Here is a 72089-nt window from a genome sequence, read left to right on the forward strand (position 1 = left end):
GACTATGCACAGGCATTCGACTGTGTGCATGATAACAAATTATGCACAACATTGCAAATAATGAGAATTCCAGAACACTTAACTGTGCACGTGAGGAACCTGTACATAGATCAAAAGCAGTTGTCCCAACAGAACAAGGGAATGCTATATGGTTTAAAGTCAGGAAAAGTGTTCATCAGGGTTGTATCCTTTCACCATACCTATTCAATCTGTATGCTGAGCAAATAATCAGAGAAGCTGGACTATATGAAGAAGAACTGGGTACTGGGATTGGAGGAAGACTTACTAACAATCTGCATTATGCAGATGACACAACCTGAAAGTGAAGAAGACTTGAAGCACTTACCGATGAAAATCAAAGACTGCAGTCTTCAATATGGATTACACCTCAGTATTAAGAAGACAAAAATCCTCACAACTGGACTAATAACCAACATAATGATAAAAGAAGAAAAAAAATTGAAATTGTCAGGGATTTTATTTTACTTGGATCCACAAGCAACACACGGGGAAGTAGCAGTCAAGAATCAGATGATGCATCGCATTGGACAAATCCGCTGCATACGACCTCTTTAAACTATTGAAAAGCAAAGATATCATCCTGAAGACTAAGGAGTGCCTGACCCAAGCCATGGTGTTTTCAGCCGCATCATATGAGTACCAAAGCTGGAAGATGAATAAGGAAGACTGAAGAAGAATTGACACCTTTGAATTGTGGTATTGGCAAAGAATATTGAATATACCATGGACTTCCAAAAGAATGAACAAATCTGTCTTAGAAGAAGTACAACTGGAATGCTCCTAGAAGCAAGGATGGTGAGACTATGTCTCACATACTTCGGACATGTTATCAGGAGGTATCAGTCCCTGGAAGGGGACATCATTGTTGGTAAAGTAGAGGGTCGTAGAAAAAGACAAAGACCTTCTGTAAGAGGGACTGACCCAGTGGCTGCAACGATGGGCTCAATCAAAAAGCAACAACTGTTAGGATAGGGCAGGACTGGGCAGTGTTTTTTCTGTTGTACTTAGAGTCACTATAAGACAGAACCGACTCGACGGCACCTAACAACAAAAACAACCACAACAATAACAACAATGACATGAGTCAGAATGGACTTGAGGGTAAACAACAGCAACAACAAATAAACAATTAATCTTTAATTCTTATGTGCAAACATAACGAACATTTATGAATACGTTGTTTCTTTAGCTTACCACATTATTAATGAGAAGACTAAAGTAGGTACACATTTAAGATGTCAGTCACCAACATTTTATGTTGAGGAAGTATAACCAGTTATCTTTTGTTCTAATATTATTTTTAATTAATTTATTTTCATCGTACCTGGATAATCTATCTTGGTACCAGAAACAAAGGCAAAATCTGATTGAGGACAAGGATTTGGAATGAAGATAACTCAGGACATGAGAATAGATTGGATAATAATTCAAATTTAGGGGAAGGCATAGAATGTTTGATATTTTCCATTTGCCCCCCCCAACTGGTTCTCCACTTTTGCCTACTCTGTTCTCCATGCCAGGAGTCTCAACTGTGTAAATCACATCAATGGCTTTCTGGCTTTCTGGAGGGTTCAACCAAAGAAAACCTCCCTGCAGATCAGTAGGAAGGAGAAGAACAAGGCAAGGGTGTTTATCTTTCTGGCTTCCTATTTGCAGGCTTACCTTGGGCTGGCTATATCTTTGAACCAAAGTTCCCTGCTCTTCCAACAGTGCCCTCCTCTACTGACTTTCATCTTTTCTATTCTTATAAACACTTGCTCTCCTTGCTCCTTTGTACCTACTAATAGTGGTAGTAATTCTGCTTTAATTAGGATCCCTGGTGGCACAGTGGCTAAGAGCTACAGGGAGCTGTGGCTGCTAACCAAAAAGTTTGAACCTACTAACTACTCCTTGGAAACCCTATGGGACAGTTCTACTCTGTTCTATAGGATTGCTACGGGTCAGAATTGACTCAATGGCAACAAGTTTGGCTTTTATTAGCCCTGGGTTATCACACAGTTTATCCCTTTCAAGACCCATTATTTTTTCCTTTGAATTTTTTGATGATATAATGCGTTTTCACTAATAAAGGCATGCTGATTAAAGGGATAATTCAACATTCTTGTTATAAGTTATGGATTTTGGTACTCATTATCTGGGATCAAATGTGTCCCAGTGTACCCCCAATAACATAAATTCTGCTGATATGAGTCAATGATAATTTTTTTTTTTTAATTTTATATCTTGAAACTTTGCAGAACATGAGGTTAACATGAAGGCACCTGGCAATGACTGCACGTGCATTTTTTTACTCTCCTTCTTCTTAGCTTTATTACTATTTTTTATGCAACTTTTCAAAACACAGTACAATGCATTCTTTCTTACTGTAAAAGCGGTACTTACAGCCCAAGTATATAAAGCCGAGGGAATTTTTATTTCAGGAAAATCACCACTACAATGCTTTCTTCATTACTGTAAAAGCAGTACTTACAATCAAAGTAAATAAAGTTAAAGGAATTTGAATCTCAGGAAAATTACCATTACTATGTATTCTTCATTATAACAAAAGCAATACTAACAGTTAAGAAGCAGAAATAGCTGCCCTGGAATACTGTAGAATCTGCTACATGTGGAATCAGTGATTGGGCCCAAAGATTGAATGCAAGGTAAAAATAACTTATAGGTGTTCCATCTCTTGAAAAGTACCACTACAATGCGTTATTCCTCATTGGAAAGGCATTATTTACTGTTCAGAAGCTAGAATATAAAGGAGCCAGTAACACCCGGAAACTGGTGATGGCTTATTCTTGCAATAAGCACATCCTTAAGAGAACATAGTGGGAAGCACAGTAAGGAGGCTTACCTCACAGAAATAAGGGGAAACATGTTAAAAGTTTAGAAAAGTCACACATCTTGGAGGCATCACCTAAGACAATGCTCAATCTACAAAAAAAAAAAAAAAAGAGGCTCCAACTCACGGTTCTTGAGTTTCAAACATTTCAAAAGTTCCCACCTTGAGGCTAAATGTGTTAAAATCAGGCTATCTCCTTTCCAAAGAACTCCAGAGGCATAAAAAGTAGGTGAGATACCTTATGTCCCACTGGCCTTGAAAGGGTTATTGTGGTTTTCAGAAGCCTTTGTAAGTAATCGCATTGTTAAACCCTCTTTAAATTATAATAACTTGGGTGTGACATCTGTTTCTTTTTGGGGACACTGTCTGATTTAGGGGACAACAATAAAGCTGGAGCCTGTAACTGTATGTGCAGTCTTAAATGAAGGATACATCCAGATATAGCCTACAGAATAATATTCAGGTATTAAGGTTGAGAATATTCAGCCTAACAGAGAAACTAACCCTTAAAGAACAGAAATTAGATATTAAAGAAAATAGACATGTTTAAGTTTCTGGAAAACCACCAACAATAGGATTTTCATTAGAATTAAAAGATCAGGTCAAAACATGCAGTGAAACAGACTTGAGGTATCAGTGAAAAGGAGGGCCCTGACACTGAAGGCAATCACTTTATTCTCCATTTTCCCTAGTAACTGTAGAAGTGGAGATAACATTTGTGTATCGTAATGGTTTGAACAGCTGATTGGGAGCCCATAGCTAAGAAAACGGAGCTACTAAAGATCCAAAAAAAAAAAAATGTTCTTTTATTGTCAAATTATAAAGCAGTGACTTTCCTTATACTTTGAACACCATGAGTTTTAGAGGAATATCTGCAGATCTTCCCCTAATATCTTCAAGTACTATGAAGTCTAAAACCCCCACTTTTTGTAGTGATCTAAAGATAGCCAAGTCATAGCAAATAACAATCAGAAGAATGTTTCAGATGGTGTGGTGGGCAGAATAACGGCTCCTCAAAGATGTCTCTATAATAATCCCCTGAACCTCTGGATATGTTATTGTTATGGATTGGATTGTGTCCTCCCAAAAATATGTGTTATAAATCCTCATCTCTATGCCTGTGGCTATAATCCTATTTGGAAATGGGTTGTGTTTGTTATGTTAATGAGGTAGATTAGTGTATGGTGTATCTTTAGTCAGCCTCTTGAGATATAAAGAGATTAAACAAGCAAGCTAGAAATAGAGATGGGAAAAGAAAGATGCCAAACTACATGAAGACTGCCCAGGAGCAGAAACTAAAAAAGACAAGGACTTTCCTCCAAAGTCAACACAGAAAGACTTCCCCTAGAGCCAGCACCCTGAAATTGGACGTCTAGTCCTCTCTACTGTGAGAAATTAAATTTCTGTTTGTTAAAGCCACCCACTTGAGGTATTTCTCTTACAGCAGCACTAGGTAACTAGGACGGTTGCTTTACATGGCAAAGAAATTTTGTAGACCTGATTAAGGTTAAGGACCTTGAGATGGGGAGGTTATCCTGGATTATCAGGTAGATGCAATCTAATCACAGGAGTCTTTAAGAGCAGAGAATCTTTCCTGGCTGTGATCAGAGAAAGAGAGATGTGGCTTTGTTAGCTTTACTAATGGAGAAATAAAGCCACCAATCAAAGAACGTGGTGCACTCTAGCAGCTAGAAAAGGCAAGAAAACATATTCTCCCCTAGAGCCTTGAGACAGAAATGCAGTCCTGCCAACATTTTGATTCTAGCCTGGTGAGATTGATTTTGTACTTCTGACTCACAGAACCGTAAGAAAATAAACCTCTGTTGTATAAAGCAAATAGGTTTGTATGTATTTGTTATGACAGTAATAAAAAACTAATACAGATGGGTTTATATAGTATGGAACTTGGAATACTTTGGATAAAGAAATAAAAATAAAGATAAAGAAATAAAAATTACAGAAATTCCCAACTGTCTTGGAACAACCTTGACAAGGGCAAATGCCTGTCAAGAGAAACCCAAGCAAGTCCATAGGCTGATGATCAGTTCTGCCACTTAACTCTGCATAGAACGTTTGGTATTATACAGAAACTCAAGAATACCCACTTTTTTTTTTTGGAATGTGTGGAATATGACAGTGACAGAGATAGGGAGAAGAAAGAATTTATATTTTATAGCTAAACGTGGTTCACTGCTGACTACTGAAATCACCTGAAGCATCCCCTCTCCTGCTCACTTCTGTGTGCACTTAAGTGTTGCATAGCATTTCTGTTTACATTTCTTAATTTCATTTGTCAAGGGCTGAACAAACTCATTCAATATACCATTCTCAGCAACAAAACTGAGGTCAGCATTGGCAATGTTTAAGCAGATAGTGGATTTTGATCGCATCATTTTAATATTGATTTCTCAAAATTTATCATGTATTTTACTGAGACTTCTTTTATAGAGAAGAAAAAAAAATTTCTGTGATCGTGTTTTGCCCATTTCAAGAGGAGTGGCTAGGAGTGAATCTCGACATGCTATGGAGAATGATTTTTAGATACTGATCCTCAGATTGTCTATAGCTAGTCAATTGCGGAAGAGACTGTAGTTGGAAAATAAGATTCTTCTCTTACTTAGACCTAGAGAATAGGAAGGTCTTCACAATTAAGGGAAGTAAAGGATAAGCTATATTAATAAAATAAAGCCATGTACAGAATTAATTCCAACAGATTATAACCCAATTTCAAAAGCAGTCACACCATAAAAGAAACAACTTGAAACTTTCACATTTTTAAACATTCAGTAGTTTAAAAAATTGATGCATTAGATTTTATGATGAGTATGCATTTTTTTTGGCCTACGCATTTAAAAAAAAAAAAAACAGAAGTCAGCTGGATAATTCAATGAATAGTTTTTTTTAAACATTGTCCCATTTCAATACAATTCACAGCTGTATAAATAATGCCATTCATAAATAGAACTCAGGCAAATTGAATTCTGTTTCTATTAAGATGGACCATACTAGGATTTTCCACTTTTGTTTGCCTAAAGAACATGTATGTCTTGGCGCACAAAAGCCCTCTTGTATTCACAGAATTATGAAAAACATTAAACACCTACCTCAGAATCCTAAGGGCACCAAGCAATCATCCTTGCAAAGAGGTCTATATTTTTAGACATGACGTGGGTTACTGACTGTGGAACAAAATCCACTGTATAATTTCTGTAGTTGTCTAAAACTGACAAAGCAGCTGGGAGGAAAAAAAAAAGAACTTAACTGGTTGCTATTTCCCCAGATTTTCTTTCATCTCTCTCTGAGGAACTTGTTTTCAGAGCATACACAATGCAGTCCAAAAAAGGAGGCTTTTTTGAAGGAAACATGCTCTGTTTTAAGTGAGTGCTAAAGTGGTCTAAATGTGAAGCTTTAGAATCTGATGATACTCACTCCATGGAGGCCTGACAGTAAGCCGTGTAATACATCGATGATTTTATGGGTTTCTCGGTTAGTAATTCCAGATGGTGTGCCTGTGCTCCGGCTGTGCACTCTGTGTAAATCACCTTGCTCACGATCAACAGATATCCAGAAGCACTTTAGTCGGAATCATTTATTTCTACTAGTTATTTATAACTTTTAATAGACTCTCACTCAAAAACATGGAATCCCTTGTTTTACATACCACTGAGCTCTTTTTCTGAAGAGCAGGGTTTGGCTGGATAGGTGCTGCCTGGAACAATGCTTTTCCTAGGATGTTTGTATGTTCGATGTATTTGTGGTTTAATCTTAAGAAATGCTACTCTAGCATCTTATGCCCTCTGAACACCACCTTTTTACCAACTCTTATTTCAGATTAGAAGGTATTTCAAAAGAAAAGCATGTTTGCCCAGTTGAAAAATGATTGCTGTTAATGGCAGTGTCTTGCTATCAGCCTTTCAAACCGCTATCGTTAATCTTAATTAGAAAACTAAAGCAAAGGTTTTTACCAATTGCAATTAATATGGGACCTAATTTGGATTCTGATTCCAAACTGAACTCACTGTCTGCCTGTGTTGGAAAGCATGTTTTATACCTGCCAGTACCAATATTGTTTTAGTAACCGAGGAAAGAGCAGTGCCTTGACTGACATCAGAATAATCTTTGTCGACCATAAGCATTAATCTTATTTAAAAAGTCAAGCTGAACTTTGTCAAAGAAAACAGGTCTAGGGGAATTTTTTTTTTTTTTTTTTTTTTTTACTTAAAGGCTATACATAGTATCAAAAATACAGAGCTTCTTCTTAGAATTTCTCCTACTGGGGAGTCAGCAATGTGGCCATTTATAATGAGTATTGTATGGTACTGTAGAGGAGATATTGCACTGTATATTGTATATACCTTGTCCTTTGGTGTTCCTGACATTATTAGTCCATAGGGCTCCTTTGGGGGCAACATGTGACACATGAGCTCTTAAGGGGAAAATTGGAAGATTCACTTATAATTAATGTCCCTGTATGGAAATAACAAAGGAATTCAAAGAAAACAGTAGTTTAGAAAAAATAATTCTCAAGGACGTTACCTCCCACTTGATAAGCATTTCAAGCCACTTTTAATTTTAATTGTATTTACTAAACACAAAAATGGCTTGTCTTAGTCCTCTAGTGCTGCTACAACAGAAATACCACAAGTGGTTGGCTTTAACAAAGAGAATTTTATTCTCTCACAGTCGAGTAAGCTACAAGTCCAAATTCAGGGCGTCAGCTCCAGGTGAAGGCTTTCTCTCTTGTCTGCTCTAGAGGAAAATCCTTGTGATGCATCAGTCTTCCCTTGGTCTGGGAGCATCTCAGTGCAGAAGCCTCAGGTCCAAAGGACACACTCTGCTCCCAGCGCTGCTTTCTTGATGGTATGAGATCCCCATGTCTCCCTGCTTGCTTCTCTCTTTTATATCTCAAAAGAGATTGGCTTAAGACACTACCTAATCTTGTAGACCTCATCAATATAACTGCCACTAATCCATTTTATTACTTCATAGTGATAGGATTTACAATATATAGGAAAATCACGTCAGAAGATAAAATGGTAGACAATCATCTAAGGGAGTCACGACCCAGCCAAACTGACAGATATTTTGGGGGGACACAATTCAATCCATAACATGGCTTCAAGGAGATATTGTCCCAGACTACTTGTTATATTACAACCACCATTATATACATTACATTATATTACTTATTATATTATCTCACCTTCAAATTGAACCTCTTAACATGTATATGCTTTTCTTTTCTACAGTTCTGTGACTGGGGCTGTGAGTTCCAGGATCTCTCAGGAGTGTGATGTCTGGTTGAAAACTGAGCTATGGTGCTTGAAAACTTAATGAGAAGAACCTAATTTTAAAATTATTTTATTTTAAGAAATTTCACCATCTTTTGTGATAAACTGGTATTTGTGTATATGTAAATAAACATATCTATGTTTGTATTTATATACATATATAAATATCAGTTTATCAAAGCATGTATGTGTGCATATCACATTTTACACATTTTCCAAAATGGAAAAAGAAGATAAGACAAGGTATAAAGAAGGAGTCAAATCAGGACTAAAATTCCTAGTATCTAATTTTTACTGAGTTGCTAACTAACCTCCATTTCAGTTTTAATATATCCAACAAGGATAATAACTAATATTTTAGTACTTTATCTAGTTTTACTTGGCTGGGGGAGAGATATGTGCTACATATTCTCCTATAAAGGCTTACAAATTTCTGTTCCTAGTCTCATATCGACCCTAACATGTAAGGAATGCAAAGAATCAATGTGACTGAAGCTGATTGTTGCATGTATGGTAATTCATTATAATAATTTCTGTATTTTTCACCATGTTTGCAAAAAACAAAACATTAAATGATCAAGAAATATTGATTGAAGAAAATAAAATTAAATAGGCTCATACATGATATCTGATAATGTCTACTAACTTCCGAATATACTCCCAAATTAACTGTTTCTTCAGTCAAATATTACCATTATCCTCAAAGCACATCTTTCTTACCACTCCCTTTGGACTCAGAAACTTACTCCAACCAGAGTTGTATTTCCTCCACTACTAAAAATCTTGGCCACATTGGCATTGAGGGAGGTTGACAACTGTGAACAATTTTGCTTTTTCAATGGGTATTCACCTTTGCCTTGTTGATTTCATCATGGGAATGGTATTCCTCACAGAAATCAGAGTTTAATATATTGATTTTTCAACAGTAGATGTTCGGCCATTTGAATTCTCTTAAAATAGTGCTATTCTGGCTCTGAAAAATCTTGGATGAATTAACATGGGAATCATTTGTGTAGACAGTATTCATTATTCTTATTTAGAAAGTCATATTTGCTGATGGCCATGAAAGGGTTTTATTTTGTTTCTGAACTCTTAGTTGGCAACTAAATCAAAAACTCGTTTCCAGTAACTGCCAGTACATGGCTCGCATATTCCTAAGCTTCGTTTTCTTCAACCATCCTATGAAGTGTGTGATAAAGCTGCAGGATACTCTTCACTTGCAAAGGGCATCCGTAGACACCTAGTTGGTATTTTCTTATCACTCTATGTTTCTCCCTACGTAGAATGTTGTCTTTATCTCCTAATCTCTGGTTATAAACTCCTTCATTAAAACCTGAGGGGAGTTTTGCTAGTAAACATGATGTATTCAAAAATGTCTTCAAAATCTAATGACTAACTCCAGCAGCAGGCAAATATTTTGTAATAATTTGAAAATACTTCAACTGTGGAACATATTACCATCTGCTTTCAGTGTTTCTTTTTTTAAGCTAGTGATCTGTAAGGTTTTAAAATAGGAATAAAAAATAAAAAAAGGTCTCAGAAGAAATCTTGGCAGTCCTAGGGGTAATCCCTGCCTCGCATTTAGTACCATATGTTGAAAGACACTAATGCCAAACTGCCTCTAGTGCCAAGGTGTACATTTTTCCTTTTTGTTGGTGTCCTCCTTAGAGTCAATACTATTTTTTTCTTTGTCAGAAGAGAGAACAGATCCAATTGACTAAAATATAAAATAATGTTGAAGCAGTATTATATTTTGAAAGTATGAACTACCTGGTCCAATGATGCACATTAGTAAAATTGGTGCACAATATGAAAGAGCTGGTCAGATAGAACACATTAGTAAATTAGTGCACAAGCTTAATTATTCTTCCAGTTAAGATCTTTCAACATACATTGTCTCTGGGCCAAGATGTAAATGGCGATTTTTCACATTGAACAAAATGTAATGATTTTCATTTTGATTTCTGTCTACATATTATTCATTCTGCCTTACCTATTGCTACAGTTTGTGAATATTTCAAAATTGTGAGAAAAACCAGGTACCTAGAAAACATACACTTAAAATTACATTTTTTTTATTTGGGGATTTAAGTTACAGTGTCTAGAACATTCCTAAATAAATGTTAAAAATTCAATTACATTCTTTTGAAAGATAATTGATATTAATTTAGGAAAAATGTCTTCCCATAAAGTCCAAATATTGATGACTTCTGGGAGAAATGTAAGAAACGGCATGAAGGGAAAAATAATTATTTTCATGTAATTTTCTAATAAATGCGTGTCTAGAAATGGCAGCAGCTTTGGATCAAGAGACCAAATTCTAATCTATATAAGGTCATTATATTAATTTAAATAAAGCATATCTAATTATTTTAAGTTAATATAATATTCAGTAGGGCTGCTAACCAAAAGGTCAGCAGTTGGAATCCATCAACCAGTCCTTGGAAACCCTTTGGGGCAGTTCTACTCTGCCCTATAGACTTACTATCAGTCAGAACTGACTCGACGGCAATGGTTCGCTTTTTGGTTTACTAGAGTTCTTAAGTTCAGGAGACAGACATGTTAAGGTTTGGTAAAACACGTTAAGATGTAATATTTTCATTATATCATCTTCCCATACACCACTAGAGGCCACACAACTCCATAAATGAATAAAAGAACACATGGACTTCTAATTAAAGAATTAAAAAAGAAAAAAAAAGCTAAGTGATAATATTATCATTGTCTACATATCAAGACTATATTCAGGAATTTTCCTGGAAGAGCTTACATGGCCCTTGTGAAGCCACTAACATGTGTATTTTTTACTTGGTCAATACATTCTTATTCTCTCTCTCTGAATCTGTGTCTCATTCTGTTGATATATGAGATATATAAGTGCACATGGACTCTTGAAATACAGCTCTGAATCTCCTGAATCACCTATTAGAAGTTAAGTTAGAGAAAGATATGTCGTGTATTATTAGGGTACTAAATATTTGCTTTTCATTTCTTCTTATATTAGGTTAAATAGAAATTTTAAATAGACTTTTTTTTTTTCTTTTTGTGGCAAAAATATGACCATTCTCTGAGTCAGACTTTACATTGTGCTACACACATTTTTATAATAATTAGGTAAAAACCCACAGGGGTGAGCTGCCTTCTTCTCAGGACTAGCATGGGAATCCACGTTTTACTGCTAGTAAACAGACCAGTCTTCTGGATTTCTTCTTACATCCTAAGTAAAATTAGATGTAGCATTTTTAGCCTGGTTTCTAAATGTTTTGTCTGCCAGCCGGCAGCTTGTCACCTTGAGCAGACTTATCCAATTACTTCAGCTCTCTGGTTCCTGACTAGACTTGAATCATGGGAAGCTTTCATACCATCTCAGCTGAAGTTTAAACTGTGACCTTTATGGTGCATAAGTTGTGTCTATGCTTTGGGAATTTATTGTGTGAAAAACCAGTAGCACCTGTGCTAATTTTTATGGAAGACATAATAACGTTACTAAACATTTCTCTGAGTGCCTTTGCACTGGGCCCCTTTGACTGTTTTTTCTGATCACTAAACATAATTTTCCTTCTTGTTTCAGGTAGAGAGCAAGAGTAGTTAGTAGAATTTGAATATCTAAGGCAAAGAGTTCAGAGAGTTTTAAACTATAACTGTTCATATTGATAATTCATAAAAGACATCATTTCAAAATTGATAGATCAAATTCCTACAGGCTTCTCTAATGTATGGAACAATGTGGAAATTGTTCATTGCTCAGGGAATATAAAACTGCGTAAGGCACAGCTTTCCCTCACAAGAAGGTAATGATCTAGATATAAGTCTAAAACTGTATCCTTCAATAATAATCCATCTACTTGCTGTGTGCAAAGATACAGCTCACGACAAGTAAAAAAAAAAAAAAAAAAGCTTGTCAAGGATTTGGGGTTACCACCAGCAGTATAAGAAAGAATAATAGTAGTATTCTGGAAGAAAAGTCAAAACAGGAAGTGTTAACAACAACAAAATATTTATATCAACAGAAGTGACTACAATCTTCAATGAATCCAAAAATTCATTAATCTTTCTCCTCCAGATAAGATAATCTCATGACATATAAAAAAAAAAAAAATAAAGATGTTATAAATACAATGGAATATGGGTAAAGACTAATGGATTCTTTAAAACAATATTATTAATCTTTGAAAAATCAAATGAGCTAAAAATAGAGAGGTCTATTGACAACTTGAGTAATATAAGTAATTTGGGGATATATAGAGATCTTTGATATATATCTCTGTCTGTAGCAGATATCTATGTATGTATAGATTTTTTTCAGAGAAAAAAATTATATATCACCAAAAATGGCATAGGGGAAAAAAATCAATAAATTCTAAAATTTGGATACCGTCTTTTTAAAAAATAATATTGAAAATAGCTAAATAATGCTTTAAATAATGACAACCATAAAAATTCATAAAAAAACAAATGATATGCAAATTAAATCTTACATGAAGGCCTATATAATTAAAGAGATATTTCATGTTCGAGGACAAGAACACTTAATATTTTAAATGTGTCAATACACTTCAAATCTAGATTCAATGCAACTCATACAAACTTCCTCTCAAATTAATAAACTCTAAAATTTATATGAAAGTGCAAAGTATCAAGAATAATTAACCCCCTTCCCCCAAAAAAGGAAAAAAAAAAAAGGAAATACATCAGAAAGCTTAGTATAAAACAAAAACATTTAGTGTGGAGTGATGTAGGGATAGACAATTTGCCAATAGAAGAGAATACAGAATTATGAAACGGGTGCACAATTGTGAGGAGCTTTGCTTTACCACACAGGTGGCAAAGCAGGTTAGTGAGCAAACGAGTTGGGAATATGAATTTCTTAAACAAGAAACAACCATAAAAAATACATTGACAAATTTGACCTTATAAAATTTAAGAACTTTAGCTCGTCAAAATGAATTTTAGAGAAAGTGAGACAACAGAACATATACTGGCATAAAATACTTACAACATATGCAGCCAAAACCAAGAAACCTGTTGCTGTCTGGTCCTTTCTGACTCATAGCAACCCTTTAGGACAAATTTGAACTGCCCCATAGGGTTTCCAAGGAGCAGCTGGTGGATTTGAACTGTCCAACCTTTGGTTAGCAGCTGAGCTCTTAACCACTACACCACCAGGTCTCCACATATATAGCAACAAAGTATTAACTTCCAAATACAGTATATAAAGAACTCTTATAGAACGATCAATAAAAAGCTCACATAATAAAACAAATATTCAGACATGAACAGGTATTTTTTTCCAGAAAGAAATACAAATGGCCAACAAACACATGAAGAAATGTAACTAATTCAACTCAAGCCTAGCGTCTTTGAATAAAGGAGCCCTGGTAGTGCAACCGCTAAGTGCTCAGCCACTAACCGAAAGGGTGGTTGTCTGGAACCCACCCAGTAGCGTCACAAGAGAGAGACCTGGTGATCTGTTCCTGTGAAACTTATAGCTTAGGAAACCCTATGGGGCAGTTCTACCTTGTCACATGGGGTCACTATGAGTCAAAAATCAACGTGGCAGCACACAGTAGCAGCATCCTTTTGTGTGTGTGTATATATATATATATATATACACACACACATGATATATGAGTTGGAATTGACTTGATCACAATGGGTTTTATACTCATCAGCACAACCACACATATCAAAGAAAGAAAGAACAAAATATAATAGGCATGAGAAGAAGTGCTATTTGGGTTATTATTTGAAAATCTTGTTGAAATGGGCATATATATGAGGAGATACAAACTACTTATTCTAATGATTTTAACTGATAAATTCTCTAAACATGAAAATATCAGAACATAATCATACTATGTAAACAATTGGTAAGTAAATCAATCAACACCCACGGAAGTGGCAGTCAAGAAATCAAAAGACGCATTGCATTGGGCAAATCTGCTGCAAAAGACCTCTTAAAGTGTTAAAAAGCAAAGATGTCACTGTGAAGACTAAGGCGCGCCTGACCCAAGCCATAATGTTTTCAATTGCCTCATGCTGGACAAAGCTTACAAGGAAGACTGAAGATGAATTGATGCCTTTGAATCATGATGTTGGCAAAGAATATTGAATATAATTTTTTTTTATGGACTGCCAAAAGAGTGAACAAATTTGTCTTGGAAGAAGGACAACAAAAATGCTCCTTAGAAGCAGGAATGGCAAGACTAAGTCTCACATAATTTGGCCATGTTATCAGGAAAGATCAGCCCCTGGCGAAGGACATCCTGCTTGGTAAAGCAGAGGGTCAGCGAAAAAGAGGAAAACCCTCAATGAGATGGATCAACACAGTGGCTGCAATAATGGGCTCAAGCATAACAAGGAATGTGAGAATGGCACAAGAGTGGGCAGTGTTTCGTTCTTTTGTACATGGGGTTGCTATGAGTTGGAATGGACTCGGCGGCACCTAACAACAACAATGACAGCAATATCTTGAAATAAATAGTATTTCAAGAATCCAACAAAATAAACCTGTCTCTATCCAGGAACAACACATTAGGAAAACATAACTCCTGATCTTTCAGTGTATATGTATGTATGTATACATAAACATTACATAATTATATTTATATGTGTAAGTATAGCTTTATAGATAGTTAAATAATTATATAGGAACCCTGATGGCACAAACAGTTCAGTGCTCAGCTGCTAACTGAAAGTCTGGCTGTTAAAACCCATCATAAAAACCTGTGAATCTGCTTCCACAAGGATTACAGTCAAGAAAACCCTATGGGGCAGTTCTACCTTGTCACATGGGGTCACCATGAATCAACCCAAAGGCACCTAACAACAACAAATGTAGTTCTAGATCTATCTATCATCTATCTATCTGTCTATCTATCTGTCTATCTGTCTGTCTATCATCTATCTAATCTATCATGTATCTATCTATCTATCTATCTATCTGTCATCTATCTATCTACCTACCTGTCTATCATCTATCTATCAATCTATCATCTATCTATCTAATCTATCTATGTATCATCTATCAATCAATCATCTATCGATCTGTCATCTATCTATCATCTATCTCTCTCTATCTAATCTATCATCTATCTACCTAGGGAAAGATAGATTCCCCAATTTTCCTCATTTTTGATAATATATTTCTAGTGTTTTTTTTTTTATTATTATGCAAACCAGAAAAATGGCTGCTTATAATAGTCTTATGTCATAATATATTACCTCAGATATTTAGATAATTTTTTCACTAGTGGTTGAAATTTGGTTTGGGAAAACCTGAGGCTGACATGATTAAGCCTACTCCTCACCACCATTGGTGATTTGATATTTTCCTGAAGAATTCTTTATTTTTCAAGTTCAATGGTATAATCATAATATGTTTCAATATCTCACATTCTATTCACAATATCTTTGCAGTGTGCCATATCGATATTCATACATACTTCTTTTATTACAATTTTTACTTCATGTTTTGGGTTCTTTCCAGGTGAAAACTCATTTATACCTATGCTATGATTTTCATTCATGGGTAGTGTATTCCAAAATATTTTTAACTTGGTTTTTATTTCCATAAGTTTTGTTTTGGCTCTCTTATCTTGTAATACCCCTGTTTTTTTAATTGGTTGTGAAGAATTATCAAAAAGTTGTTGCTTGTGTGTGTGTGTCCTTTTCCTTGCATTGGATTTTCTTTCAGATTGGATTCTGACTTTTTTTTTTTTTTCTTTAATGTGATACACCTTTCTTTCATCTATTTCTGTGGTAGGTTTGTTTACTTGCTATGTAGGTTCTTTTCATTTTTCTGCCCAAACTCTTGTTTGTTGTTATGTTCTGTGGATTAATTACCCTATATCTGAAACCTATCTCCCCTCTCTCACCCAACTACAGTTTGCGACCTGAGATATTCACTTAGCCTACTTTTCTGAATTTTGAGGATGGAGAGATTTGGAGGAGGTGCTTTGCTACTATTACGTGTCACTTTTGTTGAATATCCTGAGCACTGCTTGCATTTCTTATGTCATGTGAAATGTAATAAACTGGTTGTCTTGGTCATCTGGTGCTGCTACAACAGAAATACCACAAGTGGATGGCTTCAACAAAGAGAAGTCTATTCTCTCACAGTACAGTAGGCTATAAGTCCAAACTCAGGGCGCCAGCTCCAGGGGAAGGCTCCCTCTCTCTGTCGACTCTGGAGAAAGGTCCTTGTGATACGTCAGTCTTCCCTTGGTCTGGGAGCATCCTAGCAAAGGGACTCCAGGTCCAAAGTATGCGTCCTGCTCGTGGCACTCTCCCCTTGGCGGCATGAGGTTCCCATGTCTCTCTGCTCACTTCTTTCTTTTATATCTCAAAAGAGATTGGCTTAAGACACTATCTAATCTTGACGCTTTCATCAATATAACAGCCAATATAATCCATCTCATTACATCATAGTGATAGAATTTGCGACACTTAGGGAAATCACATCAGATGACAAAAATGATAGGCCATCACACAGTACCCGGAATCATGACCTGGCCAAGTTGACAGCTATTTTGGGGGGACACAATTCAATCCATGACACTGGGATTCCGTTTACTGAGCTAGGGGTGTATCATAATCACTTGGCCGAAGAATCTGGGGCCTTAAGTGATTTGCTCCAATTCATTATTGAAAATGGTGAGAGGATTTTATACTAGAGGGTTTGAAACTTTGCTTTTCCTAGACTGCCTATTTATTATGTGTATACATTTTTCTTCAAATTGGTGAGTATTGGTGAGAATTTCAGAGATTGTCTTGACTCACATTCTTCCTAAAAATTACTTTCAGATGTTAAAACTCAAATATTGCTGTATCAGGACATTTTGTTTCCTTCCATTGTCAAAATGTCTTAAAGATTATGGTATGACATTTCACTTCTCACTCTCTTTGCTTGTAGCTCCTGACAATTTTACTTGCTTATTACTATTTTCTATTTTATCTAGTACTTAGGGATTTAAATTTTGTAATTCTGCCTTGTTATCCAAAATTCTCCTTTTAAAATGATACACTTTGAGAGAAAAAAAGGTATATAACAACATAAATAGTAAAAGCCCTATTTTCTTAAAAAAAAGCTTGATTAGAACAACAATTATAAAAGAATGAGTAAATTTTCTAGGTAGGAACTCAATGATTATTTTATTCTTTCGTTTATAATTTTCTCTGTTTTTCAAATTTATTCCTATGAATATTTGCTACCTTTTTCAAGAGAAAAACTATTGTGGAAATAGCCCAAGGTCTTAAATTATATAAGAATTAAGTTAAAGTAATTTTTTTCATTCAGTGATACTTTACAGTCATGAAAAATGCTGACTGAGATAGTATAACCTTGTTTCTTATGTCTATTAAATATAAAACATAATATAAGTTTAAATACAGTAGTATGGGCACTTATGAAGGGCAGAGGGAGACTTGAAATGAGCTGTACAAAGTAAAAATTTATTCAATTATATATGTAGCACTCACTCAAGTGGGAGACAGTTCTTTTTAATTCCCTGTATTTCCTGAGCCTGCACACTCGAGAATATTGGTGTGTCTTTGTTCCTGAAGCTTTCGGTTCCTCTAAGCACTGATTGTCAGGCTTCTGTTTCCACAGACCAAGTCCACTTCAAAATCTATCCTGAAGTTGACAGAATGTTGCCAACATCTTGTTTTGCCAACCATGAAGAATGAAAACAAATATATTTTTTGCTTCCTCTTCTCACCATTATTTCTTAAGGAAATAACCAAAAATGTTCACGGGTTCTGAAATGCAAGAGCAATTTTCCACATTTATTTCCCTTCCCTACAAAAAAAGTTTGAAACAGGACACTTAGGGGTTTTATCCAGAAATTCAGAGGGTTAAAGTGTCAGTATTCAAAACTGAATTTCTGGTTTAAGATTAAAATGATGTTAATACTAAATTCTGGAGTCCTGATTGCTGAGAAAACTTGGAGCTCTGTCATAAACTGTTGGATTGTAGAATAACTATAGAAGGAAATATGGGACTTTTGAGCTCATGGTTCCAATGTAAGGTGTATTATTTATAACACACCACTCTCCAGATTAGGGGGTGAGAGGTGTATATCTGACTTAACTGGAAACATCCTTCTGCCCTAGAAAAGATGATTCACAAAACCCCTTCGGAGAGAGCATACTCACAATTCCAAATACAAAATGGACTAGTGCAGTCATAGAAACAATGAGGAACTGAACCTCCTGCAAGCAAATCATTTCAATTCATTACAAAATGAAATTTAGGCCTGGACTATTTCATTTCGGATTGCTTTTTGAAACCTCATAATCTCTTTAATGGAAGTAATTTGTTAATAAAACAGTGGTAATGAAACAGAAGTAGCTGTTTACAGCCGTCCTCTTATATTTCCTGTGCTTATGCCTACTTTCATTATTCATAGGGAAAGGTACACAATTCGGTCTGGTATACATCAGTAATTGAAAACCACTTACAGGAGGATGGGAAAGGACATTGTCAATGAAGTAGAATGGCTGTATCTGGAATCATTATTGCCCCTTTTGGAGTGTTTTTTTTAACTTATAGGCAATAGATCTCAAAGCAAGCTAAAACCTACAATAAAAACATATTTTATCTTCAGCCCTTTATGCAATATCTCTTTGACCTAAATGGGCTCTCTTGTTCAGTAATTACCACTTGAGCTTTTCTCAGCTCCTGACTTGGGAGTATACATTCTAGCCTTAAGCAAGAACAAAATTCTAGAAACCAAACTATCAAAGATATAGTAATTCTTTCTCCTTTTATATTCATGGAAGTTTATTTTTTGTGACTTTGACAATATTTACTGATATAATATTTGGTTTGTTTCAATAATCTGCATAAACTATGAAGGACTTTCATGGAAAACAATCATAATCTCCCAAATCCAAAATGACAATTAAAATTATCAGTTTATAGTGAAAATTAATATTTTTTTATAATCTGTGAATAAAATGGTTAATGTTATTTAAGTTTTGAACAAACTAATCACTTATTTTAATTTAATTTAGTAATTGAATTGAAAATATAATCATTGTTTAAAAAGATAATCACTATTTGAAACATATTTTGAATATGTAAATTTGCTCAGTATGTATGGTGTATTGTATAAGAGATAAGAATATCTAAAATACAATTTTCAAGTATATTGTAAGCAAAAATCCCTTTTTATCACAATCCATATTGCAATATTCTGTTATGTCTTGTATAAAAATCTGAATATTTTGAAAATTACCATATTTTTACACAAATAATGCATGCCTTCTATGTTTGTTTGCCAATCACTTCCTCCCCACTTGAGGTATTTTGAAAAGCACTAATTTTATACACATTGCTTTACAAAAAATAGGATAGTGCCCTTTTGAAGATATCTCATTGGGGGTGGGGGGAATTGAGCAGTTGGCAAATGTAGAAGGCACAAGTTATTTGCGTAAAAATACAGTAGTTGGTAATTATTGTAGAGAGATGGAAAATGCTTCATCCACAATACAAAATAAGTTATATAAGTAATACTGGGGGGGGGGGGGGAGTCTTCTGATTTAAGCCAGCTAAAGTGCTATAAATAGATACTATTTTTTTGAAACCACATTTCTGAACTAAAAATCAGATGCAGTTTTAAATCCCACCATTTTTCCCAAAACAAGGATTCTCTGTATAGAGGTTATGTCCAACCTGCCAATCTGTATATTGCTATGTTGCAGATATGAGCCACAATGCAATTCCCGACTCTACTCTATTACAAATTTGGTGACATTACACACACTTTCAGGTAGTTTCTGCATATGTAAAATGGGAATAATAATAATTCCTATTATAGATGGGTTTTTAAGGTTATATAAGATTATGCATCAAAGTGCAGAATCTAAACAGAATGAACATTCATTGATGATAAACTTATTAATAGATGTTCCACTAGTTAGTGAAATCACAAATTACAATGGTGCTTGTTGGGCTGTATTGGTAGAGTGAAACTCAGCTTAAAGGAAGGGGGATTGATATACCTATTAGAATTCAAACTCCTGGGGCTAGTTCTATCAGATTTTAAGACAAATTAAAAAAGGTTGTAGTACTTAAGACAAAACTTAAATTCTTAAATTTTGCATCTTATGGGATTTCTCATGTCCAACACTTCAGATGTCTTTGGCATGTGTATTCACTATATCCATGAGAAGAGAGGGGGCATTTGCTTAGGGAAAAAATGTGAATATATGTGAATGAAGACCCTCAACGACATGGATTGACACAGTGACTACAACAATAAGCTCAAGCATAACAACAATTGTGAGGATGGCACAGGACCAGGCAGTGTTTCATTCTCGTGTACATAGGGTCGCTATGAGTCGGAACTGACTTGGCAGTACCTAACAACAACTGTATATATATTTGTGTGTGGGGAGGGAGGGAGAGGAGAATTCACTAACTAGATAGTAGACAAGAATCATCTTAGGTGAAGGTAAGGACAGAACAAAATACAGGGTAAGTCAGCACAACTGGACTAACCTAATAGCTAAGAAGTTTCCTGAATACACACACACACACACACACACACACACACTCTCAAAAACACTTCTAGGGACAGAGTAGTAGGGACTGGGGTCCGGGGACCATGGCTTTAGGTGACATGTATTCAATTGGCACAACAAAATTTATTAAGAAAATGTTCTGCATCCCACCTTGGTGAGTGGCACCTGGGGTCTTAAAAGCTATCAAGCAGCCATCTAAGATGCATCAATTTGTCCCAAACCACTTGGTGCAAAGGAGAATGAAGAACACCAAAGACACAAGGAAAATATTATCCCAAGAGACAAAAGGAGAACTAGATGGTGCCTGGCTACCACCAATGACCCCCCGACAGGGAACACAACAGAGAGAGAGGAAAAGTGTGGTGCAGAACTCAAACTCAAGTAAAAGACCAGACTTAATGGTCTTATTGTGACTGGAGGAATGCTTGAAGCCACGGCCCCTGGATGCTCTGTTAATCCAGAATTAAAATCATTCTGGAAGCCTACTCTTCAGACAAAGATTGGACTGGACTATAAAATACAAAACAATACTTATGAAGAGTATGCTTCCTAATTCAAGCAGATACATGGACCAAATTTGTGGCTCCTGTCTGGAGGCAGAATGAGAAGGTAGGGAGGGGCAGGAGCTGGTTGGAGGGACACAGGAAACCCAGGGTGGAAAAGGAGAGTATACTGTCACATTATAGGGATTGCAACTAATGTCACATAGAAATATATGTATAAAATTTTGAATGAGAAATTAACTTGACCTGTAACATTGTGAAAATGTAAATATTACCCAAATTGATATATAGATATAATGCAATCCCGGTCTAAAACCCAACAGCATTCTTCACCAAGATGGAAAAATGAATTACTAATTTTATAAGGAAGGGAATGAGGCTTCGAATAAGTAAAACTTTACTAAAAAAGAAGAGCAAAGTGGGAGACCTCACACTACCTGATCTCAGAACCTACTATACAGCCACAGTAGTCAAAATAGCCTGGGTGCTAGTACAACAGACATGTAGACCAATGGAGCAGAACTGAGAACCTGACAGCTGCTGGTCTTCGACAAAGGACCAAAGTTATTAAATGGGGAAGAGACAATCTCTTCGACAAATGGTGCTGGCAAAAAAACAGGTATCTATCTGTGGAAAAATGAAACATACTCCATACCATGCACAAAAACTAACTCAAAATGGATCAAAGACCTAAACATAAAAACCTAAAACTATGAAGATCATGGAGGAAAAATGGGGACAATGCTAGGGACCCTAATATATGACATAGATTACCAAACACCACTAAAAGCGCACATAAAGAAGAAAATTAACTAGACAAATGGGGTCCCCTAAAAATTAAACACTCCTGCTCAACAAAAGACTTCTTGAAAAGAGTAAAAGAGAACCTGCAGATCTATGGGAAAAAAATTGTGGCTGTGACATATCTGACCAATGCCTAAATCTCTAAAATTTATGGAAAACTTTAGCACCTCAACAACAACAATAAAAGACCAAGAATCCAATTAAAACATGGACAAAGGAAATGAACAGACACTTCACCAAAGAAGATATTGTTATGGGTTGAATGTGTTCCCCCCAAAAATGTGTGTCAACTTGGCTAGTCTATGAGTCCCAGTATGGTGTGATTGTCCACCATTTTGTCATCTGATGTGATTTTCCTATGTGTTGTAATCATACCTCAATGGTGTTAATGGTGGGATTAGAGGAGTTATGTTAATGAGGCAGGATTCAATCTACAAGATTAGGTTGTGTCTTAAACCGATCTCTTTTAAAATATAAAAGAGAGAAGTGAGAGACATGAGGATCTCATACCACCAAGAAAGTAGCGCCAGCAGTAGACCCCATCCTTTGGGCCCATGGTCCGTGCGCTCAGAAGCTCCTAGATTAGGGTATTGATGACAAGGACCTTCCTCCACAGCCAACAGAGAGAGATAGCCTTCTTCTGGAGGTGATACCCTGCATTTGGACTTCCAGCCTACTGGACTGTGAGACAATAAGCTTCTGTTTTAGAAGCTATCCACCTGTGGTATTTCTGTTATAGCAGCACTAGATAACTAAGAATTTGGTACCAAGAGAGTGGGGTGCTACTCTAACAGATACCTAAGCTGTGGAAGCAATTTTGAAAGTGTGAATGGATAGAGGCTGGAAAAATTTTAATAGTAAAAACCTAGATTGCTTTGAAAAGATTGTTGGTGGAATTATGGATATCAAAGACAGCTCTGGTGAGGAATCAAAAGGAAGTGAGGAGAGCTGGATATGGCAGAGACTGTAGAAACAGTAACAGAGAAATGGCAGCAGCAGAGAAACAGCAACTGCAGGACCAGGAGACCAGGGCAACTCAGTGCTGGAGCACACCCCCAGAGTGAGAGCTGAGTGCCTTCCGGGTGAAGTTTATTGGTGCCATGTGGTGCCTCCAGACACTTATTGGTGAAGCTGAAAAGCTTTGTAATACTTGCCCTGGGAGGAAAGACACAGGAGGTGAGGCCCCAGGGGCTAAGAGACCAAGGAACCAGGAAGCAGAAGCTGAAGAGTCAAGAAATACAGGAATCAGTCTCAAATGGTAGGGCTCCAATCTCTGCAGTCCCAAAGGTTGAAGCTATGTCTTCTGGGGTTTCAAATGATGGGCCACAGCTTCCTAGGTTTCAAAGAATCAGATCTTTACCAGCTCGGTTCTGGAGTGTGGCGCTACCTTTCATGAGCGTCAGTGGGATGGGGCCAGATCTACTCACCAAAGCTGAGGGGGCAGCGTTGTCATGCCCAAGTGACAGAAGAATGGGTCCTTTTGGGGCTGAGGGTGTAGAGTTGACCTCAAATGGGCTAGGAGAATGGGGCCATCCAAAGCTGAGGGAGCAGAGTTGCCATTCCTTGGGCCTGGAAGGTGGAGTTGAATCGCAGGGCGGAGGGACCTCCACCCAGCATCTGGAGAGTGTGTCCAACACTCAGGGCTATTACGTAAATGGCCTTAGAGAACATATGATTATTCTCAAGGCTTGAGAGCTAATGAGCTAATGTAATGTGTCCTGCTTACTTGCTTGCTGCCTGTGACCCCTTCTTTCCCTCCGGTTTCTCCTATTTGTAACAGAAATGTCTAGCTTGTGTCAGTTCCACCATTGTGCTTTGGAAGCAGATAATCTGTATTCTAGATTTCACAGAGGAATTCTTGGATTTTGGGCTGGGGGTTGATTTAAGACTTTTGCTATGATATGATTGGGTGAGTATGTTTTACATGTGGCAAGGACATGAAATTTTGGGAGCCAAAGGTATAATGTTATGGATTGAATTGTGTTCTCCCAAAAAAATGTGTGGCAACTTGGCTAGTCTATGATTCCCAATATTGTGTGATTGTCCTCCATTTTGTCATCTGATGTGATTTTCCTATGTGTTGTCAGTCCTACCTCTATGACGTTAATGAGATGTGAAAATTACCAAAGAGATAGTAGACATGAGTTAATATTGGTGAAAGGAAAGGCAATACACAATATGGGAAAAGTTAGCACAACATGACCAATGCAAAAGAGGACACTTAGTGAAATGCAGGAATAAAGGAGAACTATGGTATTTTATGGTAACTATGGTAACATCATAATAATTGGAGAAAAGACTGAAGTTGTCAAGGATTTCATTTTACTTGGATCCACAGTCTACACCCATGGAAGCAGCAGTCAGGAAATCAAAAGACGCATTGCACTGGGTAAATCTGCTGCAAAGGACCTCTTCAAAGTGTTGAAGAGCAAAGATGTTACCTTGAAGACTAAGGTGTGCCTGGCCAAAGCCATGGTATTTTCAATCACATCATATGCATGTGAAAGCTGGACAATGAATAAGGAAGACTGAAGAAGAATTGATGGCTTCAAATTGTGGTGCTGGCGAAAAATATCAAATATACCATGGACTGCCAAAAGAACAAACAAATCTGTCTTAGAAGAGGTACAACCAGAATGATCCTTAGCAACAAGGATGGCACAACTGTGTCTTACATACTTTGGACATGTTGTCAGGAGGGATCAGTCCCTGGAGAAAGACATCATGCTTGGCAGAGTACAGGGTCAGCAGAAAAGAGGAAGACCCTCAACAAGGTGGATTGACACAGTTGCTGCAACAATGAGCTACAGCATAACAACGATTGTAAGGATGGCTCAAGACTGGGTTGTGTTTCATTCTATTGTGCATGGGGCCACTATGAGTCAGAACCAACTCGACGGCACCTAACAACAACAACAACAACATGGTAACTACTGGAAACCCTGGTGCCATGGTGGTTAAGACCTATGGCTGCTAACCAAAAGGTCAGCTTTCGAACCCACCAGGCATTCCTTGTAAAGCATAAGGGGGAGTTCTACTCTGTCCTATGATTTAGAATCGACTCAATGACAATGGGTTTTTGGTTTTATGGTAACTACTATGACATAGACAATTCTGCAATAATAGAATCAACAAACACTAATATACAAATTGATGCCTAGATAGATAGATAGATATGTCAAGACGTGTAGGAGGGGTTAAGGGAACACAGCCACAGGTAGGTGCTCCCCATACATTAATGTAGACAAAAGAGCACACAAGTGGCACAGTCAAGGCAACCTCTTAGACACGACTAAACACCTCATGGGATGGAGTTCCCAGCCTCAAAGGCAAAGGACCATAGACTCGAGGGACATATATCTCAATTGGCAAAACATAGTTCTTAAAGACAGTGTTCTACATCCTGCTTTGGTGAGTAGCATCTGGGGTCTTGAAAGCTTTCGAGTGGCCATCTAAGTTACAACTATTTGTCCCTTCTAGTACGGAGCAAAGATGAGGGAAGACAAAAAACTAGAGACCCGAGGGAGCAATTAGTCCAAAGGACTCAGATATCACATGAACCACAGCTCGCATGACTCCAAGCCCAGAACAATTAGATGGTTCCCAGCTACCACTACTGATTGCTCTGACAGGGATTACAATAGAGGGTCCTGGACAGAGTGGGAGAAATATGTAGAACAAATAATCAATTTTACGAAAAAGACCAGGCTTACTGGTCTGACAGAGTGTGGAGGAACCCGTAAGACTATGGCCCCAGGAGAACCTTCTAACTCAGGCTTGAAGCCATGCTCAAAGTTCACCTTTCAGATAAACATTAGGCAGGCCTGTAAAACAAACAATAACACGCCTGAGTATGTGCTTCTTGATCAATCAGGTATAAGAGATCAAATGGGCAACACCTGCCTGGGAACAAAGATGAGAAGGTGGGCAGGAAACCTCGACGAATATGGATGCAGTGAACCTGGGGTGGAAAGAGAAAGGGGGAGAGTGCTGACACAATGCAGGATTGTAGCCAATGCCATGGAAAAATTTGTGTATAAATTTTTGAATGAGAAACTAATTTGCTCAGTAAACTATCACCTAAATCACAATAAAATAAAATAAATGAAAGGCTGGACTGCAAGTGAGCAGAGATCCGCTCCAAGTCCTTGGGGGCATGATCCATTGTGCCATGAGCTTCACTTATAAAATCCAAATTCAAAAATAGCCTTATTAAAAATTTCAAGACAGCTACCCAGAGCGTTAGACCCCAAGTGCCGAGCTCTTCCGTGCACAGAGCCCTCTGCCACTGCACTGGATGCAAATTCAGGAAGCCACCCATGGCCCTGAGGCCCAGAGAAAGTGAAATGGGATTATAGGCAGTTATGTTACGAGGCAGGACTCAGTCTACAAGATTAGGTTGTGTTTTAAATTAATCTCTTTTGAGATATAAAAGTGAGAAGCATCTGAGAAGGTACTTATTCCTAGTGTTTAGGATTTGCTTACCTAGAGTATGAAATTTATTGGGATGATGGTATTTCATTTTAATTTGAACATCTTTTTAAAACTTTTTATATTTATGAATCAAAATCAAACACAATGTTCTTTGGAGTAGACTCTATTTGGAGCTGTATGTATGCCTGACAGCAACCTGGATCCCTGAATTATTCCGACACTGCTTTTTGGGTCGACCCATAGGGAAATGTGTACTTGCCATCCAACTGATTTTCCTTACTGCCATCCCCACTGCCTTCATTGATCAGTGTGACTAAATAATTTTCCTTCTGCTTCTGTAGATAGCCTATTAGGGTTCTCTGTGTGATTTAATTAAATAGGTGTTCCCTAGAATTCAGAGACAAAGTCAAAATACTTTTGAAAATTGAAACAATTAGGAATATGTGAATTGGTGAAATATGTGTAATTAGGTGTAAAGATCAAGGAGCCTTTTTTTATTACTTTTCCCTTCAAAGAACTATGCTTCTTCTCATTCCCCAGTGGAGTCCCTGGGTGGTGCAAATGATTAAGCGCTCAGCTACAAACTGAAATGTTAGTGGTTTGAACCATGCAGAGGTCCCTTGGAAGAAGTGCTTGGTGATTAGCTTCCAAAAGGTCTTGACCATAAAAAGTCTATGGAGAACAGTTCTACTCTGTTACACATGGGGTCACCGTGAGTACGAATTCACTCAGTGGCAACAGGCATCTCCTTCCTCACACGCTTAATGCTTGAGTGAGAACACTGACCTGAACTAAGTCACATAGCCCCATGTTTTCTTTTCTTCCTTCTATGTCATTGCAGAAGATCCATAAGAGGGCTATGAGACCCTAAGAAATTGTAGATCACAAGATGGAAAATTGTTTGTTGGTTTCTGAATTACCACATGTAAGGTTCCTGACACTTGATAGGACTGTGACATAAGTGAGAAGAAAACTTTTTTGTGTGTGAAGTCACTAAAATATGTGGGTTAATCCTTACAGAAATTACCCTGTCTAATCATCATTGCTTAATCATCATTGCTGGAACCTTAGTGGTGAAGTGGTTAAGAGCTCAGCTGCTAACAAAAAGGTCACTAATTCGAATCCACCTGTTGCTCCTTGGAAACGCTATGGGGCAGTTTTACATAGAATCTATATCAAAGCCTTTATGGACCTTTTTTGTTTAGATTACGTGCCCTGTTCTCTGTACACAGGGCATATATCTAATATGATACTTGTCACCATGTGTAATTATTGTTTACTTACATGTCTTGCACAATGTTCTCTGAATTACCAATAAGAGAGATGTATATGGGTCTCAAGTCTCACACTATCTTCATACCTAGATGATGCTTGATTCATAGGTGATGATTAACAAATGTGATACAGATGATACTTTTTGGTATGGGCACCGTTGTGGGTTGTATCCTCCTAAAATTCACACTGAAGTCTTAAACTCTGGCACCTGTAACTTGACCTTATTTGGAAATACAGTTTTTAAGTTAACATGAGGTCACAAGAGAGGAGGGTGGGTCCTAATCCAACCTGAGCCATGTCCCATACAAGAAGAGACAGGCAGAGAGAAAATGGCCATGTGATGATGGCGTTACATTGCAGCTGTAAGTCAAGGTACTCCTGGGACTACCCTTAAATTCTTCAGAGACAACATGGCCCTGATTACACCTGAATTTAGACTACTGTCCTCTGATACTGTGAGACAATAAACGTTTTTATAAGCCACACGATTTGTGGTATTTTGTTATGACAACCCTAGGAAACTAATAAAATCAAAACCAAACCCAAACCAACTCACTGCAATTGTATAAGGTAGAGTAGAACTGCCCCATAGTGTTTCCAAGGCTGTAATCTTTCGGGAAGCAGACTGCCACATCTTTCTCCCACGGAGCGGCTGGTGGGTTCAAACCACCAACCTTTTGGTTAGAAGCTGAGCTTTTAACCACTGTGCAACCAGGGCTGAAAACCCAGACCAGACTGGCTCACATGACTGAAAAGTCCAGAGAGAGTTGACTGCACCATTTGCAGGGCTTCCTGCAAGCAGAAAATGCAGGACCCTAGTTCAAGAAGCAGGAGGAAAAATGCATTTGAAATATGCATTTAACTTTAAAAAATATCTTATTACATAATATATAGTACATAATAGGGACAATAGGTATTCAAATAAATACCATACACGAATGTTCATAGCAGCACTATTCACAATAGCTAAAAGCTGGAAACATTCCAAATATCCATTAATGGATGAAGGGCTAAACAAGATGTAGTATACCCATGTAATGGAATGTTACTCACCTTAAAAAGGAGTGGAGTACTGATGCGTGCTAGCATGTGAACGAACCTCGAAAATATCATGCTGCATAAAAAAAAGTCAGACACAAAGGGTGATATTTTGCACGATTCCATTTTTATTAAGTATGCAGAAGAGGTAAATCCATAGGGACAGAAAGTAGATAGTGATAGCCAGGGGCTTGGGGGAGTGGGGGAGGGAAAATGACTGTTTAATGGATATAGGATCTCCTTTGGGGTTGCTGAAAATGTTTTGCAACTAGATACAGGTGATGATTGCAAACCATTGTTGCAAACCATTGTACCAAACTGCAAAAATAATATTTTTGTTGTTATAATTGTATACAATACAATGAATAATACTTTATTAATGTGATATCTTGATTGATCATAACATTTATCTGGGTGATTTTTCTATAATTTCATTTTTTAGGTCATCAAAATTTGCACTTTTAGCAATTTTATTTTCAGTTGACATAATTGAAAATGATGTCAGTAGCTCTTGCCAAATACAAGATCACAAGTAATTTTTGATAAATTTTAATTTTGAGAAGGGTCGTTCTCTGCTGATGCATCCATTCTTGATGCTGTTAAGGGTGTTTTATAGGCTGTGACAGCATTGGGAAAAATTTCTTATAAATTATTTTGAAATATAAATTTTAATATGTCTACAGCCTGTGATTCTTCAGGACCTTTTTTTTTTTTTAATAAAAGGACTTAATTTCGTCATAAAAATCAATTTCCTGTAAATGTAAATTTAATCTTAAACATACACTTATGCAATGGCATTTTATTGTTTCCTCTGACATTTTCTGTAATTTGCAGAGGTCATGCATGAAGCCAAAGTTAACTTCATGGTTTGTATGTAATTTAAAATGCCTGCTTTATGCATCCTATTGTTGTAAATTCAATTGTAAGCAAACATTAATTTTAACATTATCTTTCTTCTCAGTTGATTCACCCAGATCTTCATGTAAAAATACTGTTGTTTTCCTTCAAATGTGACTAGCTTTAAATTTAATTTCTATTTCTGTGGATATTTACTTTGCAACGTTGCACCAGTTTTCCCAGAGATTCTAAACTCCTCGAAAAACTCTCTAATGTTTAATTGCAAGGTCCACATGTACTCCTTTATTTTGTAGTAATTTACTGATGAAGTTTATTGCCTGAGCGTCAACAGTCCTGACACTCACTACAGAGACGTAGGGCCAAGTTAGCCTCCATGCATTACCCCCATGCACAGTCCTTCCTCTTTTCAGGGCCACAACAACTGAGGCCATAGCTGCTGCTTCTCCTGCTGCTGGGGATCTGGACTTAGGTCCTGGCCCAGTTGCCCCCTTGGAGCACCACGAGTCCCAGACTTCCCCCAAACATGTGGGCGTGAAGCCACATGTATGCTTGTTGCTACCTGGTGTATCTTCTCTGCTCATGCACATGCTCCATTGTTTCATAGGACTTCACTTAGAAACAGTTTCAAAGATAAAATTATTCCAAACTTCAAGACAGCAACAGCAGACCATTAAATTAAGGGTCTGTGTGTGGGGCAGGAGGAGGTTGTTTTTCTGGGAATGGGGTCCCGTGTGACTGCATAGATTGAATGCCCATGAAGGGGCACTGATTTCAAGGTAGTTCAGGCTTACTTGCTTTTTGATCCAGAGGTTATGATCCCAGGTTCTCATTTTATTTTTCTGTTATTTTCTCAATATTTTCACTTTGCCTTCTTTTATGTTTTGGTTTTATACTTTTCCTAGCTTTCTACATGGCAACAAAATGACTATTGAAATTCTAGGTTTCTTATCCTTATGTTACATATTCAAGAGCATAAGAGTGCTTTTGTTCCTGAATTCTCACTAAGTGTTCTGAAATTCACACCACTTAGTTGGGCTTTGGCTACTTGGTCATATACACACCTATGGGAGAGTCTACCTGATTGGCTTAGTCAAGCTCAGATGTTTCATCACCATAATTTTCCTGGGACCATATGGCTGTCAAAAATGGAAGGTGGGAGACCTACCGGAAATTTAGGAATTGATGCTATTGGAAGAAATCACAAATATCCACTACAAAATATTTCTTTAATTAATGACCGACTGACTGAATAAAATACTTCAGCCTGGGGGAGATATCAAAATATGCCTCTTGTTTTCAAAATCCTAACTGAATTGCAACTAATATCATATAAACTATTGTCTAGATTATAGCATTTTTTTATTGTCTAGATAATTACAATATGGCAATTATTAAAATATATTGCAATGAGAAAAATTCTATTGGCTCGTTAGGGATGTTTTTTTTGTTGTTGTTTTTGTCAATAGCCTTCAAGCAAAAACAAAGTTTCCCGTTATTATTCTATAATTAACAGGCCACTTTTCTTACATAATTTGATTGTCTTAGTAGGCCTACAAATCAGGAGGAAGTGTTCTATGCAAATGAAGTTTAAGTTAATGGTGGTGGAATAATTTTCAGAAGTACAGGGAGATGGCTATACAGCCTGAAGAAGGTAATCAGAGTCACTGAATTGTACATGTAGAAATTGTTGAAATAGTGTAACTCTTGCCATGTCTATTTTCACCGTAAAATAAAATAAACTATTAATCTAGGTTAAAATAAAGATTTCTTATGTATTCCATTTCCCCAGAACTTAAATGTTATTCAGGAATCAAAAACAAAGACAAGAACATAACTAAAACAAAGAAACAACCAAACAAAAAGATCACCTTAATGATGAACAATAGCTCAACTTGTATAGCTGAAGATTTGACCCTTGATAACTTCAGTTATTTGTCCATGCATTCATTCATTCATTTATTAACAGCACATATTTACAGAGCAGTATAATGTTCTGGGCATAGTGCTTTATGCTGAGATACAAAGATAAGCCAAATTTATTGCCATGAACCTTGGATTATTTGTCCTATATGTCTTCCATTTTCTAGTGACTTTAACAGTACAACCTTTTTGCTTTCCCTAATTGTCGTGTCTGTTTATCAAATTAAAAATACTCTATGAGTTTAACTACAATTATGTATACTTACTAATTTATTCTGGTGAATGTTATTAAGAGTACATAATTTAAAAATTATACAAAAAAAACACAGTATTTCTATATTCATCTAGAGCTTTTACAAATTAAATAGGAAAAATGGCCATAGAATATAGAAAAGTTTATTTATTTGATCCGATTATTAAAAAATGCAATATAATTTGATTCATTTCAAAGGCACACATTTTTCACTATGTAAGTTACTAAATTCCACTTTTGGAGGCTAAGTTATTTTTACAAAAGAAAAACGAAAGAGAGGTTATGTTTCCCTCTTCAAACTATTCTTAGTTTGTGTATTCGATTAACAAGGCAAGATATTACTGATGTTTGAGTCTGGCAACTGACCACTATTTTCAATTGAAATGGTATTTTGAAAAATAAGGAGCATTAAATTATACAAAGAAGAGGTGTTGATGTATAAACAGGGGTGAGTTATAAAGAATGGCAATGATATTTTTTACGTGCTAAATTTTTTCCATATTAGCAGTTGCTAAAATAACCATGACTGTTATACCAAGTTCATCGAGTTCTTGTTGGACAAACCTAAAGAATATTGAGCACTTATAAGCATCCAAATATATCATAACAATAATAACACAGGAGCAGGGACTTGGCTTAAATAGAAATAGCAGGCCTTCAGAGTTAGCTCTACTTGAAGTTGATGCCACCTTGCACACCATATGCAGCCCTGGTGGTGTAGTGGGTAAGAGCTACAGCTGCTAACTAAAAGGTTGGCAGTTTGCATCCACCAGCTCCTCCTTGGAAACTCCGTGGGATGGTTCTATTCAGTCCTATAGGATAGGTGTGTGACCTTGATTAAGTACCATGAACACTATTAAGATTCAGATTTGTCATCGATTAAAAATTGATGCCAATTTTACTTTACAGTTTGAGTGTGTAAGATTAAATGTACAGCTAATATCTAGAAAGCACCTGTCTATGAGCCTACCATATAAAAAAAAATTATTATTATTATTTTTTATATAGGTACTCAATAAATGGTTATTGTTGTATGCTGTCGCATTGATTCCCACTCATAGCAACTCTATAGGAGAGAGTAGAACTGCCCCATAGGGTTTCCAAGGATTGCTGGTAGATTTGAACTGCTGGCTTTTTGGTTAGCAGCCGAGTTTTTAACCACTATGCCATCAAGGCTCTCAATAAATGGTATACATCATTTTATTTTTGTTTATTTGGGGGGTATATGCAAAAATGTAATAGAAAAGATGATAACTGGTATAAAAAGGTTGTTTTACATTCTACTGAAATTGTCTATTAATACATATTAGTATTCACATCTAGCAATATAGTTCCCTCAATTTGTTTCACATAGATTCTCCTTCTGCTCAATTTTGTTCTGGATTTGGCTGGAATGAATATAAATTCAATACAAAATCTTGCCAAGTCTATGGAACCTCACTTGGCCTCTGAAATTTAACTAAAAGTTGTATTGATGCTACCAAAACCATGGTAGAGTTATGTGTTAATAATTAACTCATTCATTCATTCTTTCATTTATTATCTCAAGAAATTGTTATTGCACATCTACTATAAGACAGGGTTATCTTTAGGCAGTGGATATGAAATCCAGGAGCCCTGTTGTGCAGTGATTAAGCACTTGGCTGCTAACTGAAAGGTCAGTGGTTTGAACCCACCACACACTGGCTCTGCTGGAGAAAGATGTGGCAGTCTGCTTCCCTAAAGATTTGGAATCTTGGAAATCCTGTGGGCCAGTTCTACTCTATTCTATAGGGTCTCTATGAATTGGAATCAACACAATGACAGTGGATTTGTTTTTTTGTTTTGGGGGATACAATCTATATGGGGCAATGTTTCTTATCCTTAGTCACACATTAGAATCATAAGCAGCATTTATAAAATACCACTGCCTGGGCTCTATACCCAGGGTTCTGGTTTAATTAATTCATGTGATGCTCAGATATTTTTAAATCTTTCCCATTGTATTTCTAATATGTAGCTGTGCTTGAAAGTAATATATTCAAAGTAGAGATTCTTAGTCTTGTTAATCATTATAATCACCTGGGAGCTTTAAAAAGTATTGATGTCTGGGTCTCATCTCAGAAATTTTGATATAATTGGCGATTATAATATGTAGACAAGGTTGAAAAGCAGTCATTTAGAAAAAAAGCAGTACAAGTTAAAAGTGTGTTGAGTATTATAAAAACAAAAGATGCTGAATTTACTGAGATTAGGTTGGCTAGCAGGAAACAGTTTTATGAGGAAATGATATTTAAACTAAGATTTGAAGTATGAATGTGCAGTAAACATTGGCTACATGAACCTGAGAAGTGGGGAGGGTTCTCCAGAGAGTGAGAAGAATGTGTTTAGAGGCCCTGAAAGTGCAAAAAAACAGGTATAGAAAGTAGGAGAAAAAGTGGCAAGAGTTGAGACAAGGAAGGTGGGTTAATAGATTCAAAATTAGGAAAGAATAGCAATCAGTCTTCAAGTTTTTTAAAAAGTAAAATTATTCTTGCCATAATTTGGCTTATGAGTTAAAGTGAGGTGAAGATGTTTTCAGAGGATCCACTGGGGGGCTCTTACAATAGTCCATATGAGAGATCATCATGATGTGGCCTAATGGAGGTGAATAAGAAGCAGATGGAAAAAGTAGATGGCTCGCAGTAAAATGGGGAATCCCTGGGTCAGAGAACTCTGAAGGACAGCAGTGGCTTGGGGTATTTGTAAATACAGGGTTTATTTTATTATGGCTAACAGATGTTGGGTGCAGTTTCATAGGGTATGCAAAGTAAACAGGCTCTAAATGGCTATAAATGTGTGTATTTTGACTTTTTTTTAAAGCAATTAAATATGTAAAAATTTGAGTTTAGCATTGGAGGGCTTTTGGGGCTAACAGGCCTCAGACTGTTAGAAAAAAGTAAACAACTTGGAACTACTAAACAGAAGTCATTTTGGATTATTTACGTTACAAAAACAAATAAAAAGTAAAATAGAGAAATGTTAACCTAACATTCTATACCAACTAAAAGTGTCTTTTTAAATTAAATATGAAATAAAGAATTATTCTGACTTAAAAAAGGTGAAAACTTCATCACCAATGAAGTTGCAACGTAAGAAATATTAAAGAATTTCCTGCAGGCATATGGAAAATGATACCAAATTGAAATGTAGATCCATACAGAGGAATGTAGTGTTCCAGAAATAACTATATAAATAAATATATGAGATATTTTTCTTGTTATTTGAAACTCTTTAAAAGATAATTGATTTGAAATGAAGACAATGTAATTGAAGTGAGGGTTTTCGTAGCATATGTAGATGTGAAATGTGTAACAAAGTTAGCACAAAAGACTGGAGGGGTGAAATGGAAGCATACCATTTGAAAGTTCTTATATTATTCATGAAGTGTTATACTACTGCCAGAAGGTATATATCAATATGTTAAAGATTTGCAATATAAACCCTAAACAACCAATAAAGAAAGATTTATAGCTAATAATCCAACAAAGGAGAGAAAGTAAAATTATAAAAAATACTCAATTAAACGTAAAGAAGGCAGAAAAAGTAGGAAAAGTAAACAAAGAACAGATGGAATAAATAGAAAATGCATAGCAAATGGTAGATATAAATCTAACCACATTGGAAATTATATTTAACGTAAAAAGGTCTAAACACCCCAATTAGAAGGTAGAGATTGTCACATTTGATAAGAAAGCAATAATTTTGCATTAAATATAAAGACACACACACACACACACACACAAAAAAAAAAAAGACACAAAGAGGTTACAAATAAAAGAATGATAAAATTACCATGTTAACACTAATCAGAAGAAAGTTGGACTGGCTATATTAATATCTCACAAAGTGGTCTTAAGAACAATGTAATGTTAACATGGGTAAAGGTTATTTCATAATGATAAAAGGCTCAGTTAATCAAGAGGATATGATAACCCTAAACTTTTATGCAGCCAATAACTCATCTCCAAAATACATAAAGCAAAAACTGATGGAAATATAAAGAGAAATAGGTGAATCTACAATTACAGTGAGAGATTTCTATACTCCTCTCTTTTTTGACTGAACAAGTCAGCAATAAAGCAAATCAGCATTAGTATAATAGAAGTGAACAACAATATCAACCTACTTGACAAAAATGAACATGTTTGGAACACCACCAACAGCAGAATACACATTCTTTTAAAGTGGACACAAAACATTTATAACCATATTGGAAAACAGTCGGGTCCTTTATTAAAAGAAACATGTTAGTCATTCTATTCCTAGGTATTTACTCAAGGGAAACAAAAGCATTCCATATGTGACATTAGTATGCATATTATCTTTATTTATAATAGCTCAACATTGAAAATAACCCAAAAATCTATTAACAGGTAAATAACTAAACAAATTGTGATATACTCACAGAGTGATATACTACACAGTAAAAAAAAATGAATGAATCAATAATTCAGATGATATGTATTGTTGGAAGGAAGAGAGATAGTGAAAAGTAACCACATGTTGCATGTATTTTGAAAGTAGAATCATCAAGATTTCCTGATTGATTGCATATGTGTGTCAAGAAAGTCAGAACTCAGAGATAGCACCCATGTTTTATGTTGAACAATTAGAAGCAGCAGCGGACATCAGCTAAAATAGTACAGACTGAAGGTGGAACAGCTTAGTAAGGAGATCAGGAAATCAGTTTTGGACAAGTTAAGTTTGAGTTATCTAATTAAATATTCAAGAGGGCATATTGAGTAGGCCATTATTTGCATGACTTTGGAGTTTTTTTCTCTTTTACTTAATATTTATAACTAATCTATAACCAAATCTGTAATTTTACCATTTCAACATCTCTGAAATTTGCATCACTCTTCACTCTTCACTCTTCACTCTACTGCTCCTTAATTACCACCAAGCTACTATCATTTTTTTTTTTTCCCTGAACTACTGCACCCATATCCACTCTAGTTCCTCTCAAATCTATTTGTTGTTGTTAGGTGCCATCAAGTTGGTTCTGACTCAGCAACCCTATGTGCAACAGAACAAAACATTGACCAGTCCTGCATTATTCTCATGATCCTTGTCACGCTTGAGCTCACTGTTGCAGCTACTGTGCCAATCTATCACGTTGAGGGTCTTCCTCTTTTTCACTGATCCTCTATTTTACCATTCATAATGTCCTTCTCCAGGGACTGATCCCTCCTGATAACATGTCCAAAGTATGTGAGACAGGGCCTCCCTATCCTTGCTTCTAAGGAGCATTCGGGCTATACTTCTTCCAAGACAGATTTGTTTGTTCTTTTAGCAGCCCAAGGTACATTCACAATATTCTTTGCCAATGCTATAATTCAAAGGTATTAATTCTTCTTTGGTCTTCCTTATTCATTGTCTAGCTTTCACATGCATATGGGGTGATAGAAAACACCATTCTTTGGGTCAGGCGTATCTTAGTTTTCAAGGTGACATCTTTGCTATTTAACATTTTAAAGAGGTATTTTGCAGCAGATTTACCCAATGCAATACATTGTTTGATTTCTTCGCTGCTCCTTCCATGGGTGTTGACTGTGGATGCAAGTAAAATGAAATCCTTGACGACTTCAATCTTCTCTTTGTTTATCATGATGTTGCTTATCTGTCCAGTAGTGAGAATTTTTCCTTTCTTTATGTTGAGGTGTAATCCACACAGAAGGCTGTGGTCTTTGATCTTTATCCGTAAGTGCTTCAAGTTCTTCTCAGTTTCAGCAAGCAAGGTTGTGCCATCTGCATTATTAACACTTGTTAATAAGTCCTCCACCAATCCTGATGCCCCATTCTTCTTCATATAGTCCAGCTTCTTGGATTATTTGCTCAGCATACAGTTTGAATAAGTATGATGAAAGGATACAACTCTGACACACATTTTTCCTGGCTTTAAACTACAGCGTATTCCCTTGTGCTGTTTGAACAACTGCCTCTTGGTCTATGTACAGGTTCCTCATGAGCACAGTTAAATGTTCTGGAATTTCTGTTCTTCATACTTTTATCTATAATTTGTTATGATCCCCACTGTCGAATGCCTTAGCATAGTCAATAAAACACAAGTAAACATCTTTCTGGTATTCTCTGCTTTGGACTAAGATCCATCTGACATCAACAATGATATCCATTATGCTAGGTCCTCTTCTGAATCTGGCTTGAATTTCTGGCCGTTTCCTGTCAATGTGCTGCTGCAGCTGCTTTTGAATTATCTTCAGCAAAATTTTACTTTCTTGTGATATCACTGATATTGTTTGATAATTTCCACATTCTGTTGGATCACCTTTCTTTGCAATAGGAATAAGTATGAATCTCTTCCAGTTGGTTGGCCAGGTAGCTATCTTCTAAATTTCTTGGCATAGATGAGTGAGCACTTCCAGTGCTACATCCATTTGTTGAAACATCTCAATTGGTATTCTGTCAATTTCTGTAGCCTTGTTTTTCGGCAATGTCTTCAGTGCAGCTTGGATTTCTTCCTTCAGTACCATTGGTTCCTGATCATATGCTACCTCCTGAAATGGCTGAACTTGACAAATTCTTTTTGGTATAGTGACTCTGTGTATTCCTTCCATCTTCTTCGGATGCTTCCTGTGTCATTTAATTATTTTTCCCATAGAATCCTTCAATATTGCAACTCGAGGCTTGAATTTTTTTCTTCTGTTCTTTCAGCTTGAGATGTGACGAGCATATTCTTCCCTTTTGGCTTTCTAATTCCAGGCCTTTGTACATGTCACTGTAATATTTTACTTTGTCTTCTTGAGCCGTCCCTTGAAATTTTCTGTTCAACTCTTTTACATCATCTTTTCTTCCATTTGCTTTAGCGATTTGATTTTCAAGAGCAAGTTTCAGAGTCTCCTCTGACATCCATTTTGGTCTATTTACTGCACTATAATCATGGTTATCTTCTCAACAGACTTGTTATTCCAATACCCTCCTTAAAACACTCTCCCATTCCTCTAGGGTTAACTCATTCAGCAAAAATGATTTAGTAGCAAATTTTTCATTGCCTCTTACCCTGTTCTAAGCACTTAAAAAAATCCCTGAAATGTTCTTCAGGATTTTTTGTATGATGGTTACATTTCTGTCTCCTCTATTGCCTTGTCGTGTACCATGTTCCCATGCTACACCAGGTGCTGCTCTCTAGGCACATTGACCTTATCTCAATTTCTTCTGAATTTTACATTTAATTGTGTTTTCAAACACTGTAGGGAGGATAGAAGACTATTACAGAAGACTTAATCTTTTTTTAATTACACAGCCCTCACTATAGTAAGAAAGAGAACAAAAACCAAAACTCTTTCTTCACTATTTTATTCCCAATGTCAAGAACAGTGTCGAGCATATGATACCAAAAACCAAAACACCTGTTGCTGTGGAGTCACCTTTGACTCATAATGACCTTATGGGACAGAGTAGAACTGTCACAGAGGGTTTCCAAGGAGCAGCTGGTGGATTTGAACTGCCAACCTCTTGGTTAGTAGCTAAGCTCTTAACCACTGTGCCACCGGGGCTCCAAGCATGTGGTAGGACTCAATAAATATTTCTTCAGCAAATGATCTAACATTTAATGTGAATCAGAAATCATGAACCTTAAGGTTTTGTTAAAATTTACTGCTTCAAGTTAAACAGTAATATTTGTGTCAGCAAGCTGAGGGAAACCTATATCCACAATATCCATTTTGTGGAAACTATGAATATACTAAACAATTATATATTATATATGTTTATATCTATTTTATACGTTTGCGTATGTGTATTGTTTAAACAGATTTGTAAATCAAGAAATTTGAATCCCTGATAAGGAAATCTAACTAAACTTTTGTAAATACAGACACAAACACATATACTTTGTTTCTATATGCTGACCAGTCAAAAGAGGGCAAAAGAAATACACAGAGAAGAAAAAGAAAGAAAACATGTTTGGGCAGCAGACAGAGATGTAGACAAACCACAAACGTGCAAGCATCCACACTAGAAATATGCTTCTATAGAATAGAAACAAATGTATTTATTGTATAGATACAGTAAGAATGGGGAACAAGAAGAGAAGTATTAAATGAGCCCCCTCTAATATTCTCGTAAGCTCTTAGTTAACAATATTTATAAAAACTCATTGTAATCTCACTCCCTTACCACCAGAAAACTTGCTACTGTGGAGTTGATTCTGACTCATAGTGACTCTATAAGACACAGTAGAACTTCCCTATATGATTTTTAAGGCTGTGAATCTTTAGGGAAGTAGAGGACCACATCCTTCTCCAAGGAATAGCTGGTGGTTTCAAAAAGCTGTCCCTTTGCTTAGCAGCTGAGTATTTAACCCCTTCACTACCAGGGCTCCTTCTCCCCTACCACAGTCCTATGCAATTTTTTATTCTACTGAAGAGTCTGTAGAGAAAGCACTTCCCTTCCATGTATTGTCTATTTATGAGCTATTTAAAGGAACTACACAAACAATCTTTTTATAAACTCAAAAAATACCTACTACATTATTTATTAGATCCAAGTAATTTGAAGCTATTTGCTAATTGAAATCTTTGGAAGAAGGGGCTAGATTTCAAAGTTTTTAATACATTTCAAAATATATCCCTGTTATGCTGTTAGGTGCCATCGAGTTGCTTCCAACTCATAGCAACCCTGTGTACAACAGAACAAAACACTGCCAGGTCCTGTGCCAGCCTCACAATTGTTGTTATGCTTGAGCCCATTGTTGCAGCCACTGTGTCAGTCCATCTCTTTGAGGGTCTTCCTCTTTTTTGCTGACCCTCAACTTTACCAAGCATGATGTCCTTCTCTAGGGACTGATCCCTCCTGATAACATGTCCAGAGTATGTGAGACTAAGTCTCACCATCCTGGCTTCTAATGAGCATTCTGGCTGTATATCCCTAGTGTAGCCCCAGCATTAGAGAAACAAACAAAAGAACAAATGGTTGGAGTGTTAACTCCCCACTCCTTAAGTGTGGGCTGTGCATAGTGACTTTCTTTCAAAGACTACAGTATGGAAAGAGAGGACCTGACAAACATTATCTCAGTCGGGTGATCAAGGTTTATATCAACAGTGATAAGTCATGTTGATATTATGTGATAGAATGGCACTTCACTTCTGTGGTTCTTCGTCCCCCAAATCCATCACCTCAGTATAATTAAGAAAACAAAAACAGAACAAAAAACCAGACAACTCCAAATTGAGGGAAATTCTACAAAGTACCTACCAGTACTCGTCAAAGTTATCAACCTCATCAAAAACGAGAAAAAGTCTGAGAAGGTTTCATAGCCAAGAAGAGCCTAATGAGACTTGATGATGAAATGTAATGTGATATTCTGGATGGGATCCTGGAACAGAAAAAGAACATTAGGAAAAAATCTGAATAAAGTATGGATTGACTTCAGTACTTTTTTGCAGTAATATTTATATTGAAAATAGTCAGAAACAACTCGATGGCACTGGGTTTTTTTATATGTAAAACACTGGTGGCTACGGTGGGCATAAAAAAGTATTGAATAATTAGGACAAAGGCCCTGACTTGAAGAATCTCACAGTCTAGTGAGAGAGATCAAAACATAAACAATTACAGTGGGATGTTACATGTGCCATGGGAAGACAAGGGAGGGTGTGCCTAAATAGTCTGGGTTTCACAAAACACTGTCTTATAAAACCCTGATGTTCCTTGTTTCTTGCTGAAGGTGTAAAATCAGTGTTCCTCAAAATCCTTCTCTTTTTGAAAGCCAGTGATGTTTTAGCATTCTTCCTTTGTTGTGTCAGCATCATTTTCTGCTTAATAAAGTCATAGAATACTAATGTTGAGACGATAAAAGAGAAATTCAAGTTTATATAGTATATCTTCCTAACTCATTCATGAGTCCCACCTGGAGTAATCTGAATCAAAGGTCATCTACTCCATGTTTGAGCACTTTTAGGGGTGGAAAGTACAGTATATTTCAGGGCCACCTAGTCCATTGTTGTAGCAATCCAATCATTCAAAATTTTCTTTAACAGTAACTCTTAATTTCACTTCCAGTCATTTTTCATTTATTATAGACCTGTCTTTGCTTCTTCCAACCTTCAAATAGAGGACATTAATACAAGCATGTATGTAATTTAAAATTTTAATTACTTTGCCAGGTACACATGGTAGAATCAATTTATAAACATCAATGAAAAGATATTTTGTACGGTTTTAATGTAGCAAAAACTTAATAGCTATCAATTAAGTGACATATAATTAAATATTATTTCTCAACTAATGAAAAGTATTTTTTGGTTAAAATGTTACTAGTTTAGAAAAATTTTTAAGACTATCCCCAGCTGTTTTTAAAATTATAATTTTAATCAGTAAAAAAGTTCTTTTAAATGAGAACATGAAGAGCAATCTAATATGTATATAGTAGTACATATACTACCTTTAAACATATATTTAATTCTTATAATACGTATATATACAAAACATACATCCTATTATTGCTTTATACTACATAGAGTTTTTGGATTACTGCTTATTTTATCCAAACTCTTACAATGCTTTCTTAAAATTCATTGAGTAAAATGTTGACTAGATGAGTTTCAAAGTCAAGGTTCATTAATATACCACTAAAGGCTTCCTGGTAAGTTCCAGCAGTGAATTATATCAGTGCTTTGGGGCATGGTTTTCCAACCATACATGCTGAGGTAAGGCTTCATGCAACATTCTTTATATATTAAAATCTCTGTGTTCGGAATTAAAAAGGAAAATTGTAAAACGATCTGTATAAAGATTTCATAAGTTAATTTAAGTGGAAAAGTGATATATTAATTTTAATGAGAATAAATGTAAGTAGATTATTTTGAGCAATTAATTTCCATAAAGGAATTCTAATGTACTCTTTAGTCAAAAGGGACAATTATATTCCATCTGTAACTGAAAATACTAAGGGAACAATCTGGAAAACTTTGCCATAAGGCTATTTTATTTTGATTAGTTTTAGCAAAAAGACATGAACTCTGTGATAACTCCCACATTTTAGAGAACATCTGTAAAAATCAGGGTGTCAAGGATAAGACCCTATTTATCTTCTTTTCCTACTCATCTATTCTCAACTTTATTTTCAGGCAGTTTCCCTCCGTATGTTGGGAAGATGCCCAACAAAATGCCCCCAGTTTAGTAATCTCCCCAGAATGGAGATTTTTTCTAAATCTCTTCAGATCAGTCCTGGACTCTGACTGGTGTCCTTTTATCTTTACCAATTACTGTTTCAGGGAAATAAGACTAATTCATTTTGACCAACTCTCCACCAATGTTCCCACCCTGAAGCTGTGAACCTGCTAAGTCAATTCTATTATCAGATGTAGGTTGGGAAGAAATATATTGAAGGGACAAAAAAGCAGTGGATACTACACTTTACTACACGTTAATACTATGCTAAACATTGCGTATCCAAATCTGTATTGCTGAACATGATTTTGGATGACTTATTTTAATAAATGCAAACTAGAGCTCAGGCTAAAAGGCAATATTGTAGCATCAGAAGTTTATTACATCTAAGTTCTAGATCCTAGGTTATGCTTTTCGTACTCATATAGCCTTGAACAATCACTTAAAATGTTGAATTTTGTTATTCTTATTTCTAGAATGAAAATTTTAGTATTACATAAAATACATATTTTATTTTCTCTAAAAGTCTTTTAAAATTATGCTTATAGTTCAGAGAAGACTAAATAAAATGATAAAGAGGAGAAAGATTTATAGACCTAAGCCATCTCCTGTCTATCATCTATCTATCTACCTACCTACCTATCTATCTGATGTTCTTTAATATTAAGGCATTTAAAAGATTTCTGGCTTCTCTATAATTCTCCAATTAAATTTAAGGAGCACAGAAGCTACTGGATATTATTTTAACTTAATGCATATTAAATATATTTTTGTGTTTATATACACACAAAAGATGTTTGGTGTGCTCCCCAGTTCCTCTTCCTAACATTCATCTTTCCAAACACCCAAATGCCAACTGAATAATAGCTATGGATAGAGTGATTTACCTGGATGCTCATTCCTAATACAAAGATCTAGAACTGCAATCTAGAAATAGAATGATGATTAGGGCCCTAATGAAATGGGGTATGATGGACAAGGTTGAGGCCAAATTTCTCCTCTACCTTTCAAAATTCTAGACATGCTTTAAACATCCAATCATGAGAAGAGATAGAAAGGATAAGGTAAGTCCATGAATAAGCATCATAGATTTACTCCTTCATGCATCCATACGAGGAGTCATCATGGCTCAGTGGTTAATGCACTGGGCTGTTAGCCAAAAGGTTGGTAGTTTGAACCTATCAGCCACAGGAGAACTATGTGGCAGTCTGCTTCCTTACAGATTTACAACTTTGAAAACCCTATGAAGCAGTTCTACTCTGTCCTACAGGGTCATTCTGAGTTGGAATCAATTCTACGACAGTGGGTTTGGTTTGGGTTTTGGTATATTAATATAAATTCTCTCAGTTCTCAAAATATATTTACATTCACACTCCTATGCTTAGTTGCCTCTTCTGGTGTATAATGCTTTTTGTAAAGGAAAGAACAACTTTCATTAAAAGAAAAAAAAAATTTTTCTTTTAATTAAAGATACGTTAAATTTTGGTACTGTGACTATTAATTTTTTATTATACTATTTTCCATTTAGGCATGCCCAGAGATACCATTGCCTCCAAAATAGAATTTCATTTTTATTACCTATTTCTTTTCCTTTTGTTTTTATAAAATGCATTATAAGTCCATTTCCTCTAACATTTACAAATAGCTCTGTGATTTAATATATCTACCCACTTTACAGATGAGGATATGGAGGCTCATAAATATTAAATAACTTGCCTAGAGTTCAACAACTACAAAAGGGTAGAGGTTAGATTTGAATCAAGTTCTTTCTGAATCTGCACCTGTGTTATTTCCACTACATCAAGGTGACAAATGACATGACTGTGCTATGAGCTGGAATCAATTTGTTGGCAGTGGTTTTGGTTTTGTTATTCATAAGAAAATTGCAAGACCAATCCTTTTGATACAGTATTAGTATATTTTGTTGTATTCACAGACCATTCTTCTTTCTTTTATGCTGTCCTCAAACAACACACAAACCAGCTTTACCTGCATTTGGATGACTATGTGGTAACATCATAGCTTCTCATTTTACTCTTTCACACTCACAATTATTTTGATGAGAAGAAAATGGATACTTAGATTACAGTGACATAGTAACTAGATATACTAGACTGTAGAGTATTTAAGGCCTTTATAGTCCTTTCATTTTCCCAGGAACAGTTAGTGAAATAAACAAAATGTAACAAAAGGGAATCTAGACTTCGGATTCACGTAAACCTGGATTTGAATCATAGCTGTGTCACTTTCCTGTTCTTTGACATGGAAATTTACTTGCCTTTATGAATGTACATTTATCCATCTATATAACAGAGATAATATAACTGCATCAAAGTATTGTGCTCCAACATATTGTCTAGAGTGTTAATTTTCCATGAGTCGGAATTGACAGCACTGGGTGTCAGCACTGGTTTCCCTTTCTAATTCTCTAAATGAGAGATTATTATTTTTTCTGGAATACTTTAATTATTATTTAAATTTAGAGAAAAAATCATTATTCATGTGTTTATATGCATTCTTTATATTTAAAGGATGTTATTTTATAATACACCACACATCAATGAACTTATTACCTAAAAGGGGTGGTGTAAATCCTGATAAACTTCAGCATATATATATTTTTAAATAATTGAAAACTCTTGTGGTGAAAATGTCCTGTTAAATTGCTTTAGAGTGTAGGTCTGAAACCAAGATTCTCAATGGAATTGCATGTCTGACTGAGAGAAGAGGTGATTGGTGAGTGATACTTAAGTTCTTTCTATATTTTACTATTATCATAACAGAACATTTGTTAGTTCTTTACACTTCATTTTGGCTAAAATTAGTATGCTCTCTCATGAATGAGAAATTTTCTATGTTGTCCCTTGGGGTGAAGGAGATAGGATTACGTGATATGTGTAAACAAGGATTAATTTAATCTTAGGCAAATCCACACTTTGCAGTGCAAGTGAAGTTTGCAGAGGATTATAAATACTATGAAGTTAGATACAATTTGACATCTTGTTTTTTGAGCCTCACATTTTTTGAAAGCTTTTGAAAATCACTTATTAATTTTTGGTATGCAAAATCACACAGGAAATAAATCAGTTGAGCAACAAGTCAAATTTACTTTGGATTGAATGTTAAAAAATTGTTTCTTACCTATTGGAATAGGAATTAGGTTTGATGTAATTGTAAAAGGCATCTCTATCTTCTTTACAAGATGGCAATTGTCTGATCTAGAGACAAATGTTGAAACAATGCTCATAACTTGCAACATCGTATTCATTTTGATTCTCAACAATGTTCATCACTTGCCTGCACAGCATGTATTTGGTAGCAGCCTATGAACTCTAAAATAGGTAAGTCTGGCAGCAAAGGGGAATAGGGGGAGACCAGGAGAGAGAAACTTAACACACATCATGTGGGTGGAAACGATATAACCGGAAATCACAAGCCGTCATACTCATCCTAGCTTTAAGCTTTAGTTATTTCTGTGGTTAAAAAAAAAAACAAAACACTTCAGGGAGATTGGACTTTATCCAGAATCAATTTACAACTATCAAAAATTTTTAAAGCCTTCACAGAGGGAGACATGGATTTGACGCCTCTATTAGAGATAAACTTTTGAGAATATCAGGAATCAATGTATCAATTTAAGAAAGGGTAAAAAAAAAAAAGAAAAAAAAATCCAACCAATGCAGCATCAAGGTTTGGGATGGAATAGAATAAATTGGGGATTTCTTTCAGGAGGCTAATGGCAAGGTAGTATTAACTCATATGATGTTGACAGGTATTAGATACTGGATTATTTTAAATAATAGAGGACATAATAAAAAATAGAGATCACATCTGTTTTTAATATCTTGTAACATCTTTAGAATTACAGAGTAGAATCATAGAAATCATTGAAGGTCTTGACTAGTCAAAAGCTATGGGAAGACCTGTGGGCCATAAAGCATTATAGCTTCCACAGAGTCAGGATATTAGGATTAAGAAGAAATACCACATGTGCAGTTCAGATGGATTCAATTGTCTTAGACTGTAACTATGAACTTTCTGAGATTAGAATCAAAACTATCTGATCACAGTTGGAGTCATTTGAATAGTCTTGGGTGGGATTTACAATGGGAAAAAAATCTAAATTTGAATCTCAAGGCTGTCTTTCAGATGATAGAAAGTTCTTAGAGGCTTGTTTACAATAGAAGATTGTGCAAGCTAGAAAAGAAAATGCGAGTTTGATTACAGGTGTGCTAAAAAGATAATATCCGTTCAGTCAGTGTTGAGGTTTAATTTTAAGAGAAAATTTAATGCTTTTTTAATGATCCTATATGAATTTTATGAGTCGGAATCGACTCGATGGCACTGGGGCACTGGGATATGAATTTTAACTCTAAATAGGAGAACACAGTTTGTGGAAAAAAATTCAGAAAAGAACATTTTCATGTGTTTACATTTTTTAAAAAGAGAAATGGAAGGATACGTAAGACATAAATCAAGTAAAGAATTAAAAACTTTATCAAGGAACCTAAAAAAAACTCATTTTCAATTCAGTAAAGAGATTATATGGTTTATTAAAACACTTTCCTTCATTAATCACTATTTAACTTTCATTATATCTTTTAGATCTATAAAAATTTGTATCATACCTATCTGGCTATCCTGACTGTATTCTAATGGATTTTTCTTTTAATTTTACAGCTATCCTAAATTTGGAACTTTATTATTCTCTCTTGATTCCATTACTTTAGCAGGTGCTGTGCCCATGTTTTTTGGCTGCCCAGCTTTCTTCAGGACAGATTCTCAGAGGAAAGAGAAAAAAGAATAAAAGTCTAATGGGTAAAATATAGACCAGAGACCTGCTGTCAAATAAAACCAACACGGAATAAATCACCTCTGTCTGTGCATCAAAATTTTTAACTTCTCCTTGGCTGTCTGGAGAGCCTACCACAGGCCTGAGGCGTCATTATGGGGTTGCTTTTTAAAAAGGAGCTAGTTCTCTTTGATACCAGATGCCAAAACATCTATGCCATACTTAGGATTTGTAAGACTTATTTTGGACACTGGTTGGTATGATCAGGGTAGAGTTTATTTTATTATTATTTGCTTCTTACCCATTCTTCAGCATGTTAAGTTTAATGAGGGATTCCTAGCTATACGAGTTACACTTATATGGAGATTTTTAAAATAATATACTTTTCCAAGTAGATTACATAAAATAAAGTTTTGTAAGTCAGTTTGCAAAAATTTAGCACACTCATTTCAAAATGATAAAAAAATAACCCCTCCCCTTTTTTTTTTTTTTTGAGGGCAGAATCATAGCCTTCTTTTTTTGAGCCACTTCAAATAATGCAGTGACACTCATTCAATTTTGGCTAATACTGATTGGGTACACACAATATGTAAAGCCTTTCTCTAGGCATAACGAGATTTAAGATGAGGGATAAGAGTCCACCCTACTCTCCAGAACTTAGTGATCCAATGGGACTGAGAGAAAAGAACATATGTATACTCATGTGCATATTTAAAGGCAAATAAATCCAAAACTTTGGGGATGAGGCTCAGAAATCTGTGTTTTAACCAGCTTCCAAGCTGATTCTGATCCATGCTTAGGTTTGAGAACTACTGTTACAATACATTTATAAATAAGATATTCAGGAATTAAGAGTGAGAGAGTTTTTTTTTTTTTTTTAATTGGAAGGAGAGCTCTTGGGGGAGGAAATTTTGAGTTAGACTTCAAAAGAAAGTAAGAAAGAGGTAAATATTTACTGAGTATATCCTATGTACCAGAACATTTACTTAACTATTAGAACAATCTACAAGGTTGCTTTCACTTACAAAGAGAAAATGAGAACAGGTGTTAATCAAATTTCAAAGCCACACAGCTCAGCCATGACAAAGGCAGGAACTGAAGCTATATCTATTCAATAGTTAAGTGAGAGAGGAAGAATATATAAGAAGGAAAAGTTCTGTCAACTTTACAGGGAATGATGTGGTAGGTAGAAATCTAAGATGATCTAAAATTCCCAGGTCCTGGTACACACTTAACCTGCTTCCAGTTTTCAATCAAACAATAACCTAGGTAGCACTAAAGAGAGATTTTAGGCTTGTGACTAAAGCCCAAATCAGTGGACCTTAAGATGGGGAGTTTATCTGGGTACGCCTTATCTAACCACATGAGACCTTTAAATCTGGGTCTAGAGGTCAGAGAAAGAGGAAGTCAGGTATTTGAAGCATAAGAAGGATTGAATGTACCATTTCTGGCTTGAAGAAGAATTTGGCAAGGCATGCAAGTGATCTCTGCTTGCAAAGAGAGTCGCCTAGCTGACAGCCAGCAAGTAAATGGGGAAAGCATTCATATAGTCACAAGGAAATGAATTCTTCCAACAGCTAGTAATTTTGGAAGAGATGAGAATCAGAACCTCAGCTGAACCTTAAATTCAGCCTGGTTAGATCTTTAGCAAAGAGCCCAGCTGAAATGTACACAGAAGTACACAGACAGCGTGCTGTTTTAGGTCACAAAATTTGTGGTGATTTCTTATGCAATAATAAAAAAACTGATACAAATTTTGGTAACAGGAATGGGGTGCTGCCATAACAAATATCTTAAACTTTGGGAAGTACGCATTTGGAATTGGTCATTGGGTAGTTGTTTTTGTCAGGTGCCCTCGAGCCTGTTCCAACTTATAGCGACCCTATGCGCAACAGAATGAAACATTGCCCGGTTCTACGCCATCCTCAAAATTATTGTTATGCTTGAGCCCATTGTTGTAGCCACTGTGTCAGTCCATCTCCTTGAGGAGCTTACTCTTTTTTGCTAAATTTCTACCAAGCATGATGCCTTTCTCCAGGGACCTATCCCTCCTGAAAACATGTGCAAAATATATGAGACATAGTCTCACCATCCTTGCTTCTAAGGAGCATTCTGGTTGTACTTCATCCAAGAAAAATTTACTTGTGTTTTTGGCAGTCCGTGGTGTATTCAGTATTCTTCATCAACACCACATCAATTCTTCTTTGGTCTTCCTTATTCATTGAGCTGCCTCCTCAAAGTAGAGTCGACCTTAATGATGTGGACAGAGTAAAGCTTTCAAGACCTTCATTTGCTGATGTGGCATGACTCAAAATGAGAAGAAACAGCTGCAAACATCCATTAATCATCAGAACCTGGAATGTACTAAGTATGAATCTAGGAAAATTGGAAATCATCAAAAATGAAATGGAACGCATAAACATCAATATCCTAGGCATTAGTGAGCTGAAATGGACCAGTGTTGGCCATTTTGAATTGGGCAATCATATAGTCTACTATCCTGGGAATGACAACTCGAAGAGGAATGGTGTTGCATTCATCATCAAATACAACGTTTCAAGATCTAGCCTGAAGCACAATGCTGTCAGTGATAGGATAATATCTATATGCCTACAAGGAAGACCAGTTAATACGAGTATTATTTAAATTTACGCACCAAACACTAGGGCCAAAGAGGAAGAACTAGAAGATTTTTATCAGCTGCTGCAGTCTGAAATTGATCGAACATGCAATCAAGATGCATTCATAATTACTGGCGATTGGAATGCAAAAGTTGGAAATAAAGAAGAAGGATCAGTAGTTGGAAAATATGGCCTTGGTGATAGAAACAATGCTGGAGATCGAATGATAGAATTTTGCAAGACCAACTTCTTCATTGCAAATACCTTCTTTCACCAACATAAATGGTGACTATACACATGGACCTTGCCAGATGGAACACACAGAAACCAAATTGACTACATCTATGGAAAGAGACGATGGAAAAGCTCAATATCATCAGTCAGAACAAGGCCAGGGGCCGACTGTGGAACAGAACATCAGTTGCTCATATGCAAGTTCAAACTGAAACTGAAAAAAATCAGAGCAAGTCCATGAGAGCCAACATATGACCATGAATATATCTCACTGGAATTTAGAGACCATCTCAAGAATAGATTTGATGCATTGAACACTAGTGACTGAAGACCAGAAGAGTTGTGGAATGACATCAAGGACATCAACCATGAAGAAAGCAAGAGGCCACTGAAAAGACAGGAAAGAAAGAAAAGAACAAGATGGATGTCAGAGGAGACTCTGAAACTTGCTCTTGAGTGTCGAGCACCTAAAGCAAAAGGAAGAATTGACGAAGTAAAAGAACTGAAGAGAAGATTTCAAAGGGCCTCTCAAGAAGACAAAGTATTATAATGACATGTGCAAAAAGCTGGAAATGGAAAACCAAAAGGGAAGAAAATGCTCAGTATTTTCTCCAGCTGAAAGAACTGAAGAAAAAATTCAAGTCTCAAGTTGCAATAGTGAAGGATTCCGTGGGGAAAATATTAAATGATGCAGGAAGCATCAAAAGAAGATGGAAGGAATACAAAGAGTCATTATACCAAAAAGAATTAGTTAATATTCAACCATTTCAAGAGGTGGCATATGATCAGGAACCGATGGTACTGAAGGAAGAAGTCCAAGCTGCTCTGAAGGCATTGGCGAAAAACAAGGCTCCAGGAATTGATGGATTATCAACTGAGATGTTTCAACAAACAGATGCAGCGCTGGAGGTGTTCACTTGTCTATGCCAGGAAATATGGAAGACCGCTTCTTGGCCAACTGATTGGAAGAGATCCATATTTATGCCTATTCCCAAGAAAGGTGATCCAATTGAATGTGGAAATTATAGAACAATATCACTAATATCACAGGCAAGCAAATTCGGCTGAAGATAATTCAAAAACGGCTGCAGCAGTATATCGACAGGGAACTGCCAGAAATTCAGGCCGGTTTCAGAAGAGGACACGGAACCAGAGATATCATTGCTGATGTCAGATGGATCCTGGCTGAAAGCAGAGAATACCAGAAGGATGTTTACCTGTGTTTTATTGATTATGCAAAGGCATTTGACTGTGTGGATCATAACAAACTATGGATAACACTGCGAAGAATGGGAATTCCAGAACGCGTAATTGTGCTTATGAGTAACCTTTACATAGATCAAGAGGCAGTTGTTCAGACAGAACAAGGGGATACTAATTGACTTAAAGTAAGGAACGGTGTGTGTCAGGGTTGTATTCTTTCACCATACGTATTTAATCTGAATGTTGAACAAATAATATGAGAAGCTGGACTATATGAAGAAGAATGGGACATCAAGATTGGAGGAAGACCCATTAACAACCTGCGTTATGCAGATGACACAAGCTTGCTTGCTGACGGTGAAGAGGACTTGAAGCACTCACTAATGAAGATCAAAGACCACAGGCTTCAGTGTGGTTTACACCTCAACATACAGAAAAGAAAAATCCTCACAACTGGACCAATGAGCAACATCAGGATAAATGGTGAAAAGACTGAAGTTGTCAAGGATTTCATTTTACTTGGACCCACAATAAACAGCCATGGAAGCAGCAGTCAAAAACTGAAAAGACGCATTGCACTGGGCAAATCTGCTGTAAAGGACCTCTTCAAAGTGTTGAAGAGCAAAGGTGTCACCCTGAAGACTAAGGTGCGCCTGACCCAAGCCACGGTATTTTCAATCGCATCATACGCATGTGAAAGCTGGACAGTGAATAAGGAAGACCAAAGAAGAGTTGACACCTTTGAATTGTGGTGTTGGCAAAGAATATTGAATATACAATGGACTGCCAAAAGAACGAACAAATCTGTGTTAGAAGTACAACCAGAATGCTCCTTAGAAGCAAGGATGGTGAGACTTTGGATATGTTGTCAGGAGGGATCAGTCCCTGGAGAAGGACATCATGCTTGGCAGAGTACAGAGTCAGTGGAAAAAAGGAAGACCCTTAGTGAGGTGGATTGACACAGTGGGCTGCAACAATGAGCTCAAGCAGAACAACGATTGTAAGGATGGGGCAGGACTGGGTAATGCTTCATTCTGTTGTTCATAGGGTTGCTATGAGTCGGAACCGACTCTACGGCACCTAACAACAAAAACAACATTCATTGTCCAGCTTTCACTTGCATATGATGCTATTGAAAACACCATGGCTTGGGTCAGGTGCACCTTAGTCCTCAAGGTGATATCTTTGCATTTCAACACCTTAAAGAAGTCTTTTGCACCCGATTTGCCCAATGCAATGCACCTGTTGATTTCTTGACTGCTGCTTCCATGCACATTGATTGTGGATCCAAGTAAAACGAAATCCTTGACAACCTCAATCTTTTCTCCATTTATCATTGCTTATTGGTCCAGCTGGGAGGATTTTTGTTTTTCTTTATGTTGAGATGTAATCCATACTGAAGGCTGTGGTCTTTGATCTTCATCAGTAAGTGCTTCAAGTCCTCTTCGTTTTGAGCAAGCAAGGTTGTGTCATCTGCACATTGCAGGTTGTTAATGAGTCTTCCTTCAATTCTGATTGCTCTTCTTCATACAGGCCAGCTTCTTGGGTTATTTGTTCAGCATGCAGATTGAATAGGTATGGTGAAAGGATACAACTCTGACCCACACCTTCCTGACTTAAAGCCATGCAGTATCCTTTTGTTATGTTCGAAAGACTGCCTCTTGATCCATGTACAGTTGCCTCATGAGCATGATTAAGTGTTCTGGAATTCATGTTCTTCACGAGGTTATTTATAATTTGGTATGATCCACACGGAAGAATGCCTTAGCATAGTCAATAAAACACAGGTAAACATATTTCTGGCATTCTCTGCTTTCAGCCAGGATCTATCTAACATCAACAATGATATCCCTGGTTCCATGTTCTCTTCTAAATCCAGTCTGAATTCCTGGCAGTTCCCTGTTGATATACTGCTGCAGCTGCTTTTGAATGATATTCACCAAAATTTTCTTGCATGTGATATTAATGATATTGTTCCATAATTTCCACATTTGACTGGATCACCTTTCTTGGTAATAGGCATAAATATGGATCTCTTCCTATTGGATGGCCAAGTAGCTGTCTTCCAAATTTTTTGGCATAGACAAGTGAGCTCTTCCAGCCCTGCATCCATTTGTTGAAAAATCTCAGTTGGTGTTCCATGAATTCCTGGAGCCTTGTTTTTTGCCAATGTTTTCAGTGCAGCTTGGACTTTTTCCTTCAGTATCATTGGCTCCTGATCATATGTTACCTCCTGAAATGGTTGCACGTCCGTCAATTCTTTTTGGTATAGTGACTCTGTGTATTCCTTCCATCTCAATTTGATGCTTCCTGCGTCTTTTAGTATTTCCCCATAGACTGCTTCAGTATTGCAGCTCAAGGCTTGAATTTTTCTTCAGTTCTTTCAGCTTGAGAAAATACTGAGCATTTTCTTCCCTTTTGATTTTCTATCTCCAGGTCTTTGCACACGTCACCATAAGAGTTTACTTTGTCTTCTCGAGCCACCTTTTGAAATCTGTTCAGCTCATTTACTTCATCATTTTTCCCTTTTACTTTAGCTACTCGATATTCAAGAGCAAGTTTCAGAGTCTCTGCTGACATCCATTTAGGTCTTTTCTTTCCTTCCTGTCTTTTTAATGGCCTCTTGCTTTTTTCATGTATGATGTCCTTCCACAACTCCTCTGGTCTTCAGTCATTAGTGTTCAATACATCAAATCTATTCTTGAGATGGTCTCTAAATTCAGGTTGTGTTTTGTCTCTCACGGACTTGCTCTAATTTTCTTCATTTTCAACTTGAACTTGCATATGAACAATTGATATTCCAATCCACAGTCGGCCCCCAGCCTTGTTCTGACTGATGATATTGAGCTTTTCCACCCTCTTTTTCCACAAATGTACTTTATTTGATTCTTGTGTATTCCATCTAGTGAGGTCCATGTGTATAAGTGGCTGTTTATGTTAGTGAAAGAAAGGTATTTGCAATGAAGAAGTCACTGGTCTCACAAAATTCTATCATGCGGTCTCTGGCATCGTTTCTATCACCAAGACCATATTTTCCAACTACGTATCCCTCTTCTTTGTTTCCAACTTTCTCACTTCAATCACCAGTAATTACCAGTGCATCCTGATTGCATGTTCGATGAATTTCAGGCTGCAGAAATTGGTAAAAATCTTCAATTTCTTCATCTTTTTCTTTTATCTACCTCACTGGGTAGAGGTTGGAAGAATTTTGATGAGTAGGATAGAGAATGTCTAGATTGAACAGACTATTAGTAGGAATATGGATGTGCAAGAAGCTCCTGGTAAGGGCTCAGAAGGAAGTGATGAGTGTTTTATTAGAAACTAAAGAAAGGAGAGTACTTGTTATGCAGTGGCAGTTTGCTTAGCAAAGGTATGTTCTGTAGGTATGTGGAAAACAAAAGTTTTAAGCAATGAACATGGATGTGTAGCTAAGGAAGTTCCAAGCAAAGTATTGAAGTTAACTGTCTATTACCTTCTTACTGGTTATAGTAAGATGTAGGAGAAGAGAGGGAAATTGAGGGAATAACCATTAAACAAAAATTAAAAAGAACTTGATGATTTGGAAAATTCTTGCCTACTCATTTGGCAAAAGATGTTAAAATTAAAAATATTGCTTCTAAAACATGGTATAAAGTAAAAGCCAAAGATGTGACTATAAAACCTTTTGCTAAAACCTCAGAAAGATCAAAAGATCAGTCACACAAGAGGATTTTTAAAGAGATGAAGAGTGTGCCTCAAAGATCTTCTCACACAAACCAGACTGCCTCTGGGAAGTTTAAGAGTATTGTCCCTAAGTCATACCAGCAGGAGACAAAAATTTAAAAAAGAGACTATCTCCAAAAGATTTGTAGTTATGACTTTTGTCTAATGAGGTAAAACCCAGTGCAATTCATAGAAGTTCCATAAGTTCCTTGAACAATTATATCAACAGAAACACTGCCGGGTTTGACTGAAAAGGACAGAAAGAGTATGAAATGAAAGAAGACTGCTGAACATCCAAAATTCGACCATCAGGAAGCAGGCTGATAAAACCATTTAGCCACCAACAACTAGCTAACTTTCATGAAAAAAGAAGGGTAATTCAGAAGGTGGAAACAAGAGTCCAGAGGATGGAGCTGAGAGCCAGGCCTTCAAACCTAATCAAGAAACTCTGGCTGGCATTCATCCAGCTGTACTTCAAAACTGTTTGGAATGAGTGACTCCTTTTTACCTTTCGTTTTCTTCCTTTTGAAATGAAATATCTATAACTTTCACTCTATACCTATCTTACAATGATAGGTTGCGAGTGTTAGGGGCACATAACTTTCTCTTTAGTTCCCAGGTTCACAGATGGAGATAAATTGCGCTCCTGGATGAATTATAACTAGGAGCCTAGTCAGACCTGATTTAGATCTGTAGATAATGAGATTTTGAACTTGACCCGATGCTGTAATGGAATGAGATTCTTGGAAAGCTTAGGAGAGAGTGAATGTATTTTGCATTTGGGAGGGACCTTAATCTTTGGGAGCTACAGGACAAACCGTGGTAGACATAATTTCAAGACGGCGTCCAAGATTCCTAGCCTCTGGTCTACACACACCTTCTCTCAGTTGCTCAATCAAATACTCATCTGGATACCGCTGTAAAAGATTTTCAGATGTAATTAATGTCCCCAAAGAGTTGCCTTCTAATCTACATGGCCAAAAAAGTAATTTTCTAAAAATAGATTATTTATTGAAACAAAATGGTTTTGAACAATGAATTCTATAATTGATATAGCTTGACCACGTCTCTGGTAAATTAAATAATTGTTTTTCTGCTATGCAATACCAGAAATAATCACATAAATTACCCTACTTTAAGAGAATGCCTTAATTTTTCACCTGTTAAGATTATCATTATCGCTGATCATTCTTATGTCTGAATAGTCTGCTTTATCTTCCATTCAGTTCTAGGTCATCATCATTGAGCCCAGATGCCTTATTTTGCTGCTTTTCTCTTTTCATCTTGGCTTTATGTAGTTGTCTTTGGAATTTACTTTGAGATCAGGGTTACTTTATCTTACAAACTCTTTTTTTTTTAAATAACACTATGCTTCCTTAGATCCTCTTTTTAAGTGATTTTATTGTTTTTCTTTATATATTTATTCAGGGAAGTAACATGGACATTATATTTCAAGCTACTTTTGGTGAATCAGAACTTTTGAATGTTTATTAGAATAGATAGATACACCTTGTTTCTCTTGTTTTTACAGTAGTCAGTGCTAGTAAGAGAGCTCTCTTGAAGTAAAATTTTGACCTTTCTATGTACCATCAATACACAGTCCATAATCTTCTTACTTATAAACCTAACATTAACCAAAGAATAAGAGTCTATTGTCTCAAATTAAACCATCAAGTCTGGCACCAAATGAATCAGTGACCAGTATTTTCTGTTGAAAGATTCTATCAGCAGAATGGACTATCAATTTAAATTCCACTGAACTCAAACCAGATGACCTTTCTGTAAGTCTCACAGGGACTCTTTGGGAGAGGAATAAGAAAGTAGTGTGGAACTCCAACTGCCACATTATCAACAATAGCTTATTTCATATACTTAATTCTTTGTGTCACTGGATCTTTCAGATTAACCACTACGCCACCAGGGCTCCAGTTCAGATTAATTTAGCTTCCTAAATTGCATGCCTGGAAATTAAACTTATCAAAGATATTGTTCACAAAAGTACAATTTATTTTCCAAATAAATCCCAAATGAAGAGGGCTGATATTTCAAGGTAAAGTTTACTTCTTCTTTTGGTTTGTTTGACATTTCTCTGGAAGTCAAAGGTGTTTAAACCATTGCTAGGTGGTACAGTTAACAAGCTTAGCTGTTAACCAGAAGACTGAAGGTTAAAGTTCACCCGGAGGTGCCTTGAAAGAGTGACCTGACAATCTACTTCTGAAAAAGCAGCCATGGAAACCCTATGGAGCAAATTTGTACTTTGACATACTGGGGTCACCCTGAATCAGAGTCAAATCCACCGCAACAGCTTTTTTTTTTTCTGTTTTTTTATAATATTGTTGAAAACTCTAGGTTTCATTTTACTTCATTGTGTTATCTCCATTATGGAATAAAATTGATTTTCTTTTCAACATAAATGGCAGCCTTAATGTAGAATGAAGTTTAATGTTGGTGAGGGACAGGGATAGAGGGGTAGACAGAGACAGATAAATAGTGAGAGAGAAAACTCTCTAAGATAATTTGACATGAAATATTTCTTCTTAATAAATATCATCAGCTAAAATAGAATAACTATTGATATACTAAATATTTCATACCTTAACAAATGGGTTTTACTTCTGCAAAATTGTTTGCTTTACCTTATTATTGATTGTTCTTTTGGTGAATATAATGTGTACATAGTACACACATATGCACAGAGATTCTCTTTCTCATGCAGACTCTGAAGTAGTTCTAGAAATGTCAGTAGGCCTCCTGGAGGCAGGAAGTGAGACTCATTTCAATTTCAAACTACATTAATTCTGGATGAAATCAAACCTATTCTCACATTTATTATGGCAACCTGGTCCGAGTGAAAAATTGCAGATTTTTAATAGGGGCATTTCCACTAGTTTCTTTCCATTCCCACAAACTCATAAATCAACTCCTGTCTGTCATCCATTAAAAATTTATCAGGTCTTATGAGTAAATGTGACAGCTGAATAGTATTTAAATCTATAAAGCTATATCTCTGTTACTGAGCTAAACACATTGGCCTGAATGATGCCCTCTTTGTTTTTTAGAATTTATTTTTTTCCAGTTCATTTAAACTATCTGAAGCAACAGGACAGACTTTACCCAGATAGAATACATCCCAGACACCAACCACAAAGGCAAAATCAATAATAAATATTTCTTTGAATAGTCTAGCATAAAATTAAATTAAATTAAATTAAATTAAATTAAATTAAATTAAATTAAATTAAAAGTCAATTTAAAGTGGGAAAAGCAAAATGCTTTATCTCAAGTTTTTTAAGAAGGAAAATAATTACATGTGAACTATATTATGGAAATAAATAATTATTAAAATCTTTGAAGCTTATTCTTAAAATCCTTACAACCCTTGCCTACACATGGTATACATTAATTCCTGGGTAATAAAACTTTGATTTAGTACCACATCCACGGATTTATGCATATTCCAAAAGTCTCAGTAGACTAATTAGAAGTCTCACATTTTATGGAATGAGCATTCCTCCTTATTTTCTTGGCCTCTGACTACTGTGTAAAATTTAAATAAATGATGTATGCCTACAGCCAAGGGAAAGGTGGAGACAATGCTAATAGAACTGCAATCAGGCTAATAAGGCAGATTTTGGGGGTCTGTGATTTTTGTGCCAATAGTTTTTCAGAAGGGTCACCGTGAGAAAGCAATGATAATCAGACAAGGAAGATATTTGAACATTAAAGAAATTATGGCCGTCACTCCCCAGGCCAACTGAATCAATGTTAAGCAACAGTCAATAGTACTAATTTATGTCTATTATTTCTTACAGCCAGTCATGTAGCCCTGTAGTTGAAACACTCAGTAACAGTTTTCTACCTAAATTCTAATGATGCCCTTTATAATTCTCTTTTTAATGCAGTTCCTGAACTTTAGAAAGGTCGTTCACTGCCAAATGTCAGTCCATTGTGAAGTGCTGCTTTGGAAAAACCTCTTGCTTAAAAAAAAAAAAAGTAGTTTTGCTCATTATATCTGCAGCAAATTGAATTGACCAATCACATGCTTAAATTGTTGATCAATTCTCTTCCATCGAAAAAGGGTAGAGGAAGGATTACTTAAAACTAACAAGCTGTTTCCTAGTCTAACAAGTATGCCGTATGTAGAATATCTGAACAGAGTGTTTTTAGAGGAATTTTCTCAGTTAATTTGTTAAATGACACAATGCTGTCACAAAAAAGAATTTTTGGTCTCTTATAGAATGCTAGTAAAGAATAATTATCACAGCATTTATTGTTAGAAATTACCAGATAAGATTCACTCCTTTTAACTTTCCACCCAATTCATGTCTTCTGAGAAAGATCTCTTTCTTTTTATGGTGCATTTTGAAATCAAAAGACCCCTCTGCCCATTCTGCTTTTCTGATCCAATCTACAAAATAATGAGAATCTAGTATTGCTGAGATGTACAATATTTTAGGTGATAAAAAGAGTGCTTGAAGAGCATAAGAACATCATCAGAATTGTTCACAGTAAACAAATTGTTTTTATTAATTTTGTGATTATTTTAAAACTTGATGGTTAATGACTAATTTTGTAACCTAGATTCTACACTGAGAGCAAATACGGTTTACATTTAGTTGGAGAGACTGAATTACGTGCATCTTTTGGACATCTAGTTATGGATTAAAATTCAGATCTCTAAAACTAGGAGATCGAAACTAAAAGGCAACTGAAGTTTCATTCGTTGTATTAAGGATGTGGTTTACTATATTTTATTTATTTTCTACCTGTTTAACAGATGTGCCTATTTATAAACTTAATGAACAAAGCTACATGTGTTTCTTCTTGGGATTCTTTGGAGAGATTAGGAATTTTAGATTTGCTTTTCTCGTGGAGCTCTGTCAGAAATCATCTATGGGGTAAATTATTCTGATTAGGAATAGATGGTTTCTCAGGACTTCCATTAAATAAATCTAAATGTCTCAGCTGTGTTTCCGGTCCAGCAACACCCTCATTAAAGAAACACTGCACAATTGCTGGGTTGGCAGCCTTGATTTCAACCACCTCTCTAGTCTGCATGTAAAAGAGAATAAATTGCCTTTTATTCATCTGAAGGTCCATAGTGCTTGTAATTTAGGATTGAGAGGCACTCTGAGAACAATGTCCAGAAGCATAAACTATTTCTCCCACAAGAGTATGGTACCTGTGAAACAGATGTCATTAACTACAATTCTCAATTTTTTATGTTTGACAGAGCCAAATATTTTAGATATTATGTAACTACTCTTCATAGGTAATAAGTAAAAATACTCCCAAGTGAAATTCCATTTCCCAGTTTCAGAGGACTTCATTATCCTTAATAAAACCAATAATTGTAATGTGAGAGGAAAAGAAAAAAACCCTGAATTTGAAAGCTTGAGACACTAAAAAAATTAAGATTCCAGTAGGGCTTCTGTCATGTTGTAGATCAACTTCAGTACTTTCTGTGGTACTGATTCCAGAATAGAGGTTCTGTAGCTTAGGTTTTTAACTGAGACAATCCCCTAGGGTTTGAAAATATGAGAAACTGGCCCTGTCAGAGTATAGGCTGCTTAGAGGTAAATGTTCAGTATCAAATTTATCCTTATTTTTTAAATGTGGCTTTTTGAGTAGTTGTTTATGACTTATTATGATATCTCCAACTGTCATTTGTGCTAACCTGCTTTGAAAGTGTGCGAAACTGTATATGTCTCAGAGCCTAGGGAAAATTCCAGAAGTCAATGAAATAATATACTTCATCATAAAATTCCATTAAGGAAAGGGAACAAATTTATCCATTTTAATAACCTATCTACATATCATGGATTCACATAATAAAAGAAGATTAACAAAGTGACTGTTCACTATGATAAGGTAATGTTACAAGGTATTTATGGTTTCTGTAAAGCTTTATATTTTTAAATGAACCTTGTTGACTTTAGCTCCTTTATTGCAATGACAGAATCACTGAACTGAGCCAGACCATTGAGGATTCTTTTAGTATTTTGATTCTGTATTGCAAGGAGGAAGAAAATGTCTGATTTGGTTCAACATGCATTTAATGGGCACTTACAGTTGCTATATTGGACACAGAGGTACACGATAATTAAAAAATGTCCTTAACCCAGACTTGCTTATAGTCTAGGAGAACTTACATATTTAGCTACATAAGATTGCATGTTTAACCCTTATGGACTTCCCAGCTAAAGGCAACAACAAAAATCCAAGCAAACTAAACAAAAATCTTCAAAGGTTGCACCAGACAAAACCATTAACAGTTCTCACCATGAACATTCTCTTTACTTTCTTCCATCCCCTTTTCACTACAACTTGTTCAATACATAAATAAAACTACTTGAATTTTTCCTAATGGAGAAGTGGAAGGAATGAAAATTAGGTCATTCACCTGGCCTTTCCAGAAGCCTTTAACAGGTGTGGGTGAAGAAACCCAGACCTCTGGCTTTTTGCTGAGTAGAAGAATTCAAATTAAAAGACTATGCTCTGAATTCGGCTCAATGCCTCCTGTCTGTAACTTGGTAGAGCTGTATGATTTTGGAATAGCCACTTAAAGTTGTAGAACTTTGACCAATTTACCTGTAAAATGGCCCTTAATATTTTTCCTTCCCAACTTACAAGCTTGAAATGATGATCAAATAAAATAATACACACAAAAAACATAATTCAACATTGTTATCTCAAGTTTTGTAACTGATATGTTTTTAATGCAAAATATGCCTCCACTATTAAGGAATGCCAAAAGTTCTGAATGGATGTAAAATGGGCACCAACTAAAATTATTAACTTTAATAGACTTAGTAATTTAAAGCAATATTTTCACTTACACTTATTCAAAAACCAATGTTCTGTTTATAAAAGTCTTATAATTCGAGTCAACCTGAAAACATCCTAATTAACATTTTAAAGTTTTTTCCTTTTTTAAGTTTATCAAGTGCCGATATTTTAATGATTTCTATTGGCAAAATTAGTCATTCTACAATCTGATTGGCAAAGTACAGGTTCCAATAATAGAAGTAAAAACTCTGCAAATGGAATTAAGCTTTATAACACATTAATGGTCTTTCAAAGGCGCTTCAGTGCCAAGGCATTATTGGTGCTCTCATGGAACATAAAAGTTGAAGGGAAGCCAAAGCATTTAATTCCAAAGCTGGAGAACATATTCTAATCACTGGATTTAATTCAACTGCCATTGTAGCTATTATACGAAAAAGATTTATACTACAAAGGTAATACATATATATAAATGAGAGTTGCTTGGCAGATCAACGGAAGAATTACATTTATGAAAAACCGAATCCATTCCGTTCCAGAGGTAACAGACTTTATAAGTACTGAGTCAAAACATACATTTTATATTCTCAAATAATTCTTTCTCTAGACTCTTTAGTTTGTTTTTAAAATGAATTAATTTAGAATTGGATTTACCTTTCCCTTTAGATAGAGAACAGTGTCCGCCTATTCAGAAGAACAAGATGCAGTTTCCCCACACTTTTTGGTAGTTTTGACCACGGCAGTGGGAGTTGCTGCATTTGTCTATGTGTCCCCAAAATTGGCTTTGCAAAGCAGTCAAAGACAAGCTGCCATCATGGAGTGAAAAGAATTGCACAGATACAAAGAACTTATGAGAATGTGCATGAAAGGGTCAACTGATGTTTTGACTTATGAATCTTGTTTGGGAAATACCAAAGGAGTGAGTTCATGTGAACACTACTACCTTGAGCTTTCCTTTCAAGATATGTCACTAGGTTTTTTTTTTTTTTTTTTTTTAATATAATGAATAAAAAGAAAAGGAAAGATCAGAAAAGGTCACATTTGCTTTGGATCTAAGAGATGGTACTTTTATGAGAAATGAGGAATTCTGACAAAAAAATTAAAAAAAAAAATAAGACAGCAAAGTTCTTGCACACAAGGTTGCAATGTCTGAGTAAAGGCAATGATGACATGAAGGAATAGTTTTCCAGTCAGTTAGTTACAGGGTGCAGGTGGCAGGCATGGTAAAGGTGTCAGCTGAATATTCATTGCCCACAGGATTATATCCTACTTATTCTTTTTCAAATATAAGTTTCAGGCCGGAAACTATACCTCTCACCTCTGCCTTCAAAACCACTCAGACGTATTTGAAATTCTTCCAGGTGGTGAATATTGCTTCCTCCTCTCAGATTCCCAGAGATTTATTTACCTATTTATTATTATTTTTGTTTGTTTCATTTATTTACTGCTAAAAAAGAGCAATAGTCATAAGAATCAATCAAACATAAAAGCAGTCTGTATAAATCTTTTTTAAAATCTACTCATTTTATTTTATATCTTGTAATCCAATGTAGTAAGATTGACAAAATAAAGATTCCTAAAGTCGTAAATACCATGCTTGGAATCTTTGCTCTAGCCCTGAAAAGGTGTTGGGTTTTCTGGAAAAATCATAAAATCTGAGTTTCAGTTCTCTCATCTATAAAATGGGAACAATAATAAGTGCATCTTGGTATAGTACATATTAAAAAAAAAAAAAAAAAACAAAAACTTGTTGACCAAATTGGTCCAAAAAGTGTTTGTTCAATTCTCTTTTTAAATGGGGAATTAGAGGTATTTCTCATTTTGTCCTCCTCATTATTTGTTGCACATTTGCTTATTGTCACACAGGTATAAGAGAAATGTCTTGCATCTCTTTTTCATTCCACCTCTCTCAGTCAATTTTTAGTGAAGAATTTTATCAAAATCTAATGTGAGGCTTTTTTAAGGATGATGGTTTTGTGCCCTCCTTGTCCCTTTTTAAATTATATACTCATTCTAAAATAAGAATTGTTTATTTTGTTATCTGTAAGTACACAGAATTAATTTGGCAACATTTCCTAATGCTGTTTTAGAAATTAACAGCTGTAGGCAACAGAATTCCTTCTCACATTTTAATTTTACAACATCACAGTGTAACATATGTGCTCTCCCACAGTGTGGCAAACTTGTCAACAGTTCATCAAAGAGCAGATACATTTCTCATGGTAGAAGAGAAACAATTAATCCTGGGAATGCAGCAACAACACTCTCATTTTTTTTTTTTTTTAAAGCTCATTTCCAATGAACTTCAAGTATTGTTTTATTTTTGATTAACCTAATGAGGCAATTCAAGATTTTGAATTTATTTTGCAAGTCATATATGTGAATGAGTATGCCAAAAAGGCCCAATTTTAGACATTTGTTAAAATTCAAATATACTGCTAAGCCTTTATAAGCACAAAAAAAAAAATCAGATATTGATGATGAGGTGTAGGTGGCAGTGCCATAAGGGCTAAGACTATGGGCTATGAACTAAAACAAACTTTTAAGTTCTAGTTATGGGATAACCAGCTGATAAATCTTGGGCAAATTATTTAACCTCTCTAAGCTTCAGGTTTCTGATCCATAAAATAGGTATCAAGTGTTATTTTTGCTGTGTGGTGTCCATTCCACTAGGACTCAAAAAAAAAAAAAAAGAAACCTTGCTGTCTAGTGAATTCTGACTGATAGTGACCATACTGGACAGAGTAGAACAGCCCATAGACTTAACAAGGAGCAGCTGGTGGATTAGAACTGCTGACCTTTTTTTTTAGCAGACATAGCTCTTAACCACTGTACGTCTAGGGCTCCAACTCAGACTCATAGTGACCCTATATGGCAGAATACAGCTGTCCCATAGGATTTCCTAGGCTGAAATCTTTATGGGAGCAGATCACCAGGTTTTATTCTCCCAGAGAACTGCTGGTGAGTACAAACCACTGACTTTTCAGGTAGCAGTAATCATTTTATAATATTGATTTGAGAATTAAATGAGGAAAAGCTAGAAAGCATTTAACACAGTTTCTGAAAAATTATAAACAATGTGCATTTCTTTTATGATAATATAATAATAATATTGTTATATATATTGCCATAAAAACATATTCGGGATGAAACGGGCATTAATTCAGCCAAATATTCAGTTGAATTTAATGCTCTAATTGTACTACTATCGGCCTTTTTGATAGATATTGATTTGCCCCTCAGTCTCTAATACAAGGTATTGGCCCTATGGGGTGTGGTTGTAAAGAAGAACCGTGAATTATCTTCTATCTAGCTTCTTTCAAAATTTAAGGTGAAACAAAGTACCTTTCCAGAAAATATTTTTGCCAAACAGACTCTGAATCTGATCAAGCTTTCAGAACTACTCTGTTATAGAGTTTTTATACATACACATTACATTATAACATACAGCAACATTCAAGCTTGTTTATCTGTAGGTACTGAACTTTGAGAAGTCTCTGGGTGGTGCAAATGATAAAGGGCTTGACCGGTAGCCAAAAAGTTGACCGTTCGAATCCATCCAGAGACGCCTCTGAAGACAGGCCTGTATCTGCTTCTGAAAGAAACGTCCTTGAAAACCCTATGGAGCAGTTCTCTTCTCCATATATGGGGTCACCATGAGTCAGAATTGACTCAAGAGCAACTAACAACATCAACAACAACTGACATTTGAAGTGATTTGTATTTATTTTCTAAAGGGAAGATGTCATGATAACTAAGACAGAGGCAATGGAGGGGGTGCAAAAGATATGAAGAGTGACAACAAAGAAAGGAGCTGCTAAAACATAGTGATGAGTTGTGGGCACTGTTAGAGAGCAGAGCTGACCAGGGTTTCCTAAATTCATAGGGAGGATTATTAAAAACGTGATGGTTCCATAGAAGGAAGGGCAAGTCTGGCAAAAGGGGGAGATCCTGTATCATAAGAACTGTTCGTAACAAGTTAAAACTGAGGTGCCTGTAGCATATCTGGGGGTAATTTGGAAGAGCAGAGATTTGGGGAAGGGTTTAGCTGAACATATATAGCTGTTACAAGTCAATAAAAAATAAATCAGACAAAAAAACTGACAACATAAAACATGCTCTAAATGAAATAAAACTTTTTGGCTGTCTTTTGGATCTCATATAAAGCAAGGTAATGGTTCCTTTACAAATAGCTGTACTGCTTGTAGCCAATAATTTCTACAATAAATTTTCTTCCTTCTTGAAAAACTTAATTTTCTTATTCTATTGTTTACTTTTCCTGTGCTTCACATGTCTGTATACATTTTAGGAAACAAAAAAAAAAAAAAAAAGAAATTCTTTAAAAATAGTGATGTTTGGTGAGCATGCTTTTAAAAATAAATTTTAGTTGGTTACCAAAAAGAAAAAGAAAAAAAAACAGAAAACATTAATTGCTTTACTGAATTGAAATATTTTACTTTTTTTTTCCTTCCAAAATCAGCCTTTATTTTTCTTGGTCTCCTCATATAGAGAAACAGCAGGGAGTGAACTCTTTTAATACAAGAATTCATTATCACCTTTGTATCACCTCCCTGTGGATTCTTGAAGAATTCAATCCTGCCTGCAATCACTGGCTGTGGTGTTTGTCTATGCATGTTTTAAAAGTGATTGTAGCTATTTTATATTAGCAGTCCTCTAAATTGCCCTCTTCAAAAAAAAAAAAAAATTGTTCCGTTTATTTTCCTCATCTTTCTCTGCCTCTTGGCTGCAGGAATTTTAAGCCCTTGTTTTTTGTGGCCATATTATGGATTTTAAGTTGTTACTTTATTTCCTTTTCAGCACCAAAATTATTTTATGAAAAAAAAAAATGTTTTTCAATTGTACCATTTCTCCTTCTCTTTCCAAAATTCCACCAAAAAACCCAAAGATCTAACATACTTCTAAATATTAACAACGCATTAATGAAATGATTTTGGTAATGAAATATGCTGAGGTAGAACAGAAGAAAATCTAAGTGGAATAGGAAGTCAGCTTGACATTGGACAATTTTATAGTTAAGAAAAGTATTAAAAAGACTTGTAAAAAGCTCTTTGCTAATATGAAGGATACTTGAAATGGTTGGCAATCTAGCAAGAGTAAATGAATCTCTGAACTGAATGTCTCACCCAAGGAAAATAAATTAATTTTTTCTGGGCACCATTTAGATCATCTGAAAATAATTTACTTTCAATACTTAGCATAACTGATACACCTTAGCAGCAGTAAGGACATAGACATGTAAGGGTAATTTTGAATGAGAAAAAGAATCACTTAGAGTGGATTTGCTTGACAGTTTCTCCCCTTTTATTAAAAAGGAAAAAAGAAAGGTTTTAGGTAAAATCTTAGCCGCTGTTTTCAGGTGCAAGCTCTCCATTTGGTTAGTTTAAATAATTGATTTAATGACTTGACATTCTTTGACTAATGTTGAGTTTCTCCCTTCAAACAAAATCTTGGTGTCTGTAACATTCCTGACACACAATATTGAGATGTGAAAATTGGTATAAATATGAATTAACATGCTTTATTATTAAGACGATGCAAGATAAAGCTTTAGCATTTAATTATATTTTGTAATATGGCGTTTTATGTTTTATATCGTGTCAGAATTAAAATGAGACGAGGACATTGATGTTACAAAATAAAGATGATGGTACAGAGCAAAAAAAGTAGCATGATTGAAGAACCTGAGGTTGGAGCACCTCAGTGAGCATCCAAAAATGACTGAGAATAAAGAAAACACTTTCCACTTCGAGATATGCTGTTATTGGTGTTTACACTATTGGTCACCAGCTAGAACTACCATACTGTCATTTTACTAAAGGTAGAGTTTTATTTTGCTTAATTGACTTAGTACTTTTTTTCTATTAAAGGGGAAAGAAAGTAGCTAAAAACTCTGCATTTAGTTGTGACCTCCGAGAAAGACCTACCTGATGATATGAATGTGTGAGGAACTTTAGAAGAAAGTGTGAATGGCTGGAATTTTGGACACAGCCAGATGTGTACTTTACATTTCAGAAAAGTAAAATCCGATGAGTCAAAAAAATACACCTATCATTCCATAACATGGTATTGGAAGGCCACAGGAATTCTAATAATCTATTTAATTAGGAATCTCACAATTTGAGAACATTAGGATTAAGGCAGTAAAGATATCAATAGAGCCACAGAGGGAATTTGTAGAAGCTTAGCATAATAAAATGAATGCATAATCTTAAAATTGCTATCATATTCTTGACTATCAAAGTTCAGGCAGGACTAAGATGTTCATTAAGAAAAAGCACTATTTCTGTAGTACTTCTTATATTAAAATGTTCTGATACTGTGGAAAGACTTATAATGGCAGTTATTATTATTGAATATAAATTTTAGAACCTATTATAGCTAATAAACTTATCACATTCACAAGCTTTATCCTTCTTGGGACAGGTAACATCTTATTTCTCACAACATAACTGCATACTCCATGGGGCCTCAATCTCTTACTTGCCCAGGCTGAAAGTTCAACATTGAAAAATATCACTCATTTTCAGTCAGTTATGATTTCCAGAATAAAGGAACAAAAGTCATTGCTGTCAAGTTGATTCTGGCTCATGGTGACCCTGTAATAAAGGAACAACAACAACAAAAAAATTGCCCTCGAGTCTATGATTCCTACCCATAGCAACCCTATAGGACAGAGTAGAACTGCTTCATAGAGTTTCCGAGGAGTGCCTGGTGGATTTGAGCTGCCCACCTTTTGGTTAGCAGCTGTAGCACTTAACCATTAGCCACCAGGGTTTCCAGTAAAGGAACACGTGTACCTAATAGTCAAGACTATCATGATTGACACAATAAATGAGCCTACAATTCATACGTCACTCAATTACTGATCTGTAAAAAATTGGGTTTATGTATTACAGACTCAGAGAATAATAATTCCTTTAACAGGCAATCACAAACAGAAATTCCAAATCATCTCTGATATCTAGTCTTCAAAAATTATTCCCAGTGAACTATATCTGACAGTATGCCCTCATATAAGAGCCTCCTACAATTAATTCTGGGGTGACCTATCACTGACATTAGCCCATAGAATGTTGGGGAGATGATGGCATGGCAGTTCTGAGCTGTGCCTTAGGAGGACAGGAAGCACCCATTTCTTTGTTCTTCGTAAGTCTCTTTCATTAACCATCATCGGTGAAATCTGGCTACCCTGCTGGAAAGACCATGTAGAAGCCATGTTGAGAGGAGAAGCTCTGAGACTGCATGAACAGTGCTAACATTTCAGTCAAGTATCCAGATAAATTCAGGGTCAGTTAACGCCTGACTGCAACTGCATGGGAGTTCCCAAGTGAGTCCAGCACAACTAACCAGATGAACTCACTCAAACTACCAAACTCTAAGAGAAAATAAAATGGTTGCTGTCTTAAACTACTAAGATTCAGACAGCTTCCATAGAGTTAACCAAAATAGAAACTGGTATTAGAAATGGTTCCAGGGAAATAAGACCTCAAAAATCGGAATTAGTAAGTAGCCCTCTGACCTTACGAGACCTGAAGGCATCCATGAGCCTGGATGGCACTGTTAGCCAATGGCACGCAGCAGTAAAGCAGTTCTTTCAGTTATCACATATAATTACCTGTAATTAAATGTCTGTAGAAGGCAAGGTTTTAGGTAACCGAAGAATGACTTCCATAGAAATATTGGGGGAAATAAAAAATGTAATGGACGTGGTTGGTTGCTTCTAAGTACACTGGAAAATTGGAGAGACAAGGGGGAAAAAAAAAAGGTGATGAGCTCAGGGCTTTAAATTTCCAGTTTAAGTTCTGAGCGAAAGAAGAGAAAACATCCATGACTCCCTAAATAACGCCTTTATTTCCTGTAGCTGCATGGTCAAGATTTCTGAAAAACAAATGACATCTTTTTACTTCATTCTACATAGATTTTCTTGCCCATTTCAGTTCAGTTTCTCAAGAGCTAGGACCAATTGATCCATTGCTTGTTTTTTACCTCAGTGCCAAGCTCAGTATCAGTCACAACGGTCAGCAAAAATTATGCTGGGTGATAAATAAATACTGGAGAAGAAGATATGGCCCAGAACAATCAGTATGGTGGAAAGTTCAGAAAAGTAATGGTTACAGCTAAATATATTCTGACTTCATCTCAAGAAAAATAGGAAGGACTAAAACATTGGGCACCTTTACTATGAGATTTTTAAAATGATAATTTTGACCCTTTGATTCCATATGAAGAAACCTACGGGAAAATGTTTTTATATATGTTTCAATGCAATTGTTTTTAGTTTCCTAAGAATGTCTGTTAAAGATTGATATTAAGGAATATATATTTCTGGGCAGTTTATTCTAAATTAAAAAATGATTATGGTTTGAAGTACTTCTTGCAGCCATGATGATTCAGTTATGTTTAAAAAGATGAAAAGTTGATTTCAGCTTCTGATATGTTACTTGAAAGTATTCCTTAATTCAAAACTTTTGATGACCGTATCTGACTAGCAATAGCTTATATATGTGGGCTGATGTAAAAAAACATGTCAGTTGGAGATTATAGCCACACATACAGAGAAACACAGCTCACCACAATCTTGGTGGAAGGTTTGGATTTCGCTTTCTATTAAGTTTACCTCAAGAGACAGGCACTTGGCTATTTATTTCCACTTCCAGTTTTTGGACAGATGCCATTGTTGTTGCTTCTGGGTGACATAATTAGCCTGCTCAGATTAAGTTCACCAAACTTCTAGGATGCAATTTAGTATCTGCTGAAGCCTTAAGGTAAACGCACTTGCAAGGCAATATTTCATAGTGGAGTATTCCCCGTTCACCTCTGTTATGAAGAGTGATCTTCATAGAGGCAGTTGTATTCCAGTCTCTAAATCGTTCTTAAATGTCCTTATGTCTAATTTGAGTCAATAGAGCAGTGTAGTGCACCTTATGAAAAATCTCCTGTCTCACCTTTTTTTTTTTTTCTCATTTTAAGCAAAAAAACTCACCATCATATACTGTATGGTTATCTGTGATCTATTGGTCCTTCTCTACTGGATTAATGCCAGACTTCAACACTTAACTCCCCACTGGCAAACTACTTTCCCACCAGTGGTTAAAAAAATGATCACTTTTACGCTTAAGCATACACATTGACATCTCCTGTCTTGAATTCCTCTGACAAAAGAAGAAAAATAGCTAGACAAGTCTACCGTAGCAGCCCCCTCTGGCAGGGATTCGAAAGTAAAAGAGCATTTCCAATTTCGGTCAAAACCAACTGGTTCAGAAAAGTTCAGGTACTTAGAAGTTAACACAGGGCTCCCTTTGGTCCCATCAGGATTGATATTCCTATCTGCCCAGTTTGCTTTTACTCAGTTCAACTGTTTTGTTATTACTTATAGAAAATGTTGCCTCAGCTGGAAAGCAGAATCATATCAGAAACCATTTTTAGAGGAGTTTAATGATGATATTTCAGTGGGACAAAAGGAAAAGAGAGCCCCCTCAGGATTTCTTTAAAATCCATAAATCCGGGTTTTGAAAAGAACATGATTGGAATGCAGCAAGAAACCTATCCTTAACAATTTCTCTTCAATGAATTGCTTCCTGGTTGTTCTTTAAATGGCAAGCCTTCATAGTATAGGGCATCTTTACTTACTGGGGAAAAAAAAAAAATGGCAGGCATTTCCTGAACAAGTAACACTATTAGTTTCACAGAAAGAATTGAAATAAACTCTTCTCTCTCTTTCCTGTTTTTTAGATGAAATTAAGCTTTGGTCAAGAGATAGTGTTCTTTTTCTTCTCAAGGATATAGGGGATGAGAAAGTTAAAAGTTAAAAAAAAAAATGGCTG

This window comes from Loxodonta africana, chromosome 2 (genome assembly GCF_030014295.1).
Source record: "Loxodonta africana isolate mLoxAfr1 chromosome 2, mLoxAfr1.hap2, whole genome shotgun sequence".
Taxonomy (NCBI): Eukaryota; Metazoa; Chordata; class Mammalia; order Proboscidea; family Elephantidae; genus Loxodonta; species Loxodonta africana.